Genomic DNA, 60,000 nt, shown 5'->3' on the forward strand with positions numbered 1-60,000 from the left:
TATCGGTTCAAGAAGGTCCGCAGATCTGCTATCATGCCATATGGTACGTACAAGGCGGACCCAGGGTACGTGCAACATACTAGTATCAAACGGATGTTCCCAATTATAGATTCTCGCCTTTCTTATACATAAACGGAATTTTATAGTTTATTACAGAGCAAACCTGATTTATTTCTCATGTTTATTTTAGCGGAGACATACACATGCATGTACGTCTATTGTACGATGTTTCCTGTACTTACATAAAATGACCCAGCGCATCTTTAGTAAGATGCCTCGTTACGGCCATAGTAACCAACTAAGCTTGCACACTCGGAAATGTCTAACGCATAATACTAATTTTATTTGATCTTATGTGTGATAATCTATAGATTACAACTCTTCTTTGGACTTGCATTTCAATACTACAGGTTTAATGCATGAACCGGTGAGAAAATACCATTTTATTTTATTTTATTTTAAATTACCGATGTTGTTTTCATCATAGGAAAAAAGACACTAAAGGAAACCATAAAATATTGTTAAATACCGAGTTGATTGATGATGTTTATGGTTGTTTTCTTTTTAACAATCGTGCCAACAAAATCGTTCATTTCTTTACACAAAATTCCATCTTCGGATTCAGTAAACACACATGGTAAGAAATTTTAAATTGGCGACAAGAAAAATATGAGCAACAATAAAGCAAGGCTTGGAATGGTTTAACTTGTCAAAACAAGAAAGAAGCCAAGCAGTTTTGAAATTGGAATTTTCAATGGGTCCTATTTGTGAAGAAAAACCAAAGAAAGAAAGCGATTCACTCTTTTCTGCAACAGGATGTTAGATAGGAAAGGTTCCAGGAGTGGTCTAAAACTACAAAATCCTAATCCTTTACTTTCGTTTTCTTTCTAATTATAGATGAAAATTCGTTATCCTTCATTGTCTATTCTGAATTAATGTTTTAATTCTTTCATTCTACCTTGTTTCGAGTATTGTTCTCCTGTCTGGTCTTCAGCTGCTGATTCTCATCTTAATTTGTTGGACAGGAACTTACGGTCTATTAAATTTCTTATTCCTGATTTAGATATTAATCTTTAGCACCTTCGTTCAATTACTTCGTTATATATGTTGCATAAGATTTTTCATAATTCTGATCATCTTTTACATTTAGATCTTCCCAGACAGTCCGATCCTGTTTGTGGTACTAGGCATGCAATTCTAATAGCTAAGTCTTCTCAATTATAAGGCTCAATACTACACAGTATTCTAGAAGTTTTATTCCAGCTGTGACCAAGTTGTGGAATGATCTTCCTAATCGGGTAGTTGAATCGGCGTAGCTTTAAAAGTTCAAACTTGCAGCCTAAGTTTTCATGTTGAACAGAATGACATAAGTCTTTTCATAGTTTATATATGATAATATGAACTATCTGTTTTGATGTTGTTACTGTGTTTAAAATATTTTATTTTAATTGTTCATTATTTCTCATATTGTTGATTCATTTCCTAATTTCCTTTCCTCGCTGTGTTAATAATAATAATAATAATAATAATAATAATAATAGTTGTAGTAATAGTAGATTTTAACTCCCTATCTAGAAAAAGACCGTCACATATAACTACAGACTCATGTGTGGGGATGGACTGCATGTTGAAAATATTAGTACATAACACTGACAAAGGCATATGTGCAACAGAAAACCTTATCAAATAATAAAAGAAAATAAATTATGTAAGGTCACCCATTGAGATACTACCGCTAGAAAGTTATTGGATCCTTTGACTGGCCAGATAGTACTACATTAGATCCCTCTCTCCGGTTACAGCTCATTTTTCCTTTGGTTACACATACACTGAATAGTCTGGCCTATTCCTTACACATTCTCCTCTGTCCTCATACACCTGACAACACTAAGATTACCAAACATTTCTTCTTTGCTCAAGGGGTTAACAACTGCGTTGTAGTTGTTCAGTGGCTACTTTCCTCTTAGTAAGGGTGAAATTGACTCTTTAGTCATGGTAAGGAGCTCTTCTAGGAGAAATACACTTCAGTATCAAACCACTATTATCATTATTATTATTACTTGCTAAGCTACAACCCTAGTTGGAAAAGCAGGATGCTACAAGCCCAGGGGCCCCAACAGGGAAAATAGTCCAGTGAGGAAAGGAAACAAGGAAAAAATAAATATTTTAAGAACAGTAACAACATTAAAATGAATATTTCCTATATGAACTATAAAAACTTTGACAAAACAAGAAGAGAAATTAGATACAATAGTGTGCCCGAGTGTACCCTCAAGCAAGAGAACTCTAACCCAAGACAGTGGAAGGCCATGGTACAGAGGCTATGGCACTACTCAAGACTAGAGAACAATGGTTTGATCTTGGAGCATCCTTCTCCTAGAAGAGTTTTGCTAGGGCCATATAATCTGTACCATGACCTTCCACTGGCTTGGAGTAGAGCTCTCTTGCTTGTGGGTACACTCAGGCACACTATTCTATCTTGTTTCCTTCCTCTTGTTTTTTTTTTTTCCTTTAAGTTTACATAGTCTACATATGAAACTTCTAATTTAATATTGTTACAGTTTCAAAAATATTTTGTTTTGATTGTTCATTATTTCCCCCTTAATTCATCTATTTCCTTGTTTCCTTTCCTCACTGGGCTATTTTTCCCTACTGGAGCCCTGGGGATTATAGCATCCTGCTTTTCCAACTAGGGTTGTAGCTTGGCTAATAATAATAATAATAATAATAATAATAATAATATTAATGATAACACAGTACAATATTATAGTACTTTCCTAAAAATGTTTTAGGATGTATCCTCTCTTAATTGGAATATCCACAAGTTCATTAAAGAGTAGAGGTAGGAAAATTGGTTCAGGAATGATCGTTTAAGGTAACGCATACCTAAACATTATTACACATTCCCGTCATTAACGTTCTATCTAAATGTTCCGATGTTTCTGATGAATGTACAGTAGGTGCTAAAATTACTGTTAAACAAAAATTTATAGATTAATATTTAACGCCGTAGACACACTTGAAAATATAAAAATTGGATACAATCCATTAAAAAAAAACTCATACACAGAATATTTTTCATAATCATCCAGCAAATAATGTTAACAATTTTCTACGGTTCGTTTACGAGGTTTCGTCCTCCTACGACTCCTGAATTACTGTTACATAAAAACTAATGGAGCTGTTCACACTACACGATTCAGTCTTCGTCCGTCTTTCTTACGGCTCAGGATACAGGTTTACTTCTCTTTACCTTGATACAGCTCTCGTTCGCACGTCTCGGATAATTGAATTGTGTGTGTGTGTGTGTGTGTGTGTGTGTGCGTAGATTGTCTTGCCTTGTGCAAGACACGGGCTCTTATAAGAAATCTCCAACGAACGAAACGCATAGGTATGAAACGTATACGTATCCTACCGCAGAGTGTGGGGTTGCCCGGATTTGATAATTTTGTCTCCTGACTCTTCTGAGACACTCTTATTGTCCCGATTTTAATTCATCACAATAACATTATATCTTCACTACCTTTTGATACTTTTTGGGTATAACTTATGTTATTCATACTTTTTTCTCAGATTTTCAGGATGAAAATAGAATTTAATTAACTAAATGATCTGTAAACTAGCCGTTTACACAAAGCTGCCGATCGTGTTTGTAACTTGTTCAATTGCAATGGTTGTTGCTGTCTGCAGCTAACTGTCAAAAGGCCCCACAATTATTTTAGATTTATCTAAATAATCCTTTAAGCAAAGTTTACTCATATTTTATTCACAGTCTTGAGTATGTTTTAGCATCAGAATTATGAGATAAAATAAAAACAAAAGCATTATTGAAGAAAAAAATGAACGAAAAGTTTCTTCCTCTTAGTGATAAGCGTTATCTTAACAATGATGATGTCACATCTTAGGAGAAGACATTTTACATTGAAGTGAATAACTACTACGTCACCTGCCATGACTGTCTTTAAAAAATTAGTTTCATCCTTATCAAGTTTTGATAGCTTTTCATGGTTGTTATTAGATACTATTCCCGCATGAGAACAAGTACTATACCACCGTCTTGTTTGCTGTTAAAAAACAGAGGAATAAGAATCGACGACAACATGCTTTTTGTCAGTGGTCAGCATTAAAAAAAAAAAAAAAAAAAAAACTTAAACATGAAGATCAAACCTGAGGAATGGAAGACTAAGCAGTGCCATGAAATATGTTCTATCCTTCAGTTAATGGTATTTCATGAATGACATTTAGTTATGTTAATTTTGTGCCAGTACTTATCTAGCATTCCAACTGATAAGGCTAATGTTGAACGTGTTTACTCAATCAGGAATTTCTAGTGGACCAATGAGCGCAACAAGTTAGAGATAGCTTTATCACAATGCACATAAAACTTTCATTTTCATTGTGAAGAATTTATAGGTAGGTGTTTTATACAAGCATATATTGAAAAAAGCAAATCCATCAGAGAAATTTAATGAGAGAATAAAGATTTTAGATCAATTTTCGTTCAATTAAATTTGTTATGTTCATTTATAGGCATATACCTCAAATGGAAATTAGAAAGTTAATTTTTCTATTGTTTGTACTGATTATGAATTTTCCTAATTATTTTCCTCTTGTTTCCATCATACTCCATTGAAATTCTAGCTTTATGTTTTTCACTTGTGATAATTATCTCTACATTTCATGATATACAGCGTAGACTTGGCTGCGTATGTAAGTGTTGGTATAAATCTCTCTCTCTCTCTCTCTCTCTCTCTCTCTCTCTCTCTCTCTCTCTCTCTCTCTCTCTCTCTATATATATATATATATATATATATATATACATATATATATTATATATATATATATATATATATATATATATATATATATATATATATATATATAGCAAGAATTTTCAAGTGTCGGATTTTTTTTTTTTTTTAATCCGGCAACCTACGCTGAGTTTGAACTACAGAGATGGGTATCAGTTTCGATCACGATTTTGGGTGGGAAAGGACATAAACTAATGTGACTAATTGTTATATATTTAAGCAATTGTGAATGACGAGAGGTTGATATAGTTAAGATATTTGAAAAAAAAAATACTTTTTACTCTTTCTTTCCCTCTTTATTATTATTATTATTATTATTATTATTATCATCACTTACTTACTGAGTTACTTACTTAGTTACTAAGCTACAACCCTAGTTGGAAAAGCAGGATGCTCTAAGCCACGGCCCAGGGGTTCCAACATGGAAAATACCCCAGTGAGGAAAGGAAACAAGGAAAAATAAAACATTTTAAAACCAGTAACAACATTAGACAAATATCTCCTATATAAACTATAGAAACTTTAACAAAACAAGAGGAAGCGAAATGATATAGAATAGTGTGCAAATCGGGCAAAACTCTAACCCAAGACAGTGGAAGACCATGGTACAGAGGCTATGGCACTACCCAAGACTAGAGAACAATGGTTTGATTTTGGAGTGTCCTTCTCCTAGAAGAGCTTCTTAGTATTATCTTAAATTTTCTGAATTAGATCATTGTATTTAAATATTGACATTTCTTAGTGCTTTATTTCATCGTCTTGTAATTGTTTACGGATAGCCCAGTATTCTCCCTCCGACTTCTTCATTTGGCACTTTCATAGTCTACAAGTACTGCAATTGCAGCGAGCTACTTTAGAGTAATTTATTATTGACGCCATATCAGAGCAACGACTATATCAAGACTGAACATATCCGAAACGTATGGAAACCAGCCCTTCCGTGTGAAGCGGCCATACACGAATAATAAACGTATTACTTCTATGAACTACAGAACTAGTAGGCAACTTCCCAGTTTTATTTGTAACACAAGTATTCTTCGCCTTTTAAAGTCTCAGTGTTATTTTTTCCTCGACGTTACAAACTATTCTAATCTTTTCTATTGGAAAGATTTAATAAAACTATCCAGTTAACGATTTAAAGGTCACACATGAATGGCAGAGGCAAGGGACATGATAATGTCATAAAGACTGGCCATATACACATGATCAACGCCCAAGACTCTCCATCAAGCTACAGGACCTTGGAGGACCAGGCTGTTGATGACTAAGCAGGTAGAACTAAAGGTTCCCCGAAACTCCCATCTCCTGCTCACAAGGATAGTGAAGTTGCAGACACTACAAGAAACTATAGAGCTTGAGTGGATCTCGAATCCCCATCCAATAGATTGTCAGACAGGGACGTTTCGAATAGGGTATATTATTATTATTATTATTATTATTATTATGTAGGCTACAACCCTGTATGAAAAACAGGAAGCTATAAGCCCCAGGGCTCCAACAGGGATTAATAGCTCAGTGAGGAAAGGAAACAAGGAAATGAATAAACTACCAGAGAAGCAATGCACAATTAAACATATTTTAAGAACAGTCTATATACCAAGGCACTCCCAGCAATTTTGGTGGGTAGCCGACATCAAACAAATGAAACAAATGGTGACCTTTCCTCTCTATGCTCCTCCCAACCTGACGATGGACTCAACCGAGTTCGGCTGGTACTGCTAGGGAGCAACAGTAATAACAGTAACAACATTGCAATAGATATTACACTAATAAAATATTAGAATATACTTATGTCACCCAGTTCAACATATAAACATTTGCTGCAAGTTTGAAATTTTGAAGTTCCACCGATTCAAGTATCTGATTAGAACAATTATTCTATAACTTAGTCACAGCTAGAATAAAACTTCTAGAATACTGTGTAGTATTGAGACTCATGATGGCATGGCTATTAGAATTAATTGGATACCTAGTATTACAAACAGGATGGTACTGCCCAGGAAGATCTGAATGCAAAAGAGATATATATATATATATATATATATATATATATATATATATATATATATATATATATATATATAGAGAGAGAGAGAGAGAGAGAGAGAGAGAGAGAGAGAGAGAGAGAGAGAGAGAGAGAGAGAGAGAGAGAGAGAGTATTTTTTTCTGATACCTTAAATTTCTATCAACCTATTACCATCTATTATTGCTTAAGTAGCCGACAATTACTGACATTAGTAAAATTGTCTTTGATATATTTGAGTCATCTCCGAAACATAACGTGACCGAAACCGAAACGTATCTCTGTTCACACTAAGTGTTAGGATACGTATATATCTGTATTGACTCTGCGTATACCTTTCGTACGTATACAATTCGTACACCGGGGATTTCGTCCAAACGTATCCGAGCTGTACGAACGAAAATAGTACGAAAGACGAACGAAGACCGAACCGTATAGTGTGAACACCTCTATGTAATAATAATTTACGAACGAAAGCCGTTCGCAGACGAACGTAAACGAACCGCACAGTGTGAATCAGCCTTAACACGGTCAAAGACTGCACTAAAATCAAGGTCAATCATACGAACTTCCTGACTACAATCATGAGATATCTGTACAACATTGGGGATTATAAGAATGGCATCATATGCTCCAAGGCCTTTACAAATGCCAAATTGCAAACTAAGGAACAGATGATTACCTTCTGCATAACTATTTAGACGTTTTTCCAAAAGACGTTAAAAACTTGACATGATATGGGAGTGATGGAAATTGGGCTGTAATCAGCTGAGCTGCCACAAACACATGGCGGTACGTTGTTAGAAATCCTTGTAAACATTGTCTTCAATCCCGCCCCCCCCCCCCAAAAAAAAAGGAAAAAACATGATAAAATAAGACTTGCTGTCAGACAAAGATACAGATAAGGGAAAAAATTCTATGAATGATTTTATCCACACAATTCAATCACCGTTATTATCACCAATCACCTTCTGTTACTCGCTCTTGACCTCAGATTGATATTTAACCCATGAAACGTTTAGGGTCAATATGAAACTTAAACGAATGATCTTAGATCAAAGTACGCAAGATCTAAACAAACACATGGGATTAAAGAACCAATTCTAATGAAGTAGACCGTATAATACCTACAATATTAACATGTAAAACATAATTTGTCACAAACCTGAAAGGTTGTGACATTCCCTTCAAACGGAATAGAAGAACTCGACGAGAAAAAAAAGAAGAAAAAAAAACTGCATAAATGGCGATTAAGCTTTAGTGTTGCCACAATCCTATTGGTAACGTCCTTGCTCGGTGATCTGCCGGAATGGGTTCGAGTCATGATGGGTTCTTGTATCGTCTGCAACCTCGCCATCCTTGTGAGGTAAGGAGCGGGTATTTGGGGTTGCCAGGCTGAGTCATCACCAGCCATAGCCTAACCCTAGCTTGGGTGGAGAGAACAAGCGCTTATCATCTGTATATATGGTTAGGATCTCGGGCATTATCCTTCTAGCAAAGGGCATTGTTACAGTTCGTTGCCTCTGCCATTCATGAGCGGCCTTTAAACGGTATTGATTCCCATTATCATATGGTTTCAAACGCAGCTATATTAGTTAAGGAGAAATATCCATTAACAGGTCGAGGGCGGTTTAATCACAAGAAAATCCAACTATGGATATTTTTCTTAACATACGGATATATATATATACGTGACCCTAAACTGTAAAGCCTTAATTTATTTCTGGAAAATGTATGAATCTCAATTGGAATTAATCTTCATCAATATCCATTGCTTTCAAAAGGTCCATTGTATACAATGCACCAAACTTCCTCTGTCAAGACCAATTTTTCTCTGTATACCCAATGTCTATACTGAATTCCTTTTTGGCCTCAAAATCCAGCGTAAACAAACAGCCAACGGGATATACAGTACGTACACATACACACACACACACACACACATATATATATGTATATATATATATATATATATATATATATATATATATATATATATATATATATATATATATATATATATATATATATATATAAACTTCAACTTGCAGAAATGAGACGAGGAGAAAACAAAGTTTGAGACAATGTATAACGTAAATTAACATGCGTGAAACATCAGGAAACTATAGTCGATAGATGGGTAGGCTAAATAATTTAGATAAATTTTATAAGTAATGATGCGGTTGGAAAATATGAATAAACAGGCTGATAAGAATGATACAAATATAAAAGTTAAGGCATGAGTGCCATCCACATATATTAAAGGTTGTAAAACATGAATTATTTATTGAGAGAGAGAGAGAGAGAGAGAGAGAGAGAGAGAGGGGGTAATCGGAAACGTCATGAAACCAATACGACCCTCTCTCGCTGACTCATTCACTCGGGTACAGAACTTGAACGTTCAAGAGTGATCTTGTAATTGTAAATACCACGTATGCCGCATTGCCTCCGTAGTGAACAAATTCTAATGCGATGCGAGTTATTCTTATCTCTTCTTGCCTTTCCTATTGGCAAGCTATATATTTTTATTATTTTGCATACAGTACGCACTTATTCCATTTCTTTCGAATCTTGTAGGAAAGATACAATGGAGGAATAAAAGTTCCTCTTTTATCAATGAACATTCCACGTATTTGGCAAGATTTAATCATGTTTAATATCGACCAATACTGAAACCCTACTGCGAAAGAGCTGACTATATAATTAATCCTAAAGCAAGCACCGTTGTGGAATGAATCACATTCATCCAAGAGCAAGCACTGTTGTTACATCGCCCAGTTTATAAGAGCAAGCAATTCTATATATCGTGGTTTTTTAAGAACAAACACTTGTTACATCACAGCTCGGAAGTTAATCTACCCAACTCATTCCAAATCAGGTAATAAAAATATTTCCAAAGTTTTGATATACGAATGCATTCATACATTTGTTTAGTGTTTATATGTGAAAATATGCTATCAGAAGTTTTGATTCGTGAATGTACTGCATATTCATTTATGAAAATTTCTTTTTATGTGAAACTGTATTGGGCATTCTTCTTCTCCAATACTTAGCCCGCACGCCAGTGTGTTTACGTACTTTGTGTAAATTCGGCCTTATTTGCCAAAGAACACCAAGCACAGATAAGTAAGGGCTTCACAGGAAGGACTTAAAAGATACTTCGGGATAGGACAGTAAAATGACTTTGCTTTTAATTTCATTTTATGTTGAATCGGTGGGCCTCCTGAAGTTCAAACTTGTTGGAAATTCTTTTCTGTTGAACAGGTTGTTGGTTTATAAGTATCGTTTCATAGTTTACAGCAGTGGTTCCCAACCTTTTTTCTGTCGTTTCCCCCCTGCACCCAGTTCAAGCATCCAGATTTCCCCCTTCATGCCCCGCCCAGCCCTCATGCCCACTCACCTGCCTCAGAAATGGGTATGATATTCCAATTCTCCCCTTGAATATCATGTCAGTGAAAAATTATATGATCATATCACAATTGAATGGCTAACAACAAATTACCGCACGTACTATGTGGACATTTTCCGCTTGTTTTAGTTAGTAGGTAGTGTAATTATTTCCCCCCTGGAAGCTTCAAATTTCCCCCAGGTTGGGAACCACTGGTTTACAGTATCTGACTGATCTATTGTAACGCTACTGATCTTGATATATTTTATATTTATTATTTCTTTCATAGGAAGTTATTCGTTATTTCTCTATTCCCTTTGCTTTCTTTGTGGGAGTCCTTGTATTTTTTAATTTGTGTTTGTAACTTGGTTAATAATGATATAAGTGTAGCAGATATTATAAAGCAAATTTAATAAATCGTCGAAAACGTGATAAAAAATGATGACATAACGCAGATAATTAGAACACCTTGATAAAAAAGGTCTACTGTTCCAAATTACTTGTATGCATGGTAAAAACGTACCTCCGCCAGATGAGCATTAGTATTATAATTAAGGATTTGTTTAATTGGTTATTAACTTATACCTTGTACCCAGTCCAACCCCATTCCCAAAAAGCAAAGAATGGCTCCCAAAGAACAAGAAATAAACTGTCAAATTCTTACAATCAAAACGCAATAGCGTGCGGTGGCGGCGTGCGCAGATAATTCTCACAGCCACAGTTGCTAACCACAAAATATTGTATATGTATCTCTTGCAGAGCTGTTAACTTGTATATAGTTTCACAAATCCGTATTTTTTAAAAACCTTGCATCCCAAGACCATATTAACGTCACCTACTCGGCACTTTTTTGCTCTTTCTCATTTACTCATTCACTGCGAAATTTTCTCAACTACCTTCTCCCATGCCAACTAAATTCATCCTCTAATTGTTCTACACACAACATATAAAATAATTCACCCGTAAATTATAACTGTTTAGAACCACTCTGAAACTATCTCGGCCGAGACAGTGGAACTTCTGCAGAACTGATTTGAAATGGAATCAGTTAGCAATTTGGCTTTCGCATAGGGCTTGGATCATGTAATGCCCTTCTTATGCTGTGTAGAAATCCCTTGATTGTGGTCTGGAAGATCGTATGATTAGTCTTGATTTTAGTGCTGACTTTGAACGTGTTAATCATGTGGCCCTTGTTTTCAAACTCAAACAGTTGGGATTAAGTGGTTCTTTTCTTAGCATTATTATTGAATTTTTAATCAATAGATTGCAAAGAATTGTTGTTGATGGGCACCATATTGAGTATAGGAATGTGATATTTGGTGTTCCTTAGGATAGAGTTCTTGGCCCACTACATTTTATACCATATACACATGTGATATGTGGCTTAGCTTAAAAAACAAGCTCGTTGCATATGCAGGTGATGTTATTTGCGTCAATTTCACCTGAATGTAGATATGGAGTTGCTGAATCCCCTATAGAGATCTAGCTAAAATTAGCGTATGATGCAAATTATGGGGCCTGAAATTGAACCCTAACAAAACTCAATGTATTATGATAAGTAGGTTGATTAAAGTGGCTCCTCTACATCCGGATCTCAGCATTGATAATGCTTCTTTAATAATATACAACTTTAGAATTTTAGGTGTGATTCTTGATTGCAAATTTACTTTTTATAAGCACATTCGGTCTGTTTCTTCTTCAATTGCACCATAAAATGACCCATATAGAAAATCTTTTGAGATATTCGTAAATCAAGAATTTTTAAAATTAATTCATTCCATCTTGGTTCGAATATTATTGTTCCTCTCTCTGGTCTTCAGCTGCTGACTCCTCGTAATTCGCTGGAAAAAAAAAATTTGGTCTACCTTAAACTTCTTAGGTGGAACTTCTTCAAACTTGCTGAGAGTGATCTATTGTTGAAGAGGGTGACACGAGTCTGTCTTCATAGGTTTTATATGACATACCTATTTTAACGTTGTTACTGATCTTAAAGATATTTTATGTTTTATTCATTGCTTTTCATGTATAGTCTATTTATTCCATTTTCTCACTGGGGTATTTTTTCCTGTTGGAACCCTTGGGCTTCTAGCATCCTACTTTTCTATTAGGGTTGTAGCTTAGCTAATAATAATAATAATAATAATAATAATAATAATAATAATCACGAAAACTGCCAAGAATGGTATGGAAAATGAATGTAAGCTTCTATCAGAATCACGTTCAGTACTACAGAATCGTGGGAATGTCAAGGGCGTAGGAGCCTTTTTCTGTTGGGGTGGGGTGGGGGTGGGGGGGGGGGGGGGTATGAAATACCAATGAGGTTCGAACTCATAGCGGGATGTCTGGGGTTCCACCCCCCAGAAAAAATTTACGAGGAAATACCCTTGGATGCGATTTCCTGGCATTTGTGACCAATTACAATTTTTACACAATGTCCATTATAGAAGGCTTACATGGTGAATTTACCAGAAACATTCTGACGATGTTGATTCTTTGCTACAAACTTGTTCGTGATATTGATCAAGTTAAGGCTATCGTTTTCTCCCAATGATAGCACTTCACCTGAAGCAAGTAAGAAATTAGAGGAACAATTAATGTGACTAGAAAAAAAGTTAAATGCAACATCTTGCATTGAAGGGTTATGAACAATAAGTAAATGCTAGATATTACATTGTCCTAAATTTCAATATCATTTCTTCAATCTTTCAGGTAAAGTATTATACCGCCCGATAAGTTTACTCTCCGTAATATATAAAATATTTACAAAGATCATATTTGGACGAATAGAAAGACAACTAGACTTTAGAACCAAGAGAGCAGGCAGGCTTTAGAAGTGGGTATTCAATAACTGGTCATATCCATGTAATTAACCAGCTAATGGAAAAATCAACAGTATGACAAACCACTATGCATGACATTTTTAAGACTAGGAGAAAGCTTTTGATTCTGCCAAAATGCCAAAAGCTCAGCAGTAATGAAAGCCTCTCAAAAACAAGGAATAAAAGAATCTTATGGTAGAATATTTTAAGATATCTATGAAGGAAGTGCAGCAGTCCTAAGACAATATGAGGATAGTGAAAAAATTCTGATTGAAAAGGAATTAAACAGAGAAACCCTATCTCTCCTAAATTATTCGCAGCATGCCTAGAAGTTTTTAAGAATTTACACCAGGAAATGTAGGAATTAATATCAATAAGGAATACCCTAACTACTTAAAATTTGCAGATGACAGTTGTGTTAAGTGAATTATAGAGGGAAATACAAAAGATGAAAGAAGATTTGAATAGAGAAAGCAGAAATGTAGGACTGAGAATGAATATGAGAAAAACTAAGATAGCGATCAATGAAAATGCATAGACAAGAAATAAGAGTTATGGACGAGCCTTTATAGATTGTTAATGAATATACAGTATGTACTCACGACAGACATTAAGCGTTTCCCCATGACACGAGACCGAAATCAAAAGAAGGACAAGCATGGGAAGGAAAGTATTTGGTAAACAAAGTAAGATTATGAAAAGTAAAATGCTATTTTCTCTAAAAAGAAAATTATTTAATGACATGGTCTTACCGAAATCAACTTATGCATAAAAAACTTGGACCCTTACTAAAGCCTTAGAACATAAGCTAGTTACAACTCAAAGAGCACTGGAAATAATAATGTTAGGAATAACCTCCCTGAATATAAGAAAATAAGTTGTTACTAATGAGTACTGATCGGTTCATGAATCGCCTAGGAAGTGTAACTATTGTACATTATATATACAGTATATATATATATATATATATATATATATATATATATGTATATATATATATATATATATATATATGTATATATATATATATATATATATATACTGTATATATATATATATATATATATATATATATATATATATACATGTATCAGATTAGCGTCCAAGTCCCCTCCCTCTAAAAGTAGGATTAGGTGATGGCTGTTGATGACACAGCAGGTAGATACAAGGCCGCATCGAAACTCTCATCCCTAGCCCTTCCACCGCAAATGGTGGAAGAACATTATTAACAGGATTGCAATTAATAAAAGTATTAGTGTAGGTTGCTTGCTTGAGAGCAAAATTTTAAAAGGTGCCATGGACTCCGACAAAGTCAAATCAGAAGAGTATTGGAACTGAAAAGTTGCAGCTCCGCCAGTTTTTATGAGTTTGCCTTGAATTACAATTAAATATTGTTATATTTGTGCTTCCTTTTCCGATTCTGTGACCTTTACATTTGACGGCTCTCTCTCTCTCTCTCTCTCTCTCTCTCTCTCTCTCTCTCTCTCTGATTAGAAAATGTAATGCCTGTAATGTTCCAACACACCCCACATGTGCTGAAATACAGCAAAAAATAAAAAATAGAGACACAAAGGTATTCTGCTCAACATGCTTAGTCTGGATAGAAAATATAATTAAGTCGAGACTAAAGCTGCAAATAGTTGAAGAAGAAGAAGAAGAAGAAGAAGAAGAAGAAGAGAAAAATGAACAGGATATGTGTAAGGATGCAGAGGAAATCATTGATATAACTTATGATGCCATCCAACAACATACTTATGAAGAAATAAATTATCAGATGGAAACAAATAATAGACCCAAGAGACTCTACCCGGACCTACATACTTTTAGGGAAGAGCAAGAACAAGAAAAAAAAGAAAAAGAAAGATATAGTCTGTAATAGGCTGAAAAGAGGGAATTGCAAATTTGGCGAAAGATGCTACTACAAGCATCCAAAGATATGCCATAATTATGAAATATATGGTAAATGTGCGTATTTAGACGGATATGGAGACGAATGCAGAGATCTCCATCCAAAAATATGCAAAACCCTAAAAGAAGGAAAAGGATGCAGTTTCAACAAAAAATGTCGATATATGCATCCTGCAACTATGAATGAGAGTAAGAAAACTCAGCAAACTGAAAAGAAAAACAAAAATGAAACAAAAAAAGAAACAAAAAAGCAGGCCGCGTATATACCGCACTATGCACCAAAAAAGGCCTTTCAACCTAAATCTCCACAAATAGAGCCCAACTACAAAGAATGCATATATAATGCCAGGGGTTGGTGCAGATATGGGGATAATTGCAGGTTTACACATAAAAATAAGTATGAAGGCGAAAGAACAAATATTATGGAAAAGTTGGATTTTTTAATGGCAGAATTCCGAGAAATGAAGAAAAGAACATCATATCAGAACAGGAAGGAAGCATGGGAGAATCCATATTATTACCAATATTAAATAATGGGAATGAAACACAAACCATAATAGTGATGAATGCACAGGGTTTAGTCACGAGTAACTCTAAAAGGAAAATAGAGTTCCTAGAAGAACTAACCCAAATTGAAAAAATAGATATATTAAATATAAGTGAAACATGGTATTCCCAAGAGACTGGCAGTGATGACCAGATAAAGGGTTTCCAAACTTATAGATCAGACAGAAAAAATAGGAATAAAGGGGAACCGCAATATATGGAAGAGACATAAATCAAGGAAAAGTCTGTGAAAAATACAGCAACACAGAATGTGAATTGATTGCGGTAGAATTTGAATTTGAAAAACTAGTGAATATTGTAGTTTACAGACCCCCAAATACTAAGGAGTTTGACATAATAATAGAAAAAATAGATGATATATGTAGAAACCATAAAGACTGGAATATACTCCTATCCGGAGATTTTAACTTTCCTTTCGTGGATTGGAAAGAACGGATAGAAGAAAGTGGTTGTATGTATACATATAAAAAAGAGAGTAATAGTAGCGCAGAAGATAAGAGGCAATTTGAAAAGCTTCAAGATATGCTATTAGAACATAATATGCAACAAATAAACCACATTCCAACAAGAAAGGAAAATGTCCTAGATCTAGTATTTGTGAATGAGGTGAATTATGTTAAAGAAATAATAGTGTATAACACGGGAATTTCAGACCACAATGTCATAGAATTGATAGTTCATTCCAAAGCAAGTGATCACAGAATTAATAAAAGCACAAAACTTTGGGAAGGATATGGAAAATATAATTTTTACAGTAAGAATATAAAATGGTCAGAAATAAATGAAGAACTGAATAAAGAATGGAAAAATGTACTTATAAGTGATAATATACAGGTAAATACGGACATACTGTACAAAATACTGGAGAAAATTGTTGAAAAATATGTACCGAAAAAAAACAATAAACAAAAGACGTGCATACCAAGAGACAGAAGGATCTTATTTCAGAAAATTAGAAAGTGGAAGAAAAATCTTGCAAAAGAAAAAAATGTGTGGAAAATGAGGGAAATAAAATGTAAGATAGAAAATGCAGAACAAAAGATTATACAGTCGAAAGAAAATGAAAAAAAGGACTTAGAAGAAAGGACACTTCAAAATATAAAAAGAAACCCCAAAGTACTTTACTCCTATGCAAAAAATATGAATAAAAGGAGAATAGAAATAGGCCCTCTAAGAATTGAAGGACGGCTAACGAATGAAAAAAAGGAAATATGCAACATATTAGCAGAAAAATATAAGAGTGAGTTCACGCCAAGAATTGCGAATGAGAATAATGAAACAGAAATGAGAGAAGAAAATGTTGAATATCTAACGGATATAAATATTAATGAAGCAGATATTGTCACGGCTATAAACGAAATTAAAAATGGATCGGCAGCCGGACCAGATGGAGTTCCAGCGATTTTGTTAAAAAAAACTGCAAACACTATCGCGAAGCCACTTGCAATACTGCTAAGACAGAGTGTAGATATGAGCGAGATATATGTTAAACATAAATTAGCTTATATAACCCTTATCTTCAAAAGTGGATCAAGACTAGAAGCAAGCAATTATAGACCTGTTAGTCTAACATCAAATATTATGAAAGTGTATGAGAAGGTAATAAAAAAGAAAATAATGAACCATTTGGTCAAAAATAATTTGTTTAATATGGGTCAACACGGTTTCGTACCTGGAAAAAGTACACAGACCCAACTGATAGCACACTATGAAAACATATACAATAATATGATAAATGAAAAAGACACAGATGTGATCTATCTAGATTTTGCAAAAGCCTTTGACAAGGTAGACCATAACATATTGGAGAAAAAAATGAGAAAGCATAATATTGTGGGAAAGATAGGAAAATGGGTAAAAGAATTCCTGCAAAACAGAAAACAGATAGTGGTTGCAAATGACGAGAAATCAGATGAAGCCCAGGTAATATCTGGTGTGCCACAAGGTACGGTATTAGCTGCACTGCTATTTGTTATTATGATCTCAGACATAGACTGTGATGTTGAAAACTCCGTAGTGAGAAGTTTCGCCGATGACACAAGAATAAGTAGAGAAATTACTTGTGATGAAGATAGGAACTCACTACAAAGAGATCTAAACAAAATATATGAATGGGCGGAGATAAATAGGATGGTATTTAACTCCGATAAATTCGAATCAATAAATTATGGAAACAGAGAAGGAATGGTGTATGCATACAAGGGACCTAATAATGAGACAATCACAAACAAGGAAGCAATTAAAGACCTTGGTGTAATTTTAAATAGGAATATGTTATGCAACGACCAAATAGCAACACTGTTGGCTAAATGTAAAGCAAAAATGGGAATGTTATTCAGACACTTTAAAACAAGAAAAGCTGAACACATGATTATGCTTTACAAAACTTATGTGCGTAGTACACTCGAGTACTGCAATGTGATATGGTACCCTCACTACCAAAAGGATATTGAGCAAATAGAGAGTGTACAAAGGTCCTATACTGCTAGAATAGAAGAAGTTAAGGACCTTGACTACTGGGAAAGACTGCAATTTTTAAAGCTATAAAGTCTAGAAAGGAGAAGAGAACGCTACATGATAATACAAGCATGGAAGCAAATAGAAGGAATTGCTGAAAACATCATGGAGCTTAAAATATCAGAAAGAGCAAGCCGAGGTAGATTAATAGTGCCAAAAAGCATTCCAGGTAAACTGAGAAAGGCGCACAGGACATTAATCCACTACGCACCAGCATCGATAATGCAGCGACTATTTAATGCGCTGACAGCTCATCTAAGAAACATATCAGGAGTGAGCGTAGATGTGTTTAAGAATAAGCTCGATAAATACCTAAGATGCATCCCAGACCATCCAAGACTGGAAGATGCAAAATACACCGGAAGATGCATTAGCAACTCTCTGGTGGATATACGAGGTGCCTCACACTGAGGGACCTGGGGGAACCCAAACAAAAAATAAGGCAATAAGGTAAGGCTCTCTCTCTCTCTCTCTCTCTCTCTCTCTCTCTCTCTCTCTCTCTCTCTCTCTCTCTCTCTCTCTCTCTCTCTCATATTCAACTTCTAGAGACTGCAATATGAAATAACGCAATTATTTTCTAATGGCTTCCTGCCATGGCTCTCTTCCCTACCTGGTATTTTTTGTGTTTAAAATTCACAAAATAATCACACATGTAACCAGCATTGATTATGCTCACACCTAAAAAAATCCTTCAAGATTACCCATAACAAACTTGAGGCATGTAAGCAAGAAAGAATGATGTGAATAAAACATAAAACATAGTCTAACCTTATACTTATGGTTGATATTATAGTCTTAAAATCTTAAAATGTCAGGAATTCTGGCAAATTTACCCAACACGTGATGATACTGTACGTTAGTTTTAATTGAAGTTCACCAGTCTATTCAAGTATTTATTTGAAAATAGTACGATCGTTTTGATTCAAGTTCCCAGGCTATGCACGTATTTATTGGAAAATAGTTACGAAAGTTCTTTTTCTCTAATGGTTACTGATGGTTGAAGCAGCATTTCACACAAGGGAGCAATACACGTTAGAATTCATCTCATACAAACGTCCAGGTTTCCTACTTTTAAAGTTTAGTGGTCAGTTCTCTGTATAATGTAATCTTTTGTTATCTAGTAGAGAGTATGAAGAGAAAGAAACCCAATTCGCTGACATTGATTTATCATGAAAATAAAATATGATGCTAAAATGTTCTGATCCTCAACTTCCTTCTAATATGTTTAATTGTATAAATGGTTTACTGATATTTCAGATATCCGGAAAATGGCGTACGGATGCGTTTCGAGATTCAATGCTACCAGTGAAAGGATAAGGAACAGGTAAAAAGCCTCTATTCCATCAGTTTCAAACTTTCAGATTATTTGAAGTAGCATATCTAAATCATACCTGAAACTTGAAAAAGCAACATAAAAACGAGAAGTCAACCTTCCCTTCAAGATATACGAGCTTTAATCCCTTATTATGCTCATTGAAATTTTAGTTCATGCTAAAAATATTTCCATTGCAAGGATTTTTTCATTTCTATAAAGATTAAATACTATTTAACACATGTATGAGCGTTATTTAAACGTTTTACATCAAAATCGTATGGTAATCTTTGGTCAAGTTTTTAGAGAAGAAATTGTTCGCAAACCGTCAGCCTAAATGCTTCCAAGTTCTGCTCATGTTTACCAATAATATAACCTATCGATAAATTGTAAAAATAAAGAAAATAAAAACACCATGAGTAGGCCAATTTTCAATTCACATTGTCCAGAATTTTTTTTATATTACCACAGCAACGCTTTTGTTTATAAACCTGTATCTTGAAAACTAATCTACGATAGCATTGCGAAATCTAAAGAAAAATTTGTCATAGCCACAACTGTTTAAAATTGCAAAATTTTGTTTGCTTCTCACCTCACGAGGAACATGTAATTGAAGGAAAATCTCTCCTAAACAAAGTTTCATTCCTAAGCATAAAAATCTACAAAAGAAATATTAAGAATAATTAAAATTCAAAGACATTCATGAAACTTGAAGACTAAGGTAATACATTGGTTCAGTAATATATATATATATAGCCTACTTTCCTTAAACTTTACAATCTTAATTCACAACGAAATCAATCAAGTTTGCCCCTATGCGAATACAAACCCTTGTCCTTTAGTAGGGTTAGATTCTAGCGAAAACTGGAAATGCCCAATAACATAAGATCAGTTTCGCCTTCTCCTGCAGGAGCAGACATCCCCATGAGTGGCAGTACGTACTAGGAAGAGAAGGCATCTCAAGGTTACGCCTCTCGAACTTCCCTATGAAGGTGCTGCCCTGTCAGCAAACCGTTCAGTTTCTTTTCCTCCTTTTCCAAGTGTTTTACCTGATCTTCTGTGAGCAACAAAGTCTGCCCATCAAAGTAGCTACTGATGGTTGGGGTTTGTCGACGACCAGAGCCTTCATTCTGACTTTGGTCATCAAGCTGTACAAACTTGTTCTCGACGCTCTTCAACCCTCCTGTAGGTTTTTCACTAATAATTAATTTTCACTTTGCAGTATGACTGTGAAACAACAAAGCAGATCAACACTGCTGCACCTCTATAAGCAAGGTTAAGGTTGATCCTAATCCTTTATGTCCATTGTGTGGAGGGCACTGCTGCAATTTGGAATAGCCTTATGATGTGTGCAGGGAGTTGTCGCCATTCCTGTGGGTAAAATTTCAGAATAGAAGGAAGAAGAGATCTAAGCGTGATCGTTCTCCCTCCAGTTTATCTTCGAGGTTTGGAAAGTTGGCGAGATCCCAAAACTCCCCATTCCAACTATTTTTCACTTAAACTCATCGGAGGAGAAGCCAAAGAAGACTGACGACCTTACGCTTGTAGAGCAAGTTCCCAAGGCGGTAGACTTTACTTATCCAAAAGAAGCAGAGAGGCCTCCCCTTGAGAAGGAACTCCATTCTTCAGTTTTGGAAATCCCGGCCGTTGAGCTTGCTCCAGGCAAAGCTCTCCGATTTTTGGATGAGAAGCATCCTGGTACACCAACATCCTCTTCGTTGCACATTAGTGCTGACTATTAGGATAGAGACTTTGCCTGTGAGTTTTCCGCTTACACTTCTGGGAGCGGTACAAGTAATTTTTTGGGATATAACCCAGTTGAGCATGTAATTTTGTTGTATGAATCATCAGACCGTGACCCTGCAGTCCTACGAGCATCTCTGCCGCAAGATTTGATAACGAGAGTTCCATCAGCGTGCAAGGCTAAAGTGAGCCACCAACAAAGGCATGCACCAGAAATGTGTCTCCAACCTGTGGATGGGCATCATCACAGTGTTGGAGAACCAGAGACACATGACAGCCCAGAAAAAAACGACTTACCAGGAAGCAAGCGAATCTTGAGATGTGCCAACATACAGCACAAAAAATTGAAACACACTACCAAGCAGAGCATAACCAAGAAACGCATCAATATACTGGCGCTCGCTCCTTTAGCATATGGCCAGTTTCCCCTTCTCCAACAGGATTAGACACCCACATGAATTTCATTATGCACTAGGAAGAGAAGGCATCTCAAGATTACGCCTCTCGAAACTTCCTATAAACGGGCTACTGCGTCAGCAGACATCTAGTTTCTTTTCCTCTTATTCTGAGGGTTTTACCTGATCTTATGCACTCACACAAAACTAAGCGCCCATCAGAGCTTCTCGTCTATTCTCTGCAAAGTGTTTAGTGAGATTTGCACCTTACAAACCCAAGGTTGGTGGCTCAGATGCATTCAGAGTTTAGGGGACAGTACAAACTCTCCCTATTGACTTTTTCGTTCTGATACTCTTAGAGTCCCCAGAAGAGACGGCAGCCTCTCTTTTCACATATAATTTTTCTTCTTCCCTCTCTACTTCTCTTTTCCCACCTTTATCCCTACATTGAGGGGTCGCTTTTCTGATGCACCCTCTCCAATGCCTTCTATCAAAAGCATCCTCTTCCACCAAACCTCTTCTCTCCCTATCATCCTTCATCTTATACTCTCCCTATCATCCTTCACCTTATATGTAAACATTAAGAAGAGTTCGTTCTTTTGGGAGCAAAGGCAGTAGAGTTTTTGATACACCAGTGTGCCTACCAGTGGAGTAACCGGGTACTGAAACACCGAGACACATTGGTCAATAGTTCGTCAGACACATGGCTCGAGGGCCTCTCTGTCTTTGAGAAATACCCCCACTAACACAGAGTGCCTCCCTCTATCCACTTGAGGAGGGAGGCAGTAGTAGAGAAGGAGAGAAGCTAGTCAACCTTCCTTCTTCAGGAGAGTTGCCACCTTCAAGCACCCTACTACAATGCCTGTTCATCATAAGAACTCACCTCCAAGGCAGCCACCAAAAAGAGTGAGAGATTGACAACAACTCTCCCCCATACAGTGGATCAAATGACCAGGGGCAGCCCTTTCACCGCAGACAACCTCACAGTAAAAGGGGACCACGTTAGAAGTGGCAATTCCCTTATGTTTCCACCTGTGGGGGTGATTCTAGTTGAGTTGGTGGATGAGGTGGCAATTCCACAGGGTAGATTCTTGGACAGTAGAGGTCCTTTGTGTTGGGTACCGCCTCTCATTCACCAACTCATACCCTCCTCTCACTCTAGCTCCGATGAGCTTCTCGTTGTATAAGAACTCTTCCATCAAAGACCTACTCCTTTGGGAGGAAGTCAAGATGATGTTGGGCAAGAAAGCAATCGAGGAGGTTGACAACTTATTTTCAGGGTTTTACAGCAACCTGTTTCTAGTAGAGAAGCTGCCAGAAGCTTGGAGAACAGTCATTGACCTGTCTCATGTGAAAGACTTTGTTTTGTAAACGAAGTTCAAGATGTAGACCCCCAACACGGTCCTCCGACATCTTGCTGTCCATAGACCTAAAGGACACATATTTCCAAATTTCAGACCACTGGAACTAAAGGAAATACCTTTGGTTCATACAGGTCCATTTTTGAATTCGCTGTTTCGGACGGAGACCGGACAATTTGCCGTAAACAAATTCGCCTTAGGACTATTGGCCATAACACAATTTGCTATACGGATATTTTGCTGTAAGGGCATTTGGCCACAAAGTATAAAATTGCTGTTTTCAGTAATTGCTGAAATGAGAAATGTAAAACAGAAAGGTTGTTATAATTTTAAACTGCATCGTTAATAGCTGAAATAAGGTTCTTTACTTCGACCGTTTACATTATTCATCTTTGGAAGTTGAGCCTAAAGGCCTTACTCTATTTAGCTTTATCCTAAATTCTTACGATGTCGTACACAATTAAGAACACCACAGGATGTGATAAGGTAGTAGATGACTCTAACTTTATTTATAGGTAAGAAAGAAAATATGACGGCAATGTTTATTGGTATTATGGTGATACGAATGTAAGACAAGGATGCATACAATACTGAATAGTGAAGTGATATCTAATTGTAAAATTGTAAGCGAGCATACACATCCATCAAACCCTAGCAAACCTAAAATGCAAGAAACAATAAGAAATATGAAAGCAAAGGCACTTAAATCCTAGAGCGCTTCAAGATCATTGATTGGTGTTGCATGTGGGGAATTAGAAAATGAAGGAGGATTTTTTATATCATCAATTTCAAGTTTATCAAGAAACAAGAGAAAAAAATTGCCCCTCCTATTCGTAGATCATGAATCAGAATTTACGTGTCTACAAAATGAGGACAAATTTTTACTCTATGATAGTGGAGCGGTAGACAAAAATAAAATCTCGTTTTCGGTACGATTGCATGCTTGCTCAAAATAAGAATACAAGAAAATTAAGAAAGTGATGGAATATTTAAGGTATGTCCTGAAATCTTCTATCCATTATATATTCTACATGTCATCATAGGACATGCATGCATCCCTTGAATTTACGGTCCCTTCCCTAAAGAATCTTGTAATATGTTTTTTTTTTTTTTTTCAAACAGTTAAAGATTTACTCGAGTTCCTAAGACCTGAAAATTATTGATTTTGAACCAGCTAGTTTTATGAGTTTTTTTTATTTAGATTTTTCCATCTGCAAAGGTGAAGTGCGTTATTGCACTTGTATTTATCACGCCCGAAGACACAATCGTTGCATTCATAGAACTTGGGGATGATGATGACTAGCCACTAAAACTTGTGGCATATTTTGAAACGCATTGCATTAAGGGGGAGAGAATCGTCTACATAGAGCTCTTCCTACTTTTCCTATCAGTCTTTGGAATATGTATGAAAGAACCCTAAATCAGCTTTTACCAATACCCTTCCAAATTTATTGAAAAAAGAAAATGAAGGTAATCAATGCAGAAAGAGAGAGACACGCCAACAAAAAATAAACACAAAGATGTTCTATAAAACAAAATAAGATAATCAATATTGCAAAGAAATATATATATATATATATATACATGATTAAGGTACCATTTATATATAAATCTTGTATATAATTATCTTATGTTTTGCGGCAAAATGTCCTTACAGCAAGTTGTCTTACGGTGAATTGTCTTATGATAAAATGGCTTATGGCAAATTGTCCTAGATCTGTTTCAGACTTTCCACAGCTCCTCAATTGTTCACAAGAGAGTTCGCACTGGTATAAACCTGGGCACACGGGATGAAACTAAAACTTCTCTGATATCTCAATGACTGGCTTTTGATGACAGATGTCAGAGTCCCAGTTTCTGTTCCACAAGGAACTTCTTTTCAAGTTTTGTCAAGATCTGGTGATCCAGATAAATCTCAAGAAATTCTCGCTCTATGTCAGGACCTTGTCTACTTGGGGATGAGAATAGACACAGTCCAAGCCAAAGTCTTGTCATCACAAGACTGCAGAGTTTGGAGAAAGTCACAATGCTTTTCTTGACACATGAGTCCCTCACAGCGAGGCAGTGGCAAAGACTCCTTGGACAACTATCTTTGTTAGAACATCCGATCAAGCACGGGAGGCTACACCTTCATTCCATGCAGTGAGCTCTGAAGACGAGCTGATGTCAGAGGTCCTATCCTCCAAACACACATGTAAGGTGACACAGGAAGTTCGAGAGTACCTGTCCTGGTGGATTCAGGAGAAGAACCGGTTACTGGGCTCCTCACTACATGTTCTCTTCCCCAGAGTTTCTCTTTTTCTCATGTATCAAGAGTTTCTCCATTTCTCATGTGTCAAGAGAGGGATGGGGAGAGCACATTTTAAAGCATTCCATTGCTGGTGTATGGACAGAAGCAGACAACATATCTCAAATAAACACTTCAAGAGATAGTAAAGGGTCACTCAGAGTTGATGAGCGACTACACCACTGTAGTGGCTTATGTCAACAAGCAAGAGGGTTTAGTCTCGCAAACACTTTGCCAGTTGTCAGTAAAGGTGCACTTATGGTCAGTGGATAATACAGTAAACCAGTCAATCCGTTTTATGCCAGGAAAAACCGGAACGCTATTACAGTCAATCTGAGTTACAACAGTCAAATTGTGGGCTCACAGTAGTGTCTGAATAATCTAGTAGCGAGAAAATTCTTGATTTTATGGGGTTCCCTGATGATAGACATATTTGGTACTCAACTAAAAGACAAACTGAAGGGTATTAACTAAACAACAAACTGGTCTATTGCTCACCAGTGCTGGACCAAGCAGCAGCACTAGAGGATGCATTCCAACTTCCTTGGGATCGCCTCGATATCTATGCCTTCCCACCAATTTGCCCCCAAAGGAGGGTGATCAGCAGAGCCATCTTAACACCCAGTCTCCAGGTGACTCTGGTAGCACAGAAATGGCCACACGCAGAATGGTACCTGGACCTTCTAAGTTTTGTAAAGGTTCTGAGGGAGTTCCCAACTTGATACGGTCTCATATGCCAGCTGCATGTAACAAGATACCACAATGATGTGAACTAGCTGTCACTTCAGGGTTGGAGGTTATCCAGCATCTCCTGAGAGAGAGAAGCTTTCCCCATCTAACTGCAAAGAAACTCTCTGGATACCTCCAAAAGTCTTCAATAGCAGTTTACCAAGCAAAGTGGTACCCTTCTCCATTTGAAGCATATTTTCTACTAGTTACATAATTCATTAAAGGAATAGATCTCTCTTCCTAATGGGAATTATCAGATTTGACTCTGAGCTTTGAACTAGCATGCCCCTCTCGGGAAATCAGCTTGGAACATGACCAGGGTCCTGAGATCACTCAGGAAGGTGCCATATGAACCATTGAGGCAAACCTCAGACAGGGACCTCACTCTTAAAACTTTAATCTAGCTAGCCTTAACTTCGACCAAGTGCATGGGAGAGTTACACAGTCTATCGTACTTGGTGTCATTCTGTGCGGTAGAGGTAGATCTCAGTCTCATTTGTTCCGAATATGTGGAAAAAAACCCCAAAACCCATCGATCAGCAACTCTAGGTTTGATTCCTTTCCAGTTTCAACTCTAAAGGAGGCAACTGAAAATCCTGACAACCTGCTTCTGTGTTCTGTGAGGCAGTGAGCCTCGTAAAGTGTACAAGATCGTGCAGACGCCACTCACAGAATCTCTTCACAAGTACAGGGAAATTAAAGATGAAAATTTTCAAACACCATTTCCTTATGGCTTCGTGGAACCATCAGTAAAGCCTATGGGGAGCAGAGAGACGTACCTTAATACTTATGAAGTCAGAGGATGGTACCACTTTGGCCTTCAAAAAGAACATTCAGTTGCCCAAGTGCTGAAGGCAGGCATCGTTAAATACAGACCACCTTTATGGCACACTATCTTTGGGATTGCGCTCATAGGTCCCTGGATATGTTTTCCATAGGACCCGTGGTAGCTGCCAAGCAAGTGGTGTAGTGGTGTTGGAACAAAAGCACTGGGTCTAAGATGGCGGTTGCATCATAAGTCTAAGGTATAAAAGTGAAAATGTCTGGCCTTCTTTTGGCCTTCTTTTCCTCTCTTGGGATCGGCCGGTGTGACGCTATAGAGCTGGAATGGACACTAGTGATGGGTAGTTATTTTACTGAAATGGTAAAAGTGTAGAATCCCGGCACTCCTTACGAGGGGGAGTTGGACACTTAAAGCAAACCCAATAATTATAATAGTCCTTAAGGAAAATATTATTCCCATTGAAGTTAGGTTCTCATATAAAAAAATTCCTCGGCCATGACACAATAAGTCATTCAAAACTGGATTAAGGGATGCAAGGATCCTTTGCTCTGCTAGTCTGCTCTCCTTCCCAGACTGCGCATTCATAATTCTGAGTTGCTAGCCAGCCAATTGGGCAAGCAAGACGTCCTTCCTTCTTAGGATGACTCCAAACCTACAGGGCGATGGTTTGTATTTGGTTAGAAACAAATCACAAATTTTAAAAGCAATTTGTATGTTTCCCATCTATACAAACCTAGTTGTTAAATACAGTCCCAGGCAAAATCATAATCAAGGCTCTTTGCGCTGACAGTTCTGTACCGCAACTAACTAATGGTGTCTGCCAGAATCTCGGCGATCCTTGATTGGTTGTTTCCAGCCTTCCCCAGAATCTAACCCTACTAAAGGACTCGAGTTCATACTGTAGGGAAAATACTTCTGTAATTACTTTTTACATTTTTTATTTTTTCATTGATGTGTTGGCATGTAATAGCGTGTAAACGCAGTACACAATTCTGTGCTTTTGATTTTAATTTTAATTCGTAGGGCAACTGAAAATACTACGACTGAGGGCTTTTGTGTAGGACAAACTCTCTACGACCGTCTGACTACCCTTTGGAGGAGGATCTACATCCTGTCAATAATTCTCATGATACCTTTAACGAAGTGTTCCTATTAAAATAATACCTAAACTCAAAGATAATATTTATGAAGCCATGTCCGTGTTTCTTCAACAGAATAAGTATTAATGTCATGAACGTCCTTTAATCATTTAATTTTTCTATTTCCAAAAATAGCGTTATTAACTTGAAATCTATAATTTTTCTTCATGAAAACTAACTTTCATGATGAATTACTATTAAGGATACCTAAAATAAGCATAGATAAAATTATGTTCTGTATATACATGTATCACTTAAGTAAATTCAAATAGAAATTTCATTAAATTGTTGAACGTAATCTAAAGTTTCCTTAGATTTTTGTTATACTGCAAAGTCAAATCTGTATTTAGTGTTATGTCGTTTTGTATAGTATATTAGTTGACATACCCATATAGATTATGGAAGCTATAGTTTCCATTACAAAATGTGTTTAGTTTTCCTCACCTAAGTTTAACGTTGGCGGTATTAAAATGTGTAATGGGTATAAAAATTAACATGATGGTATGAGATGGCAGTAAAAAGAAATATAATAAGGATGGAAAGATGAGACTGGATGCCAGGGATGTATCATTATGGGGAAGCACTAAAGGGTTAAGGATCTTTCAATATGCTAGATTAATTCAAACGATATTTATAGTAATAGCAAAGCAGTGATATTGATAAAGAGGAGATACTATTTGAATAACTCTAAGGAAAGAAACAGTCGCTTCCTGGACAGGTTGTGAGAGAGGATAGTTATTGACTTATACTGACAACCGTAAGAAGGAACTGATAAATAACCCTGATACATTCCCTAAATGTCTCGTCCTTATGTAACGCGTTCCTTCCAAAGAGCTTGTACTTAATTGCTTGTTTAAATTCCTTGTATTGCAGGTGGGAAAGTTAGGTATGTTTCCGAAAGCAATGTATTAGTGTTTTTATTTCTGAAATATACAGTTTATGTATGATGTGCGAGATAATTCCCAGATGCAAATTTATTCGATACCATAACCAATGAAGGCTGCAGCGTAAGTTTTTGTTCTCATTAATTACACAGTACTTAGTGCCAAGATCAAGATATACAGATTTTTCCCCAATATTTAGTGATATTACTTATGAAGAGATACATCGATTATTGGTGGTCATGGCATGAGGACAACTTGCCATTTAAAATGATCAAATAGTCCTCATTCCTGATACAACGAGTTTGTTCCAAAACAGATTAAAATTGTTGATTGGATTATGACTATAAACATGAAGGACCAGAAAAGCAGCCCTTAAATGTATGTAAATGTAGAGTGCGTCGCTGGTTAAGTCTGTAGCTTATTAATGTTTATTTTACATAGGAAACTCTGATATTCTCAAACAGCTTTGGTAAGGAAGACGACAGCAACTGGAATGTTGAATGCAAGGAACGATTAAGAGTGTAATCAGAAAGACGCCATATTTAAAGTGTAACTCAAAGAAAATAAAAGGATTTCGTGGGATCGCTCAAAGTGATCATTAAATTCCTGGAAGTCACGAAAGTGGAAAATACCAAGGGCCTTCTTATATTTTTTAATACAACTTTTAGAAAGAAAAGCAAACCTTGATAGCATGAAAAAAAAAAAAAAAAAAAAAAAAACTTCCACTTCAAGCTCTCATATGATACGAAAATCGGGATTCGGGGAAAAGGGATTCATGCAATAATACAAACACCATGACTTACGATAACTTGACACTGCAAAAACACTTAGCCCAAGATACGTTGAATGGAAACAAATTGTATAGCAACAATCTGGTTTGACTAGATCTTGTTTAAAACTACATTATGCCAGCTACGATTTCTTCGCATCTTCCCTTTTCGAAACTGTCAATTCTCGAAACTTTCAGCTTTTTTTATTGAAAAATATATAAATAAGCCTACGTAAATTCATCTATGTATATAGATATATAAATCATGTTCAGAATATATTAATTAAAATCAGGCGTGTTTCAGAACATAGACAATGATAATCATGTAAAGCCAAATATGAGATTTAAGTGCCTAAAAATCTGAAGACCGCTAACATGAATTCACAACAAAAACAAAAAATTTGCTAATCCTTGAAAAACCTAACAAATAATTTAAAACAAATGAAAGTCTATGCTATCAGTTCAAAAAATATTTCCAGATATGTAATTATTCTAATAATTTATAATATTCAAATGACTCTCTTTAGTTGTGGGAGTATGGCTTAGTTACTTGGTGAAACACAATTAGCTTTTGTCATTACATTCAATTCGCATCATAAGTGAACCTAGTTTGAGTTTATACCAAACCTAAAAAAGGAGAGAGAATTAGAATGATAAACACCCAAACCTCGTGTATGTACGTAATTTGGAGGAAGGAGTGGGTTATGCTGATGTGATGGTGTACACCTTAACATAATACTAACCAATGTCTGGCTACCATACAGGTTTCAGTGGCAATGATGAAATCGTTCATGAGAGAGAGAGAGAGAGAGAGAGAGAGAGAGAGAGAGAGAGAGAGAGAGAGAGAGAGAGAGAACATTATGGCAAAGTAAGAATTTGCAACTAAGTATGCTGACTACAATATATAGCAACATTCGCCTTTACAAATGTATGTTAGGTACTTAGATAATTACCGCTCTTTCAAAGGGAACGAGTCTACTAATCCCATTACCTGACACTAGAGTGAATACCTTTTTGGTCATGGGAGGAAAAAATGAAAAAGGCGGCAAGAATCCTTTCGCAGGTTGGCTTCGGTGTTCATAGATCAACAAAGTTCTCCATGGGTTACTCTAGGAAAAACTGTGTATGGCATTAAAAAGCTATTTTTCTCTAAGGTTTCTCAAAATATACTGATAAACTAGGTTTCAATGTAATAAAGCCCATTTTAAAAAGTCTGATAGACAGATACTTGGTCTACGACAAACTTTACCTACGAGTTCCATGAAAACTGATCCATATTTTTTTTCCAGGACTTTAAACGAGAATACGCAGAGGTGACAATTGTATGTATATATATATATATATATATATATATATATATATATATATATATATATATATGTAAATATCTTCTCATTATAAATAATCGAGTAGCATATATGTATGTCGAATCATTATTTATCTAATGATGTTGGTGATTAAATTAAGTGTAAAATACTTGTCCCTTAGTAAAACTAGGACATTACATAAAATATGGTCATTAAAGATAAAGTTTCTTATCAACATTATTTTTGCTTTCCTTTTTAGATAGAAAAATAAATTTTGATATACTTTTTATTCATCTTATTTTCAGAGTATTGTTGCGTATTTGTACTCTGATGTACTGTAACAAAATATTACAGATTCATCCTTTAGTCATACCCAAAACGACAACCAAGTTTGTTCAAAATCAGTACAGCAATTTATGTGTAAAGTTGCTCAAAAACAAACATATAAATAAACCAAGAAATAGCCATCGCAAAATCTTTGATTTTTGGCAAAGGCAAAAAGGAATACCATAACTTGTTGCATGAGCCAAAAAAAAAAAAAAAAAAATGTTGGCTAGGAAAAAAGCTATGCCAATTGTTGCATTGATGTCAGGGAATGCTGGGTTTTAATCTCGGAGTAATCAATCAAACAGCCACCGCTGCACAGAAAGCTGAGGAAGTGAGGGGAAGCTAAAGAGGAAGAAGTGGGCAAAGGGAAAAGGAAACAGTTGCTGTGAAAATCGTTTCGAAATACAATTCTAAGGTGCAAATACAATTCTGTTTTAGGACTTAGCACTCCAATTATGTACAATTAGTGGAATTTCGCCAGTAAATGTTACTATGGTGTAACATTTTTCATTCGATCCATTCCTTTGAAGTGATGCTCGTCTTTTTCTAAATTTCATCATGGCAATATTCTATTTGTAACCGAAGCCTTTTCAATTCAAACATAAATGACAAAAATAAACTCAGAAGATTATAACTAGTCTGTAACCCTAACCAGTGCCCTACAGTGTATGTGCATACAAAGATTAATAGAAATGTGCGGCACGTGACAATACATAAAAAGTATGTTAATAAACAAAAGATTGAATACTTGAAGCAGACTCTCACTAAAACATTTTAACCTCCAATATACACCATTAAGATTAAGTTGTTATCAGTTAGAAATTACAGGAAAATGAGCTTGAAAATATTCTTTCTTTAACGCAAGGGAAAATTATAGCTATCACACAGATGATCAAATGGAAATTTAATCAGTGTAACTTGTAGCAATGCTGTGCACCCAGCAATCTTCACAAGTCAAATAGAAAGCTTATGGAGAACTTTTAGAAAAGTTAATTGACAGCAAGTTCTTACAAACTTTAAATTAATTCAATTTCTTTGTTGAACTGGTTAAAATAATTAGCCGTACTGGAACGCAGACGTCTGAATTAATAATGATTTATTGACTAAAAGTAAATAAATTACAAATTGAGTTCATACTCATTCAGAGAGCATTAACGAAACTTCTGAAAATCAGCTTTGCTAACTTGATGCAACATAAGCCCAGATCATGAACGAACAGTTCCTGAATAATTCTGCATAGGTACATAAAACTGGCTATGTAATTTTTCAATCGTTGTAGTGATGATTGTACGATCATCGCAATCAAAATACTTACTATATTAATCTACATAAAGTAATGCAAACAATAATATTGTAAAAGTGGAAAAGTGAATGAACATTACTGTAAAGTAATCGATCGGAAAAATTCAACGTACTCAACAAAAATCAGAACTTCATTACTTAACACCAGTAGGAAACGTGTATTAAGGGTCTAGAATTGATCCTGCATATAGCAAGAAAGGTCAGTTACGCGTCGAAGAACTCAAGAGAGAATCATTTGAGTTTACATATACGTGATCTGGTTAATTTCTAGCTATTAATATCGCCACTCATGAATTATTGATAACACCCTCTTTTTCAGTTTTGCCAAAAGTAAATAACATAATTTTCTCTACGAACCAAATGTGTTTGGGAAAACAAAGGAACTCAATAGCTGCTATTTTTTTACACGTGTGTCTCTAAGCAACTAAGCTTGTTATCTGAAATGGATTCACTCTTCAAAATTAAAGCTATATTCATAATATGGGTCGATAATTTCGGTATTTTGACAAAAAAGTTCTAAACGAAATTTTACTAGATCTCTCTAACGGCGCAAGTGCTGCAATTACAAGCTAAACTTCCCGGCAAGCTCTTTCTCTTCTACGGGCCGAACAAGGGAAAGGCCCATACCATCAGGAACTGTTGGCTACAATACAACGAACGACCGGGCATACGATAATTATATCTATGCATACCTCTGCATGCTGGTCAACATTTGTACCGAGTTTTATTAAAATTTCTTCAATTAAGAAGAATAGCTTGCTACAAGGTATTATCACAGCCCTACTGACGGACAGACTATTTCCTTTAGATTATCTGCATTCGTGCAGTTTCCTTACAATCCTTTCAACCATGTACGAGAGGTCGAGACGAGGCAAATTTGAAAGGATTTCCCGATTAAACGACTTTAAAAACAATGGAAGATAAACATAAATTTCATATCGTATAGAACTATAGATCAATGTCTATCTTGTTGATTACCTATTGAATGATAATCCACTAGACAATTGTTGAACATCTTGGAATGGAAAGAGCAAGATTTCATCATAAAAGGCTTACTGGAGAGAGATAGTTTGAATTGAAGTGGTGCCAAAAACTATTTAAGTCCATGGCAATGAAATCTGAAGATAAATAATGGAAAAATTGTAAAAAAAAAAGAAAAAAAAAGTTGGGAATATACAATATAATTCTATATATTTAGTATAATATGGATGCTCTGAAGCAAACCAACTTCTCGAGAATGTTCAAGTTTCCAAAGGAAACCATAATGCTTTTACAGAAGCATATAATATAATGAATATGATAATGAATATAATAAGAAATGGATTAGCTGAATACATTTTTTATAGATTGTGATAAACAATTAAGGTATAAGTAATAAAATATGATTGCAATTAACAACTCCATAGCGTCAAATAAAAATCACCAAACCATAAACCCTTTCCCATCGCTCCCTTTCCGCTTTAAATATCAGTCAAGATATACCGTATGTCTATATCCCGTTATCAAGATTCCAGCTTAGCCTAGAGGGCCCCTAAAACAAAAAGCCTTTAGGCCTAACGTCACATATTGGAGATATTATAAGAATGATATCGATAAAGGGGATCCTCAACTCAGGCGGCTTTGTTTCTTACGGCAGTTGATTATGAACTCGCGAAAATACCTGTTTTGATTTAATGCACACAATGGAAATATAGATGTCTAAAGAAATTTCCATCATTAATCAATATTGCCAAATTGAAGAATTAAGAATAAAAAAATCTTTGAGGATCGCATCGTTGTTAGTTTCACACATATATATTTTTCTTGTGATGTATTCAAAGGGGAGCCGGTTGCCCGATATCTGTAACAGGTCTCAGAAAAAAAGGCGTATTTCTCAACTCGACACTAGGTACAGATACAGGGATGTTTTGCGAATAGAGAAATAAAAAAAGAGGATTAAATAACATAGTATAAATACAGAAGTTATAGAAACCATTGAAGACTGAATTCTATACATAAATTAGTCCAGCAATTGAACAGCATACACTTCACAACATTCTATTTAAATGAAGCTACACTTTTTCGTTAAAAAATCATAATGTCAATACAGTAAAAATGAAAAACAAACATTATTATTGCCATAATCATTTCAAGGGATAAGATAATGATAATGCTAGTTACGGTCATTTACAAACTGTACCCTGTTAGCATGAGTGTTGGTATTATGAGTGCTGTAATAGGAGGTTTTTGCGGTTGTACCGCAGGCAAAGTTAAGTCACGTGGGTTGGTCTCTTACTTGGTGGGTTTTACTTCAGTTACTTCAGTAATCCAATAGGAAAACATGTATGTGAGAGAGAGAGAGAGAGAGAGAGAGAGAGAGTCTGTACCGATTTATGTACACTGTAATCTTGAATTTACCTAGATTAAGTTGGTTTATGATTGGCGTAAACTAGTTTATTCCGCCACCGAGATGGCTCTTCGATTAGATATCATTAGCAAGACTAATCGAATTTTGCTTTACTTTTCTGAGTAATATATAAGAAAGGAAAACTTTTGAATGCGTAGGCTGATGACATCGGTCATGTAATTTTCAAATACGAATCAAGCTATCGGACATTTTAGGTTTCATATCTGGTTATTCTGAGTTCGAGAAAGGAGGATAAACATTCATTTTCAGCGTTTTAAAAGTCGGTAGATTAGAACTACAAAAGAAGGAAAGATGCCTTCCAAAGGAAAGAAATTGAATCTTGATAATATGCTCTTGGATTTACTATCAGGGTTTTGGCATAATACCTGTGATTCAATGTTATCAAAAAGGAAACAATTACCAAATATTAATCAAGTTTAATCCGGACACTGGGTACCCAACTGGAGAAATAGGCTAATAGTAATTTTAGGCAAATTATTGTTGTGGGGCCATTCAGTGCTCAAGTGCAACTGAGAGAATTCATAGCAAATACACGATGAAATAACATTTAAAAGATGTTGGACAGAAAGAAAGCAAGGTAGATGTATATACGAGTATATTATTATTATTATTATTACTATCCAAGCTACAACCCTAATTGGAAAAGCAAGATGCTATAAGCCCAGGGGCTCCAATAGGGAAAAATAGCCCAGTGAGGAAAGGAAATAAGGAAATAAATAACTGAAGAGAACAAATTAACAATAAATCATTCTAAAAAAAGTAACAACGTCATAACAGATATGTCATATACAAACTACTAACAACGTCAAAAACAAATATGTCATATATAAACTATAAAAAGACTCATGTCCGCCTGGTCAACAAAAAAGCATTTGCTCCCACTTTGAACTTTTGAAGTTCTACTGATTCAACAACCCGATTAGGAAGATCATTCCACAACTTGGTAACAGCTGGAATAAAACTTCTAGAGTACTGCATAGTATTGAGCCTCGTGATGGAGAAGGCCTGGCTATTAGAATTAACTGCCTGCCTAGTATTACGAACAGGATAGAATTGTCCAGGGAGATCTGAATGTAAAGGATGGTCAGAGTTATGAAAAATCTTATGCAACATGCATAATGAACTAATTGAACGACGGTGCCAGAGATTAATATCTAGATCAGGAATAAGAAATTTAATAGACCGTAAGTTTCTGTCCAACAAATTAAGATGAGAATCAGCAGCTGAAGACCAGACAGGAGAACAATACTCAAAACAAGGTAGAATAATAGAATTAAAACACTTCTTCAGAATAGATTGATCACCAAATATCTTAAAAGACTTTCTCAATAAGCCAATTTTTTGTGCAATTGAAGAAGACACAGACCTTATATGTTTCTCAAAAGTAAATTTGCTATCGAGAAACACACCTAAAATTTTGAAAGAGTCATACAAATTTAAAGAAACATTATCAATACTGAGATCCGGATGTTGAGGAGCCACTGTCCTTGACCTACTTACAATCATACTTTGAGTTTTGTTAGGATTCAACTTCATACCCCATAACTTGCACCATGCACTAATTTTAGCTAAATCTCTATTAAGGGATTCACCAACCCCAGATCTACATTCAGGGGATGGAATTGATGCAAAGAGAGTAGCATCATCTGCATATGCAACAAGCTTATTTTCTAGGCCAAACCACATGTCATGTGTATATAGAATGAAAAGTAATGGGCCAAGAACACTACCCTGTGGAACACCGGATATCACATTCCTACACTCACTATGGTGCCCATCAACAACTACTCTTTGAGATCTACTACTTAAAAAATCAATAATAATGCTAAGAAACGACCCACCCACTCCCAACTGTTTCAGTTTGAAAACAAGGGCCTCATGATTAACACGGTCAAAGGCAGCACTAAAATCAAGGCCAATCATACGAACTTCCCGACCACAATCAAGGGATTTCTGTACTGCATTGGAGATTGTAAGAAGGGCATCACATGCTCCAAGGCCTTTACGAAAACCAAATTGCAAACTAGGGAATAGATGATTACCTTCAGCAAACCTATCAAGACGTTTTGCCAGAAGACGTTCAAAAACTTTAGATAATATGGGAGTTATGGAAATTGGGCGGTAATCAGAGGGACTTGAGCTACCACAAACAAATTTACATAGAGGAGTAACATTACCAATTCTACAACAAGTGCTAAAAGCTCCTCTTCTTGCTAACTTGCGCAAAATAACAGATAACTTTGGAGCTAAGAAATCTGCTGTCTTTATAAAAAACAAAGGAAAAATACCATTTGGGTCTACACCTCCATAAGCATCAAGGTCCATCAACAGAGCTTTAATCTCACGAGATCGAAAAGCTAAACTAGTTAGTTTAGCCTCAGGAAAACAGGAATGAGGAAGTTCAAGTTTTTCATTACTCTGTTTACTGTCAAAAACATCAGCCAAAAGGGTTGCCTTTTCCTTTGGACAGTGAGTGACTGAGCCATCTGGTTTAAGTAAAGGAGGAACTGTTGCATCTACACCAAAGAGTGCAGATTTAAGGGTAGACCACCATTTATGTTCCTGAGTTGTACCAGAAAGTGTTTCTTTTATGATTAAATTGTACTCCTTTTCAGTTGAGGCATAAACTCTCTGAGCAAAAGCTCGAGCAAGTGCAACTAAAACAATTAATTGAATTTTGGGAAGAGCAAACAGGGGACTTCTCATACTTGCCACTAGAATTAAAATCATGAAAAAAATGGAGTAATTGGAATTTTACTCTGGAATTTATAGTCTCAGCACAATTATATTATTGAAAAAAGCTGTGACAATTCCTGATTCTAAACTGAAAAAATGAAACTAAAATAAATCTAAGGTTAATTTGTTAATTTTAAGGTCTTTACAGATTTAAAGATAAATTGCCTCTAATGGTAACATAAATGGTAATATTTCGGTAGAGTCCCACCAAGCGTCCTTACCTCTTTACAGTACATAGGAGCTTGATTTTTTTTTTTTTTCTTTTTTCTTTTTTGCCAGCGAAGCCAGCGCACGGCGAAGCGAAAACCATTAGACTCTATCGAAATATCACCGAAATCTAATGGCTTTTGCTTCCCTCGCAAAAAAAAAAAAAAAAAATCAAGCTCCCATGTGGTGAAGAGCGGTAATTGCGCTGGGTGGGACTGTCCCAAAATATTACCACAGAAATTTTGCTAAATATACTAGAGAAATGCATCGACTAAATTGCATAGCATGGTCGAAGGTACCATAACTATTTAGATTGGAAAATAAACAATTTATTATGATTTGTAATGTTCATAATGGAGATGACGATGTGGTTAATGAATTATGGTTTCATTGGATGCACATGATTCATGACGAGAAAATGAAACAATATAAAACAGATTTTGTAGATTTAAGAACAAAGCCCACAGAAGATTATTGAGAGTTAAATGGCAGGACAGGATTAGAAATGAAACTATAAGAGAGATTACTCGAGTGCCATATGTGGATGAGATTATGGTGAGGGGTAGATGGAGATGGTTAAGCATGCTCTCTGTTTTCCCCAAGAGAGATTAGTGCACTAAACTTTCAAATGAGCTCCACAAGGCACTAGAAGAGTTGAAAGACCCAGGCTTATATGGCTGAGGACTACGAAGCGTGAAATAGGAGATGAAGAATGAAGAAGTATTGATTTAAAAGCTGGAGATGGAGACGATTGGAGAAATCTAACCAAGGCCCTTTGCGTCAGCAGGCGTAGGAGGAGATGATGATGACTGTCATAAACTGTCAACCATCAGGTAAGAGAGAGGGCAAGAATTCCATTTAAAAAACCGGTTACTGTCGGGTCTATCATTTAATTGTGAAATGTGATACGTGAATTCGAAAGGGCATTTATGATAATGGTGATATCAGGGGTTACGATTACGATGTGGCACGTACGACATTCGTGAAAGATATCAAATGCTAATTTCCTTTCACTGTCAAGAGATACAATCATATTGAGAAGGAAAGTAAATTTTAAAATTATGAAAGCGTTTCTGGAAACCGTCCTGGTAACCATGACATGAAAGTGCCCTAACTATTATTATTATTATTATTATTATTATTATTATTATTATTATTATCATTATTATTATTATTTTTTTTTTTTTTTTTTAGCTAAGCTACAACCCTAGTTAGAGAAGCAGGATGCTGTATGTCCAAGGGCTTTAACAGGAAAAAAAAATAGCCTGGTAAGGAAAGGAAATAAGGAAATAAATAAACTATATGAAAAGTAACAAATAATGAATACGAAATATCTTAAGATCAGCAGCAACGTTAAAATAGATCCGTCATATATAAACTATGAGGAGAGATTTGCGTCAGCCATTTCAACATCAAAGCAAATTTGAACCTCTGAAGTTTCACAATGGAATACAGAAGAAATAAAAGAGTATCAAATACTGAAAAAAAAAAAAAAAACCACAAGTGAACATGGGATTTATTTCAAATCTTTTAACTTTAGATGGGAAAATAAAGAATGTATTCGCATATACTTATCATGGATACAAATTGTATGTTTTAAATCACCAGTTAGAAATGGAATATTGAATAAGAGTTTAAAGATAAGAAGTCTTTTGATATTAACATTCTTCGAGGTCATGATAACTTAAATCAATTACTTATGGTGCTGATTGTCTTTCGGTTACAAACAGTTCCATATAGAAACAAAATTCTTGTTGAACAGAAATACACGATTGTAATAATCAAACGTCACTTGTAAATGTGTGGATAGGTGTGTCCTGCACCGACACATGCTTCGCGTAAATACTAAAACAGTTAAAGAAACAACAATAAGTAGATGAAATTACACAATAGATTTGTTCAAAAATATAGCCAAAATTCCCAGATATTTTCTAAAATGGAAGCTAGTCCTAATTAGATTGTGTTTTGTAGCAGGCGCACTGTAGTTTCAAATAATGAGTTATTCAATCTATCTTTGAAAGTCAGAGTTGAATGATGTTCCTCCCTTTTAGCAGCAGTTGATTCAAGTAACAGGGATGCACCTTAGAGGGTAAGTGCCGCTACTTCTCATGGGATCAACATGAACCACTGAAGTATTCAAAAGGCAGGACAAGTATGCGCATTAAGAGTAAGGCAAACGGCAAAGCCGATGATTCACAAAACACATTTATCCTCTATCAAAACCTAAGTCGGATGCCTTCCTGATTTGCAAGGATGCAATAAATTTTAGGAACTGACAAGCAGAAAATTTAAAGGAACTATAGACTGAAAACGTTACAGAATATAAGTGAAATATTTCAATAAGAATATACATATCTTATTTCCTTGCCTCTTTTAATGTGGAGCATGATTAAATAAAAACTTCTAATCAAGAATTTAACTCGTAAAATCATAGGTGAAAAGTCACTCAGAAAACAGGGGTTATCAAGCTAAGTTAATTTCAACAAAACAGGTGTTCTCCTAAATATAGATGGATACATTTCGGGAAATTTATCTTCAACACAACTGAAACTGATAAAATCGTGTATAAGAGTTAGTACTTAATTACAGTACGATACTACAGTACCTTCAACAACAAAAATCTTGACAATTTACGTCACGGTCGTCACACGCGCTAGCCGAAGCTTGAAACACTCCATTTTTAATTTTGTCAACGAGAAATCTTGATCCCTTTTGTCTTCCCTTGATCAATTTGCGCAATCTTTTATATGTACTTTCCAGTAACTAAGTATCAATGGCATTTATACTAACAAACTTCACGCTCTCTCTCTCTCTCTCTCTCTCTCTCTCTCTCTCTCTCTCTCTCTCTCTCTCTCTCTCTCTCTCTCTCTCTGAAAAAAGTTCTCTAGTGAAGAAAAACTTAAAATTTCTCTATTTCTTACCGTTAGCTAGTGGTCAAAATTCTTGTAGAGAGAAGCTGTGGTACTAGCCGAGGCGGTAATGGCTCAGTATATTCGTTCTCGACAATAGGGAAGGAATCTCCAAATAAACAAGATAAACTGGCTCCACAGTTACTACGATTTACACTTCAAGATACGATTTCCATACAAGATACAACATTATCAGTGAATCATGACATAAACCATTTAACATTCATCGTGTGTTGCCATACAGTAAAACGCCTCGTAGTTTAGACTTAATGATAATATACACCTCCAGTTTTGGTTTGAAAGCGGTAATACCCATTCGCTATAATGTGCTAAATAAGATATAACATGTTTGAATTAAGGTAAATCAAATAAGTACGTGCCCTTGCTGGAATTTAAACAAAATAACTATCATATATATACAAATATATATATATATATATATATATATATATATATATATATATATGTATATAAATACATCTATATATACATATTTATATATACACATATACATATATATACACATATATAATTTATATATATACATATATATAAATATATATATGAATATATATATATATAGATATATATATATATATATATATATATACATATATATACATATATAAACATATATATACATATACAGTATATATACATATATATACATATAACTACAGATATATACCTATATATATACCTATATATATATATATATATATATATATATATATATATATACATATATACGTATATATACATATATACATATATATACATGTATATATACACACATATACACACACACACACACACATATATATATATATATATATATATATATATATATATATATATATATATATATATATATATTAGCAATTCATGTTCGCCAACGGTTATACTCGTATAAGCGGATGAGCAACCTGGTAGAATAATGAGAGCTTTGAGTGTGGAGGGAATGCCCCCATAAATCTCGACGAAGTCACTGGCACCAGGGTGACGAATTGAGTTTAAGGCGATGAACAAACTGTCTTTTCGGCTTTTAATTCTGATGCCTGGCGGTTGCTCTTGCTAGAATTTGTATGGACCGGCAGGGTCACTTGCCTTAGTTAAATAGGCACTGCACATCACAAGGAACTGGCTATCCTTTGATGTATCTAGCTAATGAATCTTTTATGGATTTAGTCAATTATGGAAAGAGATTATGACAGAATGGCACCCAGTCCCAGGCGTAGTGGGGTGCTAAGAATCTCCCGGTCTCTAAATACTAAAGAAAAATTGAAAATAGGTAATAGGAATGTTAGAACCATGAATCAGATTAGGAAGTTACAGCAAGTGGAGAGTGCATTTATGAAATATAGTTTGGATATCTTGGTCCTAAGTGAAGTACGTTGAAAGAGGATTGGTAAGGAAACTGTAGACCAAGGCAATATATATATCTACTCAGGAAGATCGGATGGCATCAGAAGAGAAAGGGTAGGAATGATAAAGACACCAAGAGCAGAAAAGGCATTAACCGAGTGGAGAATGTAAATAGTAAATTGTTACTCGCAAAATTCAAATCAAAGCAGTGCAATATGAGTATTATAGTTTTATATGCCCCAACAAATGATCCCCCTGAAGAAAGGAAAGATGAATACTATGAAGAACTGCAGAGGCTAATAGATGAAATCTCTTAGAGAGATATGAAAATTGTGATCGGTGCTAAAGTTGGAAGAAATAATCAAGGAATAAAGAATGTGATGGTTGTCGAGGGTCTTGGCGAAGTTGCAAATGAAAATGGAGCACATTTCACAAGTTTCTGTTCAGCAAACAATCTTGTCATTAGAGGTACTCATCTTCAACACGAGAACTTCCACAAGTATACATGGACTTTGCCATGTGGCAATGACAAAAATCAGATAGATCACATTGCCATTAACAAAGAGAGAGAAGGAGGACTCTGAGAAAAATAAGAAACTATAAAGGTGCAGATATTGGTAGTGATCACTAGCTCCTCATTGCCACACTGATATTAAAACTGTCAGCACTCAGCAGAAAGATGGATAGAATACCTGTTTGATACAACTAAGATTTGAAGTTGAATGTATGAATCGATTTGCAGTCTTAGAGATTTTAAGAGACGAAGAACAGACAATTAATGAAGAATGGTGTGATATTAAGAACATATATCAATCAGTTGGTAGTGAAGTCTTGGGATACGAAGTTACAAGGAGAAACTCGTGGATATCAAATGATACTTGGGATACTATAAAAAGGAGGCAAAGACAAAAATTGATTGGTGAAAGTTTTCGCGGAAGTAATGAAAATTACAAGGTAGAGCATGCTAAGCATTCCAGTATTGACAGTGAGGTCAAAAGAAAAGCCAGAAATTACTTGTAGAGAGTATTTAGACAGTAATGCAGATGAGGCTGAGAAAGCTATGAATTCAGGAAGTGGCTATGGTGTAAGAATCGCTCATAGAATTATCAATGAAATATCACCTGGGGCAAAGAAGGAGAAGCATCTACCAATGAAAAAGAGAGATGATTCTGTTATAGCAACAGAAGATGAAAAAAAAGACATCGTCGGATGGAACACTTTAGTGAGGTTATGAATAGGACATATGAAGGGAATAATTTGAATGATATACCTGAAGCCGATGAAGAGCTTGATGTGCCCATGAATGAATTCAGTGTGTTTGAAGTCTAAGCTATCGTAAAAAAACTAAAGAGATGGAAAGCCCCGAAATACGATGGAATAACTGCCGAGATGATACTGGCCGTAAATGAAGTGACTCCCAGACTACTAACAAGATTATTTTGTAGAATGTGGCATGGAGGGAGCAAAACCTGATGAATGGGAGTAAGGATTGTTGGTGAAAATAGCAAAAAAAAAAAGGACTAATTGCAATAATTACAGAGGCATAACACTTATGTCAGGCGTTATGAAAATATATAGTATTCTTATTCTACAGAGACTTGAGAGAAAGATTGCGAGATGAACAAGCAGGATTTAGAAAAGGTAGAAGTTGCAATGACCAAATGTTCATTTTGAGACATGTTGAGCAACAATGCATAGAGTATAGAAATCCCCTTTTGATGGCATATGTGGACTATGAAAAAGCCTTTGTTAGTGTGCACCGGCTAATTTTGTGGAGAGCCATGAGTTATTATGGAATTCCTCTTTAATATGTAAATTTGATTAAGTCTGTTCGTGAGCATAGCAAGTGCAAAACTAATGTTAATGGAGTCTTATCGAATGAATTTCCAGTGAACAGCAGAGTACTCCAAGGGAATGTGTTGTCACCTATGTTGTTTATCCTCCTCATGGATTTTGTAATGCCTAGAACAGTCAGAGATGGTGGAGAAGGATTGGACTGGATTAGTGATAGGAATTTAGTAAACCTAGATTATGTTGATGATAATGTTCTTGTTAGCCGAACACCACAGGATTTGCTATGCTTGCTTACCAGAATGGATGAAATATCACACCAGGATGGGCTGAAGACAAATAGAAGAAAGACAGAGATGATGAGAACGGAGTATGCAATGAAAGATGAAATATCATTGGAAGAAGAAAGGAATAATGAGGTAGAATCATTTAAATATTAAGAAACTATGATCTCCAATACAGGGGCTTTAAAATCAAAGTTTAATGAAAGATTGAAAAACGCAAATCAGACAATGGCTAGATTAAGTAAAATTTGGACATCATATCATCTGAAATTACACAAAAATCAGACTATATATGTTTAGTGAGATCGGTGTTACTCTATTGACATGAGTCATGGGATGAAAATGAAACAATCTCCAATAGATTTAGTAGATTTGAGAATAAAGCCCTCAGAGGGATATTGGGAGTTAAATGGCAGGACAGAATTAGAAATGAAACTATAAGAGAGATTACTCGAGTGCCATATGTGGATGAGATCATGATGAGTGGTAGATGGAGATGGTTTCGGCATGCTCTTCGCACTCACCAAGAGAGATTAGTTCACCAAACGTTCAGCTGGGCTCCACAAGGCACTAGAAGAGTTGGAAGACCCAGGACTATGAAGCACGAATTAGGAGATGATGAATGGACAGGTATTGAATTAAAAGAGCTCAAGATAGAGACGACTGACGAACTCTTACCGAGGCCCTTTGTGTCAATAGGGGTAGGAGTAGATGATGATGATGATTTTATATATATGTATATATATATATATATATATATATATATAAATATATATATATATATATATATAAATATATATATATATATATATATATATATATATATATGTATGTATATGTATGTGTATATATACATTCAAATAAGCTATATATTTTGATACATTAATGTCTAGCTTATATTTCTTCATGGCTAAGGGCCAAGTAACTGTTGTTACAAGTTTCTTAGACGAGGGTTCCATTCCCGCATTCCCGGCCGATCAAAAGCTATTGTCTTTGAGTGGTTCTGCCTGGGGCTCTGATCTCGATGTCGGTAAGAGAATCCAGACATTAATGTATCAAAATATGGCTTATTTGAATATGAAAAACATGTCTAAATGTGCAAAATCTATCATATATATACATATATGTACATAAGCAAATCATACATGTATTATATATATACATATACGTAATAAAATAATTCATTTTATATATATATATATATATATATATATATATATATATGTATACACATAATAAAATTATAGATGTATTATATATATACATACATATATATATATACATATATATATATATATATATATATATATATATATATACATATACATAATCAAATCATAGATGTATTATATATATATGTATATATACATAATAAAATCATTCATTTTATATATATACATATGTGTGTATATATATATATATATATATATATATATATATATATATATATATATATATATATATCATTATATTATGGTCCCGTGTTCTTGGAACCAAAATATATTATATGTTACGGCTGGCAAGCTACACAACCTCTCGCGTTCCAAACTCACCTGTTTGTGTGTACATTAATCTGTTACATTTGAAAATATAAATACCTAAGCTCTGAGACAATTATATAACTCCCAGACAACAATGTATAAAAACACTGAATATCTAAAGGTCTCCTAAGTACACTCAAGACAAAATAAATAAATACTTATGAAAATTATATAATCACTTGTTTCACTAGAAATTAAATCTTGCACAATTAATTAGTCTTGACACTTGATGAAAATAGTTAATACTCTAATGATTAAACTCATATAAATTACATAAAGAAACTGATAAACTTACAAATTTTAGCTCACATGAAGTACCCAGATAGCGATACAAATATACTTGATGTTTTTCATTTGCACAGGGCCAGTTTAAAAAATTCATATAACACCAGAACCCATAATCACACAATAAATTGAAAACACTTTTATGGTCTTCCATAACGTTCAAACACACTACACACGATTTATGTTATATTAAAACTTATACACTTTGGGAGAGGACTTACTCGAGGCACTAGAGAGAGAGGCGATGTTGGCTCTTTCACAGGACAGGTCGGTTCTCTTCTACTATGCATCCCTAGGGGCACATACATATGAACTTAGTAACTGTTAGATTATCCCAAATAGATTATTCTCGTGGCTTGAGGGAAGGCGCAAAGTTACCAACTAGATAAAAATTCAGGGGGACGAACCTTGCTTTCAAGGGAACTCTCTGTCTCAACTGCTGACTTGAATGAAGAGTAAAATGAAATTAACGACGAAAGTCTTACATAATTTACATACAAAACTTATATCTACATGACAGGAACTCATCTTACGGGATGGCTATTCATCTCATCAATGCACAAATGAAATATATGAATAAATCATGAACAATCTATTGTATTTACTCTACACTAGACCAGTTTCGTAAGAATATATAATATATATATATATATATATATATATATATATTTATGAGTATGTATATATATGTATGTGTGTGTGGCTGAATGTATTTGTAACTTCCTTATGGGTAACGTGTACATGCTCACCGACAGTGATATCAACTGTGGCGTGGACCTTAGATTTGTTATGCTAAATATGAGAACACTTATGTGTGAATTGATGGCATGCTTTTAATATAAGAAAGATATAGCTTACGCGAGTTACTTCCTATTAGGAATCTTAACTATAAAAATACTTTAAGAATAGTTAATATGGTTTCCAATTTAACACACGTATGATAAACTTAAAAAGGTTACTTTTAACATATTTACCAAGTTTCGTCATCTGTAAGAATTCATTATAAACAAAACTAGTACTAGATCTAGAACTTAACCTTTTGCATCGTCATTCAGTTAGTTCGTTATGCATGTTTTATAAGATTTTTCATAATTCCGACTATCCTTTACATTCAGATCTTCCTGTTGCAGCCATTTAGTCAATTCACCACCAGTGAAAAAATTAAGTACTGAGAGCTTCAAAAGATCTAAATTTTATTTTATCAGTGTACTATAAAACCAACCCTAAAAACGTCCAAAGTAATGAACAATTAAAATAGAATATTTCAAGAACAGTATCCACATTAAAATAGATTTTTCATATAAAAACTATAAACAGAGATTTATGTCAGCCTGTTCAACATAAAAACATTCGCTACAAGTTTGAACTTTTGAAGTACCACCGATTCAACTACCTGATTAGGAAGGAAATTCCACAACTTGGTCACAGCTGGAATGAAACTTCAAGAATGCTCTGTAATATTGAGCTTTATGATGGAGAAGCATGCCTATTAGAATTAACTTAGTGGGCACCTAATATTGCGGACAGATCGTCCTAGTCAGTACAGTACGTCCAGGAAGATCTGTCTGTAATATTAGGTATACAGTTAATTCTACAGGTCATGCCTTCTAAAGCTCAAGATAAAATAGCATGCCCGAGAGTACCCTCAAGCAGGGAAGAAGAATGACTGGGTGGAACCGGTAAGCGAGACTTTTCATTGCAACAAGAAGCAAAAGCATTATTCTACCGTCTGTTTACATGTGTTTACATATCTTAGATGCATGGCATAGGCTTATAAGTACATGTAGTCTGATTAGTTGACTAGAAGTTTGTAATTATAAAACTACACAGTTTAATTTTCTATGACATTGTCGTTTAGATTTCCACATATTTTGGCATATTTTGACCAATGGATACTTTAAAAGTTGTAAGTTTTATCCATCAATCACCAAAATGTTGTTGTAATTTAGTGATGCGAGAGATCAGCATCTCGATATTGTTTTCACCTTAGTCGTCATTTCCTTTTCGGGCTGCAATAAGAAAAGATCAAATTCTACAGGACCGAAAAGGAACCGAGTTTGGTCGACTACATGTGCTTTGCGGCGCCTCGTCCGGGCTTCGGACTCCTGCCACGGTCGTCGCGTTGCTGTCATCTCATCATCATCCTGGCCGTCCTTCGTGTTTATATGATATATCTCTTACGTCAGTGGACTTACGGCCTGCCAACGCAAGAGACCGTGTCCTGCTATATGCAGGGCAATCTAAAACCAGTCAATCAACCTCAGTCGTTTCAGTCTACAGCTTGACGACATTAATTCTACCAAGCAGGAGCCAGTGCTAGATTTTCACACGGCATTACCATGTTCTGCAACTTATATGGACCTCCATGGGGATCATCTCCAAAACTTCCCCACTGTAACTAAACGCCGCATGCTGGAACTCTTTCCGTCTTATGAAAAATGTTATAACGATAAAATAGAGATGTTATATAATCAGAGTTAAATGTTTCATCAATTTGTATATTACTTCAACCACGTAAGTACTTATACACTTTATAGCAATGTCAATTAATTCTTAGTTGTTTATCCATGGAAAGCATTTGTACAAATTAACATATTTGGTAATCGAGTTCACTGTAATTTATATCTGGAGATTAAAGACAGGAGAAGAATTCTGATATCTGGTTATGTTTTTCTTGTTAGATACATTCGCTTTGGTAGATTCTCGAAAGATCAGGAAGATATAACCAAGATCCTGAATATAACATTCGTGACAGCTGTGATATTCCATAGCCTCTGTACCATGGTCTTCCACTGCCTTGGGGTAGAGTTTTCTTGCTTGAGGGTACACTCGGGCACACTAGTCTGTCTTATCTACACTGCTCTGGGGTTTAATCTAAGAATCAGAATTAGAAAGACCAATGTATGTATAAGAGAAGGAATTTCCAGTGAACAGCGGAGTACTCCAATGTGTTGTCATGTTGTTTATCCTCCTTGTGGATTTAGTAATGCATACAACAGTTGGGGATGGTGGAGAAGGACTGGACAGAATTCGTAATAGGAAATTAACGGACCTAGACTATGCTGATGACGCTCTCCTCATTACCAGAACACGACAGGATTTGCAACGCTTGATTACCAGAATTCATGAAATATCACAGGAGGTTGGGTTAAAGATAAATAGAAGAAAATCAGATGATAGGAACGGAATATGTAATGGAAGATGAAATGTCATCAGAAGGAGAAAGGATTAATTAGATAGAATCGTTTAAATATTAAGGGACTATGATCACTAATACAGGGTCTTTAGAATTTGAATCTAATGAAAGACAAAAAAAAAAAGAAAAAAAAAAGCAAATCAGACAATGGCCAGGTTAAATAAAATTTGGAAGTCAAATCGCCTGAAATTACATATAAAAATCAGGCTATATATCAGTTTAGTGAAGTCTGTGTTATTATATGGACATGAGTCATGGTATGGCAATGAAACAATATCCAAAAGATTTTATAGATTTGAGAACAAAGCCATCAGAAGAATATTTGGAATGAAATGACAGGCCATGATTAGAAATGAAACTATAAGAGTGATTACTCTAATGTCATATGTGGATGAGATCATGATGATGGGTAAATGGAGATGGTTTGATCATGTTCTTCGCACTCCCCAAGTGAGATTAGTTCACCAATCATTTAATTGGGCTCCACTAGGCAATAGAAGAGTTGGAAGACCCAGGCTTACATGGCTGAGGACTATGAAGCGTGAATTAGTAGATGATGAATGGAGAAATATTGATATAAAAGCTCAAGATAGAGACTACTGACGAAATACTGTATAACCGAGACCCTTTGAGTCAATAGGCGTAGATGATGATGGTAAACGGAAATTAGTATTTCTTACGTTTGTTTATTAGTATATTTATATATGTATTTATTGAAGTAAGGAGGACTTTTCTCTTAAACTATTAAAATAACTAGTTGAATTACATTTATATGCTTGGTACCATCTAAGTCCTGCTTGCTTACTACGAGCTAAGTAATTAGCTAACAAGCCTGCTAATCACGCCATTTTCTCTTTACTTGGGAGGTTCATGGATATACCCAAGTCAGTCTGGCCTAGCAAACCATACCGTCCATATCTTCACTGGCAGTATCTGGACTCGAAGATTTTAGCTGCATTGAATTTGTACTACAAGATTTTTATCATTGAATTTGTACTGTGCTGCTATTTTATCGAACCATGTCTGGGTTACGTGATTCAAGTGTTAACACATTTACGAAGTTATTCATCATGAACTAACTTCCCTTAATTTGGACTCTGAGCTTCCTCCGACATGAAACTTTAAACTTCGAGGGCATTCGACTCGTCTCATAGCTTGCATGGATAAAGGTGAGAACCAAGCATTGTTAGGGGTTTCTAAATGTTTAATGGTAATCATTATCCGTTGCCTTAAGCCTTCAAAGCACCAATATAAAAATAGATTCCTTCCTCTCTGATAGATATATATATTGTGTACTATTAAACTAATTGTGATATTTGTACAATACTTTCGCTAAAGTATAATTGGTGAAGCTAGGTCGTCCTGGGTTATCATCCTGCGTTCATCTTTCTTATTTATATTATTGGTAAGACTTTATATTAGATTTAATTCGAAAGGTGAATGTTATAGTGAATACATTATATAAAATTATATTGCTTATATTTATAGCTTCAGGACAGTGTTTGATGTCGGAATGAATTTCATTTTCCAGGATATCATTTATCCATATGTTTAATTGAAGTGGCTTAGTCCGAGGATAAATTCCCTGTTTCTTACATTGGCGAGCACTTCCAACATTATCGGTAATGGCTTATTAGGTTTATATAGATCATATATGCAATTTACGATTTATTCATATATACGTTGTTCAAATTGAATTTATATAATTTCCTTTCTTTTATTATATTTTGATATATTTGTTTTTGTTGTTTATACAGGTGAGGTTGGAAAAGCTGAAAGTAGTTTGGAAATTACCCCTAGATATAACCACCTTCAAGCATTCGGAATAGACCATTTATAGCATTTTTAATTTTCTGAAATGTTTATAATAAATTTGGTGAATTGTTTTGAAGAGTTTTTCTAACTACCATTGTAGAATGTTCAAACTTCAGCTTATGGCGCCCAACGTGGGGCTTTGATGGAGACTGCCGAATTTGCCGGAGTAAAATTCTTGTGTTTGAGGGTTGCTCAGAGTCCAATAATTAATTTTCTTTTCTAGCTCGTTATATTTTGTTAAATATGAATAAGTTGCAGATATTTGTAGGTCAGCGGAAGACTATTAGGAAAAAGGTCACTGAATGTTTTAATAATGTTAATAATTATGATTCCTTTAATCCTTCCGAGCGTTTGTCTGAGAGAGCTATTCTCTTACATTATAAGGAAAAGTTGTCTGATCTCGATAGTAAGATTCTAGCTGAGAAATTTTTTGATAGAGAAACTGTAGTTGAGGCTGATTTGGAAACTGAATTAAATTCATGTCAAGATTATTTGGATAAAATCGAAAGGTTATTGCCCTTGCTTGATGTTTCTGCAAATCCTTTTTCTAATTTAACTGATACTGCTAGAAGCTTGCTTAAGCAGCCCACAGCTCCTCTTCCAAAATTTAGTAGTAGAGAAGGGGAAGATTTTTTAAGGTTCATAACCGAGTTTGAAAACACAACCAGTGCATTTAGTTATCCAGATAGGGATTTGTTGCTTTTACTAAAACAGCAAATAGATGGTAGGGCTAAGTATTTGTTGTATAGTTTAGAAGCTGACAAGCAATCTTATAAAGATGCCAAGGAGTTGTTGGTTTCAGCTTTTGCTTCTAAAGAAGCTAGAATAAATTCTACCATCCAGAAATTGTTGAATCTTAAGCTTGGAGAGAAGGATGATCCTTTCATATATATCTCAAATCTGAGAACTATTTGTGAGGCTGTTAGGACGTTAAAAATTGATGCTAATGAGTTTACAAGGTTTTTTGCTTGGCGTGGTATTAATGATAATTTCAAGAGTCACTTAGTTCAAATCACCACGAAAACTCACCCCTCTTTGGATGATATTCTCGATAATTTTTTTAATGCTAGTGAGAGGTACGAAAGTACTAAAGGAAAAACTTCTCAAGAGATTAGAAATAAGTTCAGAAATACTCCTGTTAAAGATAGTACTGATAGTTTGGCCATTAAAACTAAAGTAATGGAAAGTAAATCTTCTGTACCAAACTGTCTCCTTTGTAGTAGAAGTGATAGTAAGGAAACTAATCATTATGTTAATAAATGTCAGAAATTCTCTACTCCTGCAGAAAAAGTTCACATAATTGAGTCTTTCGGAGGTTGTGTAAAATGTGGAATGTTAAACCATATGTCTAGCGAGTGTAGGTTTAGGTTTAAAAAGCGTTGCATAAATTGTAATGGTTATCACATGAGTTACCTTTGTGTGTCAGAATCTGCAAGGGATAGATCATCTCGGACTAATAAACATAATTCTAATGCCAAACAGGAGGCTAGCAGTGGAGTTGCTGTAACACACCAGTACTCGACGAATTCCATATTGCCCACATTTACTTTTTCTCTTGAGGGCAATGATAGTGTCTATAGGGGTTTGAAGGACAGCGGTTCTCAGAGTACATTTGTGTCTGCTAGATTAGCAAATTCACACAAGTTTAAAATTGTTCACTCAAACATTGAGCTCACTGTCAAGGGTTTTAATGAGAGTAAAAGGTACTGTACTAAAGTTATTAAGATGCCTCTTAGGATTGGAGATTCAGTGGAGCATATTTTGGCAATTGTGGTTCCGGAGATAAGCATTAATTTGGAGTTACCCTTTCTTGGTGAACTTGTTGAAGCTGTGCACAGTAAAGGGTTAGTACTTGCTGATAAATTGTTGAATAGTAATTTGAGGAAAATTGATAATGTGCATCTTTTGCTGGGCACAGATTCTTTCAGTTGCTTAACGGGAAAAGAGATAGTGATTGGTAATGTGAGTCCCTCTGTGTACATTGAATCTAAAGCAGGAATAATGCTCACTGGTAATATTGAAGCTTTGCTTGCCAATTTCAGAGGTACAGATGGGGGATTGGGAGCTTGTTTATCAGTAAGTAAGGAAGCTAATTGTTCAAATATCCATGTTTATAGCAATTCTTTTTTTCTTAGCAATAGTGTTGATATTTTGGAAGAGAATTGCCTATCAGGGTTTACTACTAATACATTTTTTTCAGTCCTTAATGATAAGGGTGATATTTTGGAGGGACAATTGCAGCGTGCCACTGATCAAATTCTCGAATCTGAGTGCAAATGTTTCTTGAATTATGATCAAACGAATTATTGTGAAACTAATACAGACCTTGACGAAAAGTTAACTGAATTTACTTTAAAACAGATTAGTAGAAGATCTGACGGAAGGATAGAAGTTCCTTTGTCATGGAATACCAAAGTGTCTCATTTACTTTCTAAAAATGAGGTGTTATCTAAGCTCATACTTAAGTCAAACCTTAAGAAGCTCAGGAAGAATGAATGTCATTTACAATTAGTTGATCAAACTTTTAAAGAGCAGATTAAGTTGGGTATCATTGAGCCAATATATGATTTAGAGGTTTACAAGGCTGAACATCCCTACTTCTCTTTTTTGCCTCATATGCCTATTTTTAAGCTAGACAGAGAGTCGACTAAATGTAGGGTAGTGTTTTTGTCTAATCTCAAGGAATCTTCTAAAAGCACATCTTTATCACATAACCAGTGTATGTTTTCAGGACCTATTTTGAATCAGAAATTGTCATCATCTTTCCTTAATTTACGGTTTGATAAGAATTTGTTAGTTTTTGATTTGCAGAAGGCGTTTAATATGCTTGCTTTAAGTGAAGCTGACCAAGCTAGATTACTGTTTTACTGGTACAAGAATGTTAGTAAGGGAGATTTTTCCTTGGTTGCATTTAAGAATGTTAGGCTTCCGTTTGGATTGAGATGCAGCCCATTTTTACTTATGATATCTCTGTATTACATATTAGTTGCACAAGCATCTGACCAGTCAATGTTGTCTGAATTGAAGCATTTAATATATTCACTTATATATATGGATAATGGAGCTGTCACTTTCAATGATTCAGAGAGTTTATATTGGGCTTATAAACAGATTCCATGTATTTTTGAGCCATACAATTTCAAGGTTCAACAGATTGTCACTAATGATAGGGATTTACAGGATGTAATTGATGTAGAGAATAAAGTAGTCACTCCTGAAACAAATAAACTGTTCGGTCTAACATGGGATAGGTACTCTGATGAGATATTTACAAAGCCCATTAATCTAAATGCTGAAGCTAAGACTAAAAGGTCCATATTGCAAACTATTGCTTCCCAGTTCGATATCTTTGGATTTAATATGCCATTATTTAACAGGTGTAGATTATTTATGCATAAATTACAGTGTCGAAAGAAACTTGGATGGGATCAAATACTATCTCAGGAGTTGCAGAAGGAATGGCAAAATATTTCAAAGCAGTGTAACAGAGCAGCACCTTTACGTATTTCTAGATCTGTTGGTCCTCGTAATGGTGAATATAGTATTTTAGTGTTTACAGATGCCAGTCGTGATATATATGGATGTGTCCTTTATTTGCTTCATAATGAGTCTAATAAGCTTAGCTTCGTTCATGCCAAAAATAGGCTAGTTAATAAACAGCTAGATGGCAAGTCGATACCAGCCCTTGAGTTAAATGCAATAAGTTTAGGAGTAGAATGTGCTATGGAAATTTTCAATGACTTATCTGGGTCACATTGCATGAAGCCTCTACAGATTGTGAATATAACTTTATATACAGATTCCATTTGTGCTTTACATTGGCTTAATGCATCTTCATCTAAACTAGATAAAATGAATAAACACACAACATTTGTTCGCAACAGGATTCATAATATTCAGAGAAAGTGTGAAATGTTTCCTGTCACTTTTAAATTTGTTTCTGGTAAGGCAAATCCTGCAGATTTGGTGACAAGATGTGTGTCGTATAATCAGCTCATGAATTCTAATTATTTTTCAGGACCTAGTTTGGATGAAGCCAATATTCCAGAGCTATCAGTCACAATACCAGCATTTGAAATTGGTGAAGAGAGCAATTGTTCCCATGGTCTTTCTGTGCTTTTGTCCAGTGCGGAGCCTCTCATTGATATTAACAGGTTTTCCAGTTTTAGGAGACTAGTGCTAGTATATCGGAGAGTTTTGATGTGTGTCCAGAAATGGAAAGTTAGAGCAGGGTTGAAGTGTGATAATGACGATTTTAGTACTCCCTACTTTGTTCAAGCCCTTAATTTATTGATATCTTTTGAGCAGAAGAAATATTTTTCTGAAGTTTTTGAATATTTCAGTCAAGTTAATGTGCCTATTAAAGACATTCCTTCTATTGTGACAAAGTTTAACATATTTTTTGATGAGCAAGGTTTGCTTAGAGTAAGAAGTAAATTTAAGAAGTGGTATTTAAACAAAGATAACAAGTTTCCCATTCTACTGCCTAATGATAGTTATCTCACAAGACTTATTATAATGAATGCTCATGATAAATTACTTCATTCTGGTAGTTATGCCGTATTGACCGAATTAAGAAGAAATTATTTCATACCCAAACATTTTTCTACTGTTAAGAAAGCTTTGAAGCAGTGTGTTCATTGCCGTCGGTTCAATAGTCGTAGCATTAAACTTAATCAGAATTCCTATAGAGATTTCCGTTGTAATCCACCTAATGTACCTTTTGCCAATATATTTATAGATTATCTTGGTCCATTTTCAGTTAAAGTTAGTGGTGGGACACATAAATTATGGTTATTATGTTTGACTTGTACTTGGTCTAGAGCAATTAATATGAAGATAGTTAAAAGTTTAAATGTAAGTGAATTTTTAAGAGCTTTTCAGATGCATTGTTTGGAGTATGGGATCCCTCAGTTGTGCATTAGTGATCAGGGATCGCAGCTTGTAGCCGGAGCTAATATTATTACATCGTTTATCAGGGATCCAGAAACTTTACTTTATTTTGAAGAAAATAATGTTGCCCCTCTTTCCTTTCAACAATATTCCAAAGGTGCTAGTCAGTTGGGATCTATGGTTGAGGTGTGCGTTAAAATGGTAAAAAGGTTAATTTTTGGAGCAATAAAGAATAACATTTTATCCTATTCGGATTTTGAATTTTTAGTATGTAATGTGATCCATCTCGCTAATAGACGTCCCATAGCTTTTAAGGAAGTTGTTAGAAATGATAGTAAAGATTCTCTTCCTGAACCAATCACCCCTGAACATTTGATCAGAGGGTATGAGCTGTCTTCTTTAAATTTGATTCCTGAATTGCAGAGCATTCCACAAGATCCAGATTTTGATTCCAGAGACATAGAGAGGAGTTACCAGGGGTTGTGCAAGGTTAAAGAAAATCTTAATAATATTTATCATAATGAGTTTTTAGGTAATTTATTATATCAAGCTATTGACCGAAAGGACAGGTATCGTCCGGTTTCTCATGCATTGATAAAGCCAGGAGATGTAGTTCTTGTGAAGGAGGAACATACTAAAAGGAGTAATTATCCCCTAGGATTAGTTCGCGAAGTTGTAAGTAATGATTTGGGAGAGGTGACACAAGTAACTGTACTGAAAGGGAAAACTAAAAAGATTAGTAAGTTACATGCAAGTCAAATAATTCCTTTCCTTGAGATTAATACTACTGATGATGTAGTTTGTAATACTGATAATAAGAATGTTCCTGGTGCTGATAGAAAGAAAATTTCCTCGCGGCCTAAAAGAAAAGCTGCTACGGTAAGTGAGGAAAGAACAAGAAAAATTTTGCTCTAATTTCATATGTTCATTTACAGCGATGAAGATTTTTTACCTTTGAAAAATCTTCATCCTCTTCCGTGGACTAAACGGAAATTAGTATTTCTTACGTTTGTTTATTAGTATATTTATATATGTATTTATTGAAGTAAGGAGGACTTTTCTCTTAAACTATTAAAATAACTAGTTGAATTACATTTATATGCTTGGTACCATCTAAGTCCTGCTTGCTTACTACGAGCTAAGTAATTAGCTAACAAGCCTGCTAATCACGCCATTTTCTCTTTACTTGGGAGGTTCATGGATATACCCAAGTCAGTCTGGCCTAGCAAACCATACCGTCCATATCTTCACTGGCAGTATCTGGACTCGAAGATTTTAGCTGCATTGAATTTGTACTACAAGATTTTTATCATTGAATTTGTACTGTGCTGCTATTTTATCGAACCATGTCTGGGTTACGTGATTCAAGTGTTAACACATTTACGAAGTTATTCATCATGAACTAACTTCCCTTAATTTGGACTCTGAGCTTCCTCCGACATGAAACTTTAAACTTCGAGGGCATTCGACTCGTCTCATAGCTTGCATGGATAAAGGTGAGAACCAAGCATTGTTAGGGGTTTCTAAATGTTTAATGGTAATCATTATCCGTTGCCTTAAGCCTTCAAAGCACCAATATAAAAATAGATTCCTTCCTCTCTGATAGATATATATATTGTGTACTATTAAACTAATTGTGATATTTGTACAATACTTTCGCTAAAGTATAATTGGTGAAGCTAGGTCGTCCTGGGTTATCATCCTGCGTTCATCTTTCTTATTTATATTATTGGTAAGACTTTATATTAGATTTAATTCGAAAGGTGAATGTTATAGTGAATACATTATATAAAATTATATTGCTTATATTTATAGCTTCAGGACAGTGTTTGATGTCGGAATGAATTTCATTTTCCAGGATATCATTTATCCATATGTTTAATTGAAGTGGCTTAGTCCGAGGATAAATTCCCTGTTTCTTACATTGGCGAGCACTTCCAACATTATCGGTAATGGCTTATTAGGTTTATATAGATCATATATGCAATTTACGATTTATTCATATATACGTTGTTCAAATTGAATTTATATAATTTCCTTTCTTTTATTATATTTTGATATATTTGTTTTTGTTGTTTATACAGGTGAGGTTGGAAAAGCTGAAAGTAGTTTGGAAATTACCCCTAGATATAACCACCTTCAAGCATTCGGAATAGACCATTTATAGCATTTTTAATTTTCTGAAATGTTTATAATAAATTTGGTGAATTGTTTTGAAGAGTTTTTCTAACTACCATTGTAGAATGTTCAAATTTCAGCTTAGATGGTAAAAGATTTGATATTGAAAACAAACGGTCACCATCAGTTGGACATCTGAAAATATTTGACTCAGAGAGAGAGAGAGAGAGAGAGAGAGAGAGAGAGAGAGAGATCGTACTACAGTAGCCAACGATAACGGCCTCTGAGTCTAATCATCATGTTGTCGGAGTGGTCTGACGATAGAAACATCAATATAAGAACGTATTATTTCACAATTTCCTTTAATTTGTTTCCACTATATGTTTTACTACATCAATTTTATTTGAAAAGGTAGGATGCATCGATGCATCTGCGACTAAGTTATCAGCTAGGTAACATACATCTTAAAATCATGCAATTTGAAACCACTACAATCGAACCCTGACTGTTTCAGCGAGGCTTTGATTACAACCACAATATCGCCTCAAAGAAGAACTTTGCTTTCTTAATCACTATAACAAGCATCCTGATGAAATCTGAAAAGGTAAAAGTATATCAAATCTGTCTTTTTAATAAACAATCCATTGGCAACTTTTTACCTCAAATCCACCAAGCGAAAAGTATAAACAAAATAGTAATAATGAAAATTCTAGTCTACTCTATATATTTTACAAAGTTGGCCTACTCGCATTTACCCTAGTTAAAAACTTGAAGTTAAGCATGAAAATAAATTCCCGAGATATTCCTAATATAAAATAATACGGACCCTTTTATATGACCCCAATCATCTAATTTATTTTTATTTTCGAAAATTCTAGTACATATGCCATGCCTTTCTCAAAGTTTAAAATGTGCTAAATGATCTCAACTACTATTTCCTCGTAGGGTAATACTTTATCCTTTATGATTCAACATCCAACATCCCGTTCACAGTAACGTAAACATTACCCATCATAATTCAAATGTTACCCTTTCCAAGTATGAAGACCTAACATTTCTATGATGATTAAGTATCATTTCCTTATTATTTACCACGAATTGGGGGATTTAGATCATGATGCAATGATTCCGGTAAGATTGGATTTTTCAATCGTTCAACAGTTTAGAATAAGTCTATGGAGGTAAGGGCAAACACCCATTAATTAGTTTGTAAAAAAAGGTGAAGGAAGGAAGCGGTATACAAATCGAAAAGCAAACCTACGAGGCAAAGATATAAAGTGGCATGCAGATTACGTTTATAAAATTTTAAACAACTAAAACTAATCCAAAAGAAGTTATTCAACCAGGAACCATGTTGTACAAAATAAGGGAAGTTACACACAACTCAAAGTTAATTTTTTGCGTGTAAACAATAGCTCTACTAACTTGAAATTTTCCGTTTAGTAAATCTATATTTCTTTTTAAATCATGAACGATTGGATTTATAAAATTTCAAATTCGGTTACATTAAGCCATGCAATATTTAGATAGAAAAAATCAGACCTTTAATGACATAATAAATAATTTCTAGACCACTACGGAAATGACATTTAACTGAACTTACTGAAGATAACAGTCAAATCGGGGATGACCAAGCGTCGTTATGGGATCGCTAGTTTTGAATTAAAGTCGACAATAAGGTTTCCTACACCAGAAGCTAGTATACGTTTCCCTATACTGTCGGTCTAACTGCTCAAAGATTCCACAGGACACTGGACGTCTAGACGGTCTACACCCGACAAGTTCGGTGACAATGACGCCCCAGTGACAGACGTAGAAACTTCTCAGCTTCTGTAATGTGGTCCATTTCGCGTTTTCCCGTTTTCTATGACTTGAAAACGTGACTTGTTAAATACATTCTCGCCGTGACTGAAGTGAAGATTACCGGATAAACTCAGTAACCTTTTGTTTGCAGGGCTTTCTCTTTTATGACACCCTCTTCGTCAAAAAGTCTTCTTCAGTAAACGTTTACTTTTCGAATAAAATTAGTCGAAAATGCACTTTAAAGATAATAATTGTATTGATCATAGACTGCCATTGAA

General features: G+C 35.1%; 1 protein-coding gene and 1 long non-coding RNA gene across 10 annotated transcripts; both read left to right on the forward strand.

Moving 5' to 3' along the window:
• The first annotated feature begins 9,400 nt into the window (after window positions 1-9,400).
• LOC137639129 (uncharacterized) lies at window positions 9,401-30,745 on the forward strand. Its single transcript, XR_011044235.1, has 3 exons — window positions 9,401-9,712; window positions 19,291-19,357; window positions 27,668-30,745. It is a non-coding gene; the product is annotated as an uncharacterized lncRNA (long non-coding RNA).
• A 19,052-nt stretch (window positions 30,746-49,797) lies between these two features.
• Window positions 49,798-58,014, forward strand: LOC137640055 (uncharacterized). Of its 9 annotated transcripts, none has more exons than XM_068372470.1 (4): window positions 49,798-50,498; window positions 50,625-57,533; window positions 57,660-57,750; window positions 57,886-58,014. In XM_068372470.1, the coding sequence occupies exon 2, from the start codon at window positions 51,152-51,154 to the stop codon at window positions 56,714-56,716; it is 5,565 nt and encodes a 1,854-aa protein (XP_068228571.1). In that variant the 5' UTR covers window positions 49,798-50,498; window positions 50,625-51,151; the 3' UTR covers window positions 56,717-57,533; window positions 57,660-57,750; window positions 57,886-58,014. The 9 variants fall into 9 exon arrangements, with proteins under 9 accessions (XP_068228571.1, XP_068228575.1, XP_068228570.1 ...); XM_068372474.1 differs by having other exon boundaries at window positions 50,625-57,297; XM_068372469.1 differs by having other exon boundaries at window positions 50,625-50,715; window positions 50,851-57,533; window positions 57,660-58,014.
• Window positions 58,015-60,000: the final 1,986 nt, after the last annotated feature.

This window comes from Palaemon carinicauda, chromosome 4 (assembly GCF_036898095.1).
Source record: "Palaemon carinicauda isolate YSFRI2023 chromosome 4, ASM3689809v2, whole genome shotgun sequence".
NCBI lineage: Eukaryota > Metazoa > Arthropoda > Malacostraca > Decapoda > Palaemonidae > Palaemon > Palaemon carinicauda.

What these genes read in the sequence shown, in the direction of transcription:
- LOC137640055 (XM_068372468.1), top strand. Translation starts at nt 51,152, where the DNA reads ATGAATAAGTTGCAGATATTTGTAGGTCAGCGGAAGACTATTAGGAAA.